The sequence below is a fragment of the Hypomesus transpacificus genome, chromosome 6 (genome assembly GCF_021917145.1).
Source record: "Hypomesus transpacificus isolate Combined female chromosome 6, fHypTra1, whole genome shotgun sequence".
NCBI classification, from domain to species: domain Eukaryota; kingdom Metazoa; phylum Chordata; class Actinopteri; order Osmeriformes; family Osmeridae; genus Hypomesus; species Hypomesus transpacificus.
In genome coordinates, this window is record NC_061065.1 from 2,881,084 (window position 1) to 2,953,172 (window position 72,089).

At 42.8% G+C, this 72,089-nt stretch overlaps 2 protein-coding genes across 3 annotated transcripts; both read left to right on the forward strand.

The window, feature by feature from the left end:
- The first annotated feature begins 7,158 nt into the window (after positions 1 to 7,158).
- slc35f6 (solute carrier family 35 member F6) lies at positions 7,159 to 30,058 on the forward strand. Its single transcript, XM_047021922.1, has 6 exons — positions 7,159 to 7,352; positions 9,003 to 9,075; positions 9,185 to 9,356; positions 18,984 to 19,199; positions 19,576 to 19,686; positions 28,915 to 30,058. The coding sequence occupies exons 1-6, from the start codon at positions 7,276 to 7,278 to the stop codon at positions 29,400 to 29,402; spliced, it is 1,137 nt and encodes a 378-aa protein (XP_046877878.1). The 5' UTR covers positions 7,159 to 7,275; the 3' UTR covers positions 29,403 to 30,058.
- A 23,088-nt stretch (positions 30,059 to 53,146) lies between these two features.
- hlx1 (H2.0-like homeo box 1 (Drosophila)) lies at positions 53,147 to 55,763 on the forward strand. Of its 2 annotated transcripts, XM_047021650.1 has the most exons (4): positions 53,149 to 53,747; positions 54,133 to 54,309; positions 54,567 to 54,751; positions 55,112 to 55,763. In XM_047021650.1, exons 1-4 carry the CDS (start codon positions 53,312 to 53,314, stop codon positions 55,424 to 55,426), a joined length of 1,113 nt encoding a protein of 370 aa, XP_046877606.1. In that variant the 5' UTR covers positions 53,149 to 53,311; the 3' UTR covers positions 55,427 to 55,763. The 2 variants fall into 2 exon arrangements, with proteins under 2 accessions (XP_046877607.1, XP_046877606.1); XM_047021651.1 differs by lacking the exon at positions 54,133 to 54,309 and having other exon boundaries at positions 53,147 to 53,747.
- Positions 55,764 to 72,089: the final 16,326 nt, after the last annotated feature.

A 72,089-nucleotide genomic window follows, 5' to 3' on the forward strand; every position in this document is an offset into this window, starting at 1 on the left:
CACAGTTCACAACCGGATGCTGGGGGAAGGGGTCTTCCCAGCATTTCTCTTTATAACGTAAAACTGTTATTTCAAGTTACGGTATTTTGTTATAACATGAAAAGTTTGTATCACATTATAATGTTAATAGTTTCACGTTATAACAAGATAAATAGGTTTATTGTTATAACATGATACGTTTGTATATCCTAATAACGTGAAAATAACTTGAAAGTTGAAAAACATCTTGTTGTAACAAAAAACATATCACATTATAATGTGATACTGATCCATTCATCTTTTTCTGGTGTGGCAGCAATACGCTGCCATAGAAAAGAGATGGGGGATGGAAATGAAAAGACAGTGTTATGACCCTGGCCTGATCCGGGCCAGGGTTTCTGTTTTTTCACATGTGCCGGCTCCAGGTTTCCTGCCATACTCCATCCCTCATGTGTAATTGACACACCTCCAACTCATCCCCTCATCAGCACCACAGTATTTCAACACCGGTTTTCCAGTCACTCATCGCCAGTTCAATGCTTCATCTAGACGTTAGTATCGGCTCCTATTCTACAGTAAAATATCTAGTGCACTCCTTATATCCTGTTTTTCTCTCTGCCTGCTACAGGCCACATCTTCCGGTTCATCCCTTTATATACTCAGTTTCATATATCAACGGCCACCTGAGTATTGGGAATGGCAGAGTCCCCAATACTGTAGATGTTCAGTTCAGTCTGAATGCCTCTTCAATTTGTATGTCTTGATCTCCAATGAAAGGCCATCCAGGAATACGTCGGCCTGCCTCTGAGTTGGAAATAACAGTTATTACGTTATAACGATGCAGACTGATTGTTGACATATTCTCTGAGGGATGTGGAGGGCTGCCAATGCCATTACATCCTCCACATTTACAGCCAAAGGCAAAGAACTGGGCCCCGAATTGTGTGTGTGTGTTTTTGTTTTGTGTGTGTGTCTGTGAGTGAGTATGCATGCGTGTGTCTCTCTCCAAACTACCAAAAAAACGAGATCCCTCAAATGTAGATACAGTACAGTACCATGATTGAAGTATCGTAATCCTTAAGGGATTACTTTGTGATCGTTTTGAAGGAACATTTTCCCATCAATATCAGAAACGAGCAATGCCTACTTCTAACTGACCTCAGCAGCAAGCTGAAGAAAACATAAATAAATGAATATGACTAGGAAGGCATCTAATGTGTCAGGAAAGTTGTAGCTAAGCAACAATCTTAATTAAGCTAGATTAATCATTTCAAAGTTTTTCGGCAACTTTTTAAGGGCTTTTGGTTGTTTCAACAACTAAAACAGTTCATAACAGAAAAAAGCTCTGGGATACTCTCCTGGCAACAAGTTTAAAAGGAAATATAAAAATGTTAAGAGCATTTGTACATAGTACTTGTACACTGGGTTACCCACGCGTGGCACTACAAACAGTCTTCATCAGGGTGTGAAGACCTTTGCAGTGCTATGCATTCTATAAGTTCAAAGCATCCTTGGAAAATACAGTTGTTGGTCTTATATTTACTACGGTCTCAGCCAGTTTATTTTTAGTGGTGCATAGCAAATACATGTGCAGTGTACAGTACAAAGAGTGAACAGCAAACTCAGCTGCATGTCTTTTGGACTGTATAGCTTGTTAAAATTAAATTGTTTAGATTAGATTGTTAGCTAATAATTGTTAGCTAATAATTGTTTTATTACTGACTGAAATAAAAGTCTGTACTTCTGTACATCTACTACTCGGACTACACTTAACCTTGCCCTGACCTTGACAACAGAAGAGTAACACTAAACACTAACCCTCAAGCTCAGTTGAAACCAAAGTGATAATTGGACATGTGTTCACGGTATTTAATAATGTTGTATGTTAATTAGTAGTTTTGTGGGCGTGTAGGTATTATAAACACCTGACTACAACGAGCTGCCTTTGTGAAAGTCCTACAAAAAAGGCATATGCCCGGTAATGTTTAATTTTAAAGTAATCAAATCAAGTAGCCTCCCTCTTATCCTTTGAGCTAGCTTTCCATTTTAATGTATATTATTCAACTCAACAGAATGTAATTGTCAAAGGGTCTGGCTACAGCTTCTTAAATGTTACATGGATGTGCGTTATCAGACCTTGAACTGTGAAGTGTGCGGGCAAGACGGCTTCATTTTAAAGTAGCAAACTGTGGTCCAAAGACTTGGATTTATACTAAATGGTCTGAACATGTCCATGCCCCAATAACTTTTGTAAGCCGTACTGTAGCTGAAACTCAATACAACACAGACAAATACCTAAACCCAGTAGTCTTAACCACAGCAACAGGAATGGCTGCAGTCAACATTAGGCTAAACCATATGACCACAGAGTTTAACATGACAAAGTATAGAAACATAGCTGATTCCAAGCATTGCTGAGTCGTGAGTCATTTCCCAAGACTTCTGTTTGGATTAGTCTGCGGGGTCAAATGTCCTGACCTCAGCTTGTTTCTATAGATCTCCCCTCTCTCTGTCCTGTGACATGGAACGTGCTGTACAGTTTCTCCCGCCATGGCAACAGCAACCAACCCCCACCCCTAAACACAAGTGAAGGATCTATCAATCAAATGTTTCCAGGCCATTCAATGTGAAATCAACATGCTCCTGGCCACTCATATTCTTTTCATGGCTCTGTCATGCAGATGTTGCATGAGTCTCGAGGACTTGTTTATTCTTGACGTCTATGTTTTTTTGTCTTCAACCGGGTATATGTATGCAGGCCTTCTGTCTGTGAGAATCACGTAAACATTTTGATGCCAGGGATTGTTGAACACTGAAAATGAATAAAATGCAGTTCACTCTGCTGCGTTTTGTTGCCCTAATGGTGTCCTGGTGTCCTCAAAACATCCTTGTCCGTCCTCTGTATTGTCTGTCAAAATCAGCTGCCTTTACAAATGTAAAGTCCTAAAACAATGCATGTAAGGATCAGTAATGTAAATATTTTTAAGTAATCAATAAAACAGCCTCCCTATGAAATCCTTTGAGCTATCTTTCAATAAAAAATTACAAATTCAACAGTCAACTTCATTCTACAAACATGCTCACTATATAATAAACAACCTGGGCCAAAGAGAACTGCTTAGCCAGATCAAAAAAAGGGAAATGTGTAGTTGTAACTATTTGAAAATACAACGGAATGCCATTCTCAAAGGGTAGGGCTACAGCTTGTTAAGTATCACGTTGAAGTGTGCTTGACCAGACCTTGCAGTGAAGTGTGGGAGTGAGAGTGCTCCAGTCAGCAATGAGGGGAGATAAGTGGCGTCAGAGATTCAGGAGAGGACAGCACAGAAGGTCCCTAAAGGCCGTTATATGGTACTCCGTACTTCACGATTACGGACACATGGGAAGGGCCTACGCATAGATGGAATGCCCTGAAACGCCCTCTCCGTCGTCTACGGGGCCGTCGGAGAGCTCTCCCGTGCACCGTTGAAATTCCTGTCGATCCGTCATGCCGTGCTGTACAGCGATAGATACCCCTTGGCCGTGATTGGTCCGCTACGACATCATTTCCAAACAACATCATTTCCGACTTTGACAGAAAGGCATTTTCTCTAAGGTCGTCTTTTTGAAAGACATCTGTGATAAGAACTTCTTGGAGAGAAAGTTTATTGTGAGCTAGTTTATGCTCTACTCTAGCGAATTCAGAAACGTGAGTTTGTTGTCTGTGCACTGACTGCCACAGTTTAGTGACCTAGAGTAGTACATTGTAGTTTTGACTGTACATACAGTTTGTATGAATCTTTTTGTTTCCAATTATATCAGTCTTTTTGTTTATCATTTTTCACATTGGATTATGCACTTGGTGGTGGAGAAATGAATTCACAAAACCAGAGCCTTGTCTATATCGTATCGTCTCGTCACATGATCAAATAGAGACTTGCCATTGCACAACATACATATTACCCAGCAATCATCATTGCTAATAACAAAAATACCAAAGAAAATAAGAACGTATTCATTTCATGGAATCGTTTTTTAATAGTTTCTATAGTGTATATAAGATAAGCATATTATTTTGTTATAGAGTGCTACTATTTTCCCCACAAATAATACCTACCATGATAGAGATAAGTTTGCTCTTTCATCTGGTTATATTGCATTAAACACAGTCTCTACTGTAATATTATGGTCTGACTAGTGACAGCAGGGGCCTAATCCATAAAGGCCGCTCAAAAAAGCAAGACTTAAAGTCCTAAACCAGACTTGAATAAGTTTAATTAGTCAAGCGGGGCTTAAGCGGTTCCATTAAGGCCAATTTCAGCTCACGCAGTCCTTCTTATTCAAGTCAGATTTACGTAGTCAAGCTAATTGCGCGTGCACCCTATTTTTTAACAGCCCGAGAGGTAAAACATGGATCATACAATCCACCACGGCGAAAGCAATGCACACGGCCACATGACTTCTATGGAGGATTATAGGGGCTAAAACTAAATAAATAAATACTTGGATAAATAAATAATTATATAACACAAAGCTTAAATAAATGACACAAAATATATAAATGTTACATGTATTTGTGTGTATATATATATATATGTTTACGTTTTCATGTGTTTACATTTATTCATTTATACTTACATTTATTCATTTATACTTACATTTATTTATTTATACTTACATTTATTTATTTATACTTACATTTATGTATTTATACTTACATTTATCCACGGTGAAACTTCCTGCAGCAAAATAAATCTGTCGTCCCCCCGTCACAAAGTCAGGGGGCGGGTCAAAGCCTCTGATTGGTGGTTCAACTTGAATTAACTGCTTTTGACTATTCCAAGGTGGCAGCACCTTGTGCTGATTCAATGAATGAAATATTGAATGCTACAGTGGTCGAAATGTTGGCGGAAGCTGAAGAGATGGAGGCACCTGCCAGTTCACTTTTTTTTTACATCATATTGAGAGCTTCGCTGAAATTATAGGAATGATATTGGCCCTAACTGACACAGACATCAATGAAAATGTGTTCACGATCCTCAGCGAGATGATACAGCATAGGGGTGGGCATATCGATCTTAAGACCGACAGTGGCAGGCTTGGGAAACCCGGCAACTATCGATACCAACGTTGGTATCAATAGCCTGATTGATAGCGTGATAAGATCGATACTTAAGTTTCATTCCACACTGAGTACACAACTCCCTTTACATCATAGTGGTTGTGCAAACACCGTCTAACTTCGCTCAAACTCACTTTGCCCTCCACTGCTTTTCTAAGCCCAAAGTATCGGCAATACTGGCCCTGTATTTACTCCTTGGTATCGGATCTATACCACATCGTGCAGTGTCGCACACCCCTAGCAGCTGTAGAGTGAGGCGATAGAGGATCCCTCCAGCTTGAAGAGAGCTTGATCGACTGGTTGAGCCTGCCTGGTGTGTAGTACTGTTCATTCACCAATCAGAGGCTTTGACCTGCCCCCTGACTTGGTGACGGGGGGACGACAGATTTATTTTGCTGCAGGAAGTTTCACCGTGGATAAATGTAAGTATAAATACATAAATGTAAGTATAAATAAATAAATGTAAGTATAAATAAATAAATAAATGTAAGTATAAATGTAAGTATAAATTAATAAATGTAAACACATGAAAACGTAAACATATATATATATACACACAAATACATGTAACATTTATATATTTTGTGTCATTTTATTTAAGCTTTGTGTTATATAATTATTTATTTATCCAAGTATTTATTTATTTAGTTTTGGCCCCTATAATCCTCCATAGACTTCTTCCAGAAAGAACGTCCCCTTTAAATCGTGTACAACGACAGCTCCCTCATCCACCGCTTCAATCAAAGTAAAATGACACGCCATGATTGACGTCGTGAACGATAGGCTAGGTTGAGGACCTTTTTAGACATTCGTTGATAAAAAAAATACCCTCTAAACTAATCTAAATTGACTTTTTTGACATTGTTTAAAATAAATAACCTACTATTAATTAAAACATTATCCAGTGGCCTAACTTTTTAACATGGGTTTTGTGTCGGGGAAATGGAGGGCGGATTTAGGTTTGTTTTGCAATTGTAGGCTACTGTTAACAATTATATTGCTATGATAATTGTACTCGGATAATTTAAATTGAGATATAGGCCTATGCCTGATGCCTAAACATTTGAAATCACAAACTAACATCCATACATTTAACGGCTATGGTGCGTAGCCTATCAAAGCATTGTTCATCATTGTTTAATGCATTAGGCTAAATGTTGTAGCCTATGTAGGCAATTTACGTTGATTTTCTATCAATGTTGAACATATTGAACTGATGAGACTAAAAATGAGAATATACGTGGTAAATCATCATCTTCCCTGTTGGGTCAGTGTTACAGGAACGTCTGGTTAAGCACCAAGTCACGCTAAGCCTGACAGTTAAGTCTGACCCTGACCAGACTAGTTTCGCAGCCTAAGTTGCCATAGCAACCGAGTTCGAACTACGTTGAGCTAGCTTTATGGAACCGAATGAACAAGAAATGAGTCCGACTAACTGACATAAGTCTGGCTTATTCGGTAAACTCGCTTTATGGAACAGGCCTCTGTTAGGAGGGTCACACGTGTGATGAGAGGTGGGAGATAAACAAAGACGATTTCTAATTTACAACAACGCAACAAAGTAACTGTTTTCGACAAAAAAACGCTTCTCCACCTACTGTTCTGGCGGTGAATTGTTTTCAGCACTCCCAGCCTTCGGAGAACCATAAAGGCATCAGAAATGCTAATTAATCCGTCCTATCCGGCGGCCTGCCCATCCGTAACGGAGTCTGAGTACCATACTGGCACCTTAACTTTCATTAGCTGTCCTTGGCATTTGCCTGAAACTGTCCTCCATTGCAAAGGGCTGGCTGGCTCTGACAGATGAGAATTAAATGCACCATCAGACAGTCGCAAAAGGTTATACCACTTGAAAGGAAATTGTAGAGAGTTTATGGCCCACTGTCCCAGCACAAATGTAGAACATTGTCAATCGGGTATCGAAACTAGTGACTGACCTTGACACAAACTACTAAATATCAGCCTGGTGGCGTTCTGGCGTCTTTGGAAACGATCGAATTGAGTTGTTTACGCCATCTGCTGCTCACGGAGGTTATATGTTCATTTGGAAAACGCTCTGAAGAGTCAGCTGACAAAGAAGGTCATGTGATTCAAATTATTTAGGAACACTCCTGAATGAAGAAACAAAACAGCCTGTACCGCTCTCTATCAAGCTTGTCCAACAGCCCACACTGTCAACTTTACCAACTATCAGCATGGCCTGGTCCAAATATCAGCTTTTTCTGGCTGGTTTGATGCTCACGACTGGCTCTATAAACACGCTGTCGGCAAAGTAAGTTACCATTTTTGCGATATTTCTATTCCATGTTTTGTGAAAGTATTTGTAATATAGGGTAATGCCATATAATTTGATCATCAGATCTGGTTCATGTAGGCCCAATGACAACTGTAAAACCATTTAGGCTATGTAAAGACACTGACGCATTACTAAATAGATCGCTGTACTGCTGAATAATTTGTATCGGACTAGTATGGGAATTGAACGAGTGTCAGAATTTTTAAGACTGGGAAAAGGTCAGCAGTTAGCCTGTCTGCTGTAGACTGACCACAAGTAAAGAGGGGATATAGTGGGCAAAAGGTTAGGAAGGAAACTTTCACGTGCAAATGGGTCTTGACATGTAAGAACCACAAGAACATTGTCAGTATGCTTCATCAGCAAATACTTTGTGCACTACAGACAGACTTCTCCTTCTCCAACCTCCCTCCGTTTGGCCTCCCTTTTGCCCTGTCAAGTGAAATGGGCAGTTGTACTTCTGCTACTTTTAATGTTAGGCTACACCGTTTTGACCCGTTGAAGCATATGAAATGAAACATTGTTGAAACTGGCCCTGTACTGTTGCTTAGTTGAATGAGGAAATGTGTTAAACAAAGGTTAGGTTTCACTCAGTCTGCCTCTCCCAAAGTTAGCTACCTGAAGCCAAACTACTTTACTACGCTCTACTGAGGGTAACTGATATTTAGCTTGGAATTTCCATACAGATGGCTTCCAGTCCCTCTTATCTTTGCCTCCTTAATTACAACCTACAGCTTCATCAGCAAGGTTCATCAAGACTAATTACTCACCCAAGCCTGTTCTGGGGTTCAAACTAGTCAAATTAGCTGCAATATTGCTTTGTAAGCACATCACATGCTAGTCATGCTTGTGTTGATTTGTCCATAGAACAAGGGCACTCAGGTTGAGCAGATAAGCTACTCATTTACTTTTAGTCATTTAACAGATGCTCTTATCCAGAGCAACTTACAGTAAGTACATTACATTTATGCATTTAGCAGACGCTTTTATCCAAAGCGACTTCCAAGAGAGAGTTTTACAAAAGTACATTGGTCACTGATCATAGGGGGTCAGGTGGCTGAGCGGTTAGGGAATCGGGCTAGTAATCTGAAGGTCGCCAGTTCGATTCCCGGCCTTGCCAAATGACGTTGTGTCCTTGGGCAAGGCACTTCACCCTACTTGCCTCGGGGGAATGTCCCTGTACTTACTGTAAACTTACTGTACTTCTGCTAAATAACTAAATGTAAATGTAAATGTGATCATAACAACGAGATGGCCCCAAACATTGCGAGTAGCCAAACATGAAGCATACATTGTGAAACCAAATAAGTCCCAAAGGGAAGAGCATGTAGTTAGACAAATTACAATTAAACAGCAAGAACCTCAAAAGTGCAAGAGTGTACCTGTGGAAAAAGCAAGCAACAATAATGTATTTCACAGCGAGTACAATCATTTTAAGACAGTTACAACAAACCAACAAGTCATTGTGATCCTGGGGGAAACTAACATCCGGTCAGCCAATCATTTCTTTGTTACGGCTTTGAATTCTACTTTCAGTTTTTTATTGAATGTATTTCTTAACTTCTAGGAAATGTGGTATGTAGTGAGATTTTTCTCATAGCTTGCTAACTTCAAATGTGTCTTTTACAGATGGGCAGACATGTTTTCAGCAAAGGGCTGCAAAGACTCTGATGAGCACACCTTCTCCCACCCCTTTGTCCAGGTGTGGTTCTTTTCAGACTAGAGGAAACTTGAGAGAGAAATTTGACATTGAGAATTTGTCTTGACGGTCTTTTTCTTGTGTGTCTCTTATCCATTTGTCTGCCGTCCAGGCAGTAGGCATGTTCTTGGGAGAGCTCAGCTGTTTGGTGGTCTTCCACATTCTGCTGTGTCATGACCGCAGGGCTCCCGTTCCGAGGATGAACGCACGCCAGAGCTTTAACGCCCTCCTCTTCCTCCCTCCGGCCCTGTGCGACATGACTGCGACTTCCATCATGTATGTTGGTACGTAACACGTGTTAAATGTTTGTCTTCTCTTTGTCAGTAATGACAGTGGTGTAGTCTGGGATGTCTTAGTGGGCATAGGTCAATTTTCTAAGCTTTCTTCCCCCTTTCAGCACCCACCCATGTATCAATTCAAATTTTACATCGAGCATACAGGAACTCCTTGTGAAATCTGTGGCCGCATGCCAGTGTTGCCTATGTAGACTACCACTCGGTGAACCACATGTGATCCTATTAACTAAAGTGGAGAAAAAAATCTCAGCTCTTGCTGTCTGGCGTTTCCCTTTGGAATTATTTGACTGTGTAGGTTAAGCCATGGTATAGTTGCAACATCAAAGTCAAAATGAGGTGATGGAAGGTGTCTTTGGTACGGGGACAGTAGTTGTCAGTTTGAAGCAGGAGGGGATACAGTTCAGGGAGAGGTTAACTGTTCTCCTAGCGTCAGCCATGGATGGGGACAGAATGGTGTTGTTCTTGTCCCAGACCCCCACCCCTCGGCTTGAGGCAACGGCCCAGGTGGATGTAGGTGGTATTGCATTTCCATTAGGTACCTGGCTTGTCCGGTCGTTTTTATTCTATCAACTCCAGTCAACATTTCCAAAACTATTTCCCCCAATAATTTTAGTTTGATTCTTGAACCTGGCTCATACTACTAGCTTTTTCATAGAACCATTTTTTTAACCCAATCCGAAATGGGGAAACTAGCATTCCATGTATTTGCTTACGTTAAGAAAAGTTGCCTGGAAATGTGGTTTACCTGAACTGAATTAGCACAGGGAGAAAGGGCTTGAAAATCTACAGTTGCCTGCCTTTGTTTTACAAATGGTTGCATACAAACATGACGGTTGTTTGTACAGTTTATTTCCGTTATTTTAAAGCAGATTTAACCATTTTGTATTATTATGTTCATGGAATGACAAACTTAATTATAGCCTAATATAATAAGTGAAATCGTTGCATGTTAAGGCGTCCATAATAGTTTGTTGACGTCTTTTGGAGACAAAGACAAAGATGAATAAATCATGTCTGATAACCACAATGTTGCTAGGTTATGTAACGTTATGCCAGTTAAACCCAAAATGATGGCATTAACAATAACTGTAAGCTTCTAACAGTAAAGCAACATTCATCATCATTATAATAGTAACATATTTATAGGTCTATTTAATAAGCTTGCATTGCAGAGCTAGAACAACAGCGGAGCCAGATATTCAAGTTTACAGTTTCTTTAATCCAACTCAATAGGCTACTTAAGCAGTCATACTAAAAACACGAAGCAAAAAGAACAGCGGTGAGTCTGAGTCGTATGTGAAATGTATGTTCCAGCTAGAATAGGCCTATATTTAGAAGAAAAAAACTAGTGAAAGGATTACTATACACAGTGGCAGTTCTAGCACATTTGGCACCCCGGGCGAGTTCTTCACTTACACCCCCTTCCCCCCCTCGGGACGAAGATTTCTTGTGCCGCCACCTACCCCGCCGGCCGTCCCATCACAGTAAACTGAACAAGTCGGACGAACACAATCGCAATACCTTTTTACGCCAGACACAAAATGCGGAAAAATCCGCCCCTCTCGGCGAAAAATGCCGCCCCTAACTTTGTGGCGCCCCGGGCGGCTGCCCGGTCAGCCTGTGCCTAAAACCGCCCCTGACTATACAGTACTAATAAAATTGATTTTCGTAAAGTTCATGATATAGCCTATCTGCTTCTTGATCGGACTTGTGCCCCATTCTGCAAATGCCTTAGCTCACACACTTGCAACTGTTGCAAAGTATGACGTGTACAGCTAGTTGCAAGCGTGCACGAGTCTCGGAGCCTAGGAAATAGGTGAGCCACTGTTCTGCGCAAGACCGGACGAGCCGGAACTGAAAAGATGGCACGGTCCATTTTGTGCTCACGCTTGCCTCACTGTGAGCAATTTTCATAGAAATAAATGGGGACGCCATCTTGGAAGACAAAAGTAGCTGTGTCTACTAATATACAATTTAAGTACCTGTTTGAGGTCTTGTCTGTAGGTTAGTAGAGGAATAGAGGTGTGATCTTCCTTCCTAAAGACAGGACGGGGGAGTGATTTGTTGCTGTCCTGTAGTTAAAGGGGTGATTGACTGGGTTTTTGGGGTATTTCACACTGTTCCTTACGGTGCGTTCACACTGCAGACTTTTTTACCGCTCAGCACCACCGGCCTTCCCACAGTGCACCACGCTCGGGGGCGTGTCAGACAGATTCATTCAGAGCTGTAGTTTTCTTAAATCACTGTTGTAGTTCGTATAATGTCATGGCAAATGTGTAGACCAATTACAACTTTTACACACATTAAGCAAAAATCCGACACGCATTCTAGATCTGACATGATCTTATCTACAGCACACAATAGGTTATCTTTTTCCACACTTTTTTTAGGCCGAGTGAAAGATTAAATGCCACCCGCACTCTATGGAACGGGTCTTGTTCCGGCTTGAAAAGAAGATGCATCAGACATAAACGTTGACATGTGTAACCTTTTATTAAATTACTCAATCTCTGCAAATCAATCGCTAGATTATGACTTGCCACGACACATTCTGCCAGCCAGCATATCAGCGTTGAATGTCAATCGTGTGCCGGGTGAGCTAGCTACAGTAGACTATGCAGCTAGCACAGAAGAAAGTTACGTAATGTGAAAAAACTGAATTAAAGTACAAAATACAACACACCAGGGACGCCGACAACCTCAGCAACCCTGCGCCAGGCATCCTTTTTTTTGTTTATGTCTCTGTAATCGAACATAGACATATCATACAATACTGGGTATGAAGACACATACGATGAGTTGCTCTTCCATCTTGAAATTGTCAAACCTAGAAATGTTTCCAATGCCCTACAGTTGCCCGATTGCCCGATTGGCCATCGCTGGCGTTTTCACGCTCCTCATTTACATAAAGTTGCGAAAAATTCAACTTTCGCCGCCCCGCTCGCCTTCCCACAATACCCTACGCGGGCGTCGACGCCCCGCTCGCCTTCCCACAATGCCCTACGCTGGCGTCAACGCCTGGTTTAATTGAAAATGAATTGGAAGCCGACGCCCCGCTCTGCCCGCCCCGCTGCAGTGTGAACGCACCGTTAAGGTCTCCAAAATAGGGAATGTAACATTGGTTGGTCTGAAAATGGCCTGGGTGCTGTTCTATAACCCCTGATAAAACGCTAGGTTTTCTCCTTTTATGGTATGCTCATGAATATATAGATGAGCTGCGCGCTGATTGGTTGGTTTACAACGAGTGAAGCTGCGGAGCAAAGAATTGGTGTTTATTCGGCATGAAAGTTGCACAGACAAGGAATTTACCATGGCAGGAGAGCCTACCGATGCAGCCATTTTCAGCGCCAACTAGAAAAGTTACAGCATAACATGAGGAGAGGGGAGATAAAAAGGCAACCCCCCGGGCCACTGCGTTCTGAATCCTCTGAAGAGGGCGGGTTGCACATGCTGGGAGACCAGCGAACAGCGAGTTGCAGTAGTCCAACTTGGAGAGGACCAGTGCTTGGACTAGCAGCTGGGTGGAGTGCTCAGACGGGTATCTCCTGATCTTACGGATGTTGTAGAGGGTGAATCTTCACGACCGGGAGACTGCAGCAATGTGGGCCGTGAGGGAGAACTCGTAATCCATGGTAACCCCAAGGTTCCTGGCAGCGGATGAAGGGGTCACCGTCGCAGATCCCAGGGTGGTTGACAGATCGTGGGAGATGGAGGGTTTAGCCGGGATGATGAGAAGTTCTGTTTTGGCGAGGTTCAGCTGGAGGTGGTGCTCGGTCATCCAAGCGGAGATGTCTGTGAGGCAGGCCTCAATCTTAGCTGAGATCCCCAGATCAGTCGGGGGGAACGACGGGTACAGCTGCGTGTCGTCAGCGTAGCAGTGGTAGGAGAAGCAATGGGAGGTGATGATTGGTCCAAGTGAGGAGGTGTACAGAGAGAAGAGGAAGGGTCAAAGGACGGAGCCCTGGGGGACACCAGTGGAGAGCTGGCGAGGGCCTGACAGGTTGCCTCCCCAGGAGACCTGGTAGGATCTTCCCGACAGGTAGGATGAGATCCACTGGAGTGCAGTGCCAGTGATGCCCATCTCAGAAAGTCTGGAGAGCAGGATCTGGTGGTTAACCGTATCAAACGTTGCAGAAAGGTCCAGCAGAATGATGATGGATGACCTGGAAGCCGCTCTGGCAGACTGGAGGGCAGTGGTGACTGAAATGAGGGAAGTCTCTGTGGAGTGGCCAGTCTTGAAGCCCGATTGGTTGGGGTCAAACAGATTGTTCTGAGAGAGAAAGTTTGACATTTGGTTAGATACAGCACGTTCAATTGTTTTTGAAAAGAAGGGTAACAATGATACCGGTCTGTAGTTCTGGAGGACGGCAGGGTTAAGGGGGAGTTTTGAGTAGAGGGGTAACTCTGGCCTGTTTGAAGGCAGAGGGAAAGGTGCCTGAGGTAAGAGAGGAGTTTAGGACATGGAGAAGAAAAGTTATGATGGAGGGGGAGATGGTTTGAAAGAGAGGGGAGGAGATAGGATCAAGGAGAGGTGGGGCGATGAGAGAGAATGAGGTCAGAGATCTCTGCCTCGAACAGGGGAGAGAAAGAGTTTAGACATTTAGTTGGGTCGGTCATGGAGGGTGAGAGGGTAGGAAAGGGGGTCTTAGAGAACCGACTGCCAATGTCGGCGACAAGTTTTTGCTCAAAGAAGAAAGATTAAGTCGTCTGCTGTCAGGGTGGAGGGAGGGGGTGGGGGAGGTGGGTTAAGAATGGTGGAGAAGGTAGAGAAAAGTTTGCGGGGGTTTGAAGCAGAGTTAATTTTGTTCAGAAAGTAGAGGGTTTTAGCAACAGTTATGTGAGAAGAGAAGGATTTAAGGAGGGAGTGATACTTATCAAGGTCCAGACCGTCTTTGGACTTGCGCCATCTCCTCTCGGCTGCCCGAAGGGTGGACCGTTCTTCAAGAATAACATCCGTAAGCCACGGGCAGGAGGGAGAAGATCGTGCAGGCCTGGTTGACAGGGGACAGAGAGAGTCAAGTGATGGAGTTAAAATTGTCAACAAAAAGTCGGTGGCAGTGTTAGTGGGGTGGGACGAGAACTCGTCAATGGGAGGGAGGATGTTACAATAGAGGAGAAATGGGAGGGAGATAGGGAGCGGAGGTTGCGCCAGAAAGTTACAAGGGGAAGGGAGGTAAGAGGGTTTGGAGGGAGAGAGTCAGAGAATTGGATAAAGTACTGATCAGAAATGTGCAGTGGGACATTTCTGAGTACAGTGTGGGAACAGGCAAAAACCTCAGCACATAAGCCCAACAACATTTACAAAAGCACGTGACTTGCAACGGGGAGTGGGGGGGGTAGACGAGCAGCATTTGGACTTGCAGCCATGGTAGGCGTTGGACACAGACCCGCCAGCCACCCTGGGGAAACAAGCAGGCGAAGGCGTTGGATGGGGGCGGGGGGGTGGTGATATCTCTAGTAGGTGAAAGTTAATGTGTGAGTAGGTCTGGGTTGGCGCTCTCGACCTAGGCCACAATCAGTCCGATTCTCCCTATGCAGATTGTGTAGGCAAGGAGACATCCTTGGTCATGACCCGGGCAGAGACCAAACCACAGATGTCGGTGGGGGGGGGAAGGGAAGAGCAAGATAGTCTCGCTTCAGCGCTCTCCAGGGGAGTTGTTTCCCAGCAACGGCCTTGGGCAAGGCCTGTGCTGGTTACGGGGGCGAGAGTAGATAAGATTGGGGTAGTTGTATTGACGAGTAGCCGCGACTCAATTTTCACGTCCACCCTTCAGGAAGGTCTCCATCTCCGCCATCTTCCTTTGCAGAGCCGCAAACTTACCCCTGTTGTAATCCATACTGCGTTGTAAGTTCACAGTCTGAGGCCACGTTTACACATAGCCGGGTATTTACAAAAACGAATATTTCTGCCCCTCCGTTTTCTAAAATAACGTTGTACACACACGTACGTTTTCAAAAATGTTTCTGTTTACATGAACCCGTATATACGCCCCGGAGCGCCATCATAACTATGCCAAACCTGTAGGCGGCAGTGTAATGTGAAGGATAAATCCATGCAAACCAATCACAATTTTCAAAATCAACAACTACGAATAACACGACCGACTTCCTTTACCTTTCAGGCACGAGGTTCATTTGTTTGAATGATCCACAAATGCGATGCACAAATGTATTTTGTGATTCAGAAATGTAACGCAATTCACAAATAAATGACCCCATTATGCTAGTTGTGTTCGACTTCATGAACCACCGGCGGTGCCGACAGCCGGCTGCGTTGAAGCTGAGAAAGCCATTGGCCGCTTCAAGTCAGCCGGGCTGCAGGCGACGCCGGCGCTGCATGAAGTCAAACGCACGTGTTACTATAAACAGGACGCTCTCATGACGTGATGCTTTTTTAGTCCCATACTGTGAGGTTTGAGAACCTAAAACTCTGTTTAACCTAGTGCACACGCAAACACAAAAACAGAGTTTTCAGAAATCTCCACTTTGGCCGGAGTTTTTAGAAATGATCGTTTTCCGTGATAAAACCTCCGTTTTCGTGTAAATGAAAGGCCAAACCGCATGAAAATATATGCGTTTTTCTTCCGTGTAAACGGGGCCTGAGCTCCAACAGCTATGCCCACCGCATCAATCAGGTCGGGCAGCCTAACGGGGCGTCTGATGGCCGCAGCCGTTTCCTTGATTTTCCGATATACAAAGCCAGCGCCTATTCCAATCAGCAGAAAGCCTACAATCATGGTTCCGAATATGAATATGTCTACAACGTCCTCCACGGAAAGTGCCGCTAGACACACGACACGCCAATTCGCCCACGCATCCATCGTGTAGCCATCTGCAAACGTCCCGTCAGGATAGTTGGGTTCCCCCGAACCCGAGCTTCTCTTTAAGAAGATGGTGTCAATTGCATTGAGAGACCAGCTAATTAATTCCATGCTTCCAGTTTTGGAGAGTGATGATGAGAGAGTATCTTGAGACGGACAAGACAAGACAGAGCCAAGCAGGGAAGGTCAGGGAGGGGAGGAGAGAAAAATGCGACCGCCTTTGTCGAGAGCTAAAGAAGAAGTTATTCCTGCCAGTCAGTCTATGTCTTGATTGCGGTTGTTTTCTGGTGTAAATAGTCTGTGTCTTGCTTTGTGTTCTTGTGCTTTTACATTTTTATCCTCTCTGATTCCCTATGTACAAATTCCCTGCTTGTTTTTCTTCTGTGTGTTGTACTGCTGTAGTTGTGTGCCGTAATGCTTTTAACCAGATTTGTATTCCATAGCCCCCTTCCCCTTAGCCTGGTCCTAACCAGACATTTGTACAGAGGGTCTGGCATCACTCCATTGACAAGCGTTAACTTCCTTGAAGGCGGGTACTCTGTTGAAGTTTAAAACTATTGGATCTGCCCAGAGCCTGCCCAGGGCCTGATCTGCCTTAACCAATCGCTAGCAGGATAGTTGGGTTCCCCCGAACCCGAGCTTCTCTTTAAGAAGATGGTGTCAATTGCATTGAGAGACCAGCTAATTAATTCCATGCTTCTAGTTTTGGAGAGTGATGATGAGAGAGTATCTTGAGACGGACAAGACAAGACAGAGCCAAGCAGGGAAGGTCAGGGAGGGGAGGAGAGAAAAATGCGACCGCCTTTGTCGAGAGCTAAAGAAGAAGCCATTCCTGCCAGTCAGTCTATGTCTTGATTGCGGTTGTTTTCTGGTGTAAATAGTCTGTGTCTTGCTTTGTGTTCTTGTGCTTTTACATTTTTATCCTCTCTGATTCCCTATGTAGAAATTCCCTGCTTGTTTTTCTTCTGTGTGTTGTACTGCTGTAGTTGTGTGCCGTAATGCTTTTAACCAGATTTGTATTCCATAGCCCCCTTCCCCTTAGCCTGGTCCTAACCAGACATTTGTACAGAGGGTCTGGCATCACTCCATTGACAAGCGTTAACTTCCTTGAAGGCGGGTACGCTGTTGAAGTTTAAAACTATTGGATCTGCCCAGAGCCTGCCCAGGGCCTGATCTGCCTTAACCAATCGCTAGCATTCGCCTTAGCCAACTCCTTCACCACTACTGTAACAGAGCTAGCTGCCGTAGCTGGAAAATCAAACTTTTCCCGAACCCCGTGGGGAGGAGGGCCACAACATCATGGCCACCAACAAAACTCAGTAAGGAATGTTCTTGCACAGGCTTTAACTTGTGGATATTCGGCAGCGTTGCCACTAGGGGTGTCACGATACCAAAAATTCAGTAGTCGGTGCCAATACCATTAAAATAACACGATTCTCGATGCCAATTTCGATACCATGTTAAAAAAAAAGAGGATTGTCTAAGATTCCATGTAGGCTACTTGAACCATGAACTTCTTTAAAATATTTGAAAAATAGCAAAATGTCCTACAAAGACATACAAAACATGTGCAATATAGCATAGCACAACATAATAAAGTGCAATTAAGCCATTCAGCTAACAAGATGAACATGACATGAGTTTACCTTCTAAGCTATGGGCTAACGTTAAAACTACAGCTAACCTAAACTATGTACATAAGCCATTGTAACACACGTGCCCACCATCTCAAACATCATGTAACGTGTATTTTAGTATGACAGATTAAACAAACAGAAAAAGAGCATTCTTTGGATGTATTCAGAATTTTGCCGCGACTTCAACGAACATTGATTTATTTTGTATGATGCCAGATGTTGGCATCGGTGCTGCGCCTCTTCTGGAACAGAATCAGAACTTGCCTTGAATTCTTTAAACAAATCCAGATGACGATCTTTCAGGTGCTTTGCTAAATTGGAAGTATTCCCCCTTGGTCTGAAGACTGCGGTAGCATTTTTTGCATAATGGCTTCTGCGGATTAATTATAACGCCACGGTCATCTGCCTCAAACGCAAACTACTTTTTTTGCTTTCTTGTCAACAAGTCGAAGCGGGGCGATCGCTAAAGCAGCAGTTGTTATCTTGTTTTTCTTAATGTAAACGTCGACTGGAACACTCCTGAAGGCGCAGCACCGATGCTAACATCTGGCATCGGCGCTCACGGTACTTACGGTGCTTCAAAAAAATGGGCATCGTCAGTGTTTTGTTATTTTAGCATCGGAAGGTACCGTAAGTATCGGTTCTCGTGACATCCCTAGTTGCCACAACCGCAGAATAGCTTCAGTCGCATCTTTCTCCGCCGCCATTAATGAACTACAACTCAAACTAGTGCACGACTTTAGCGTCATCGTTCTCAGCCATTCCCTCTGTTCGCTGATTGGACCTACAAAAAATGTGTTTCTGAAAATCAAACTCCCAGACCTAGTATAGAAGCAAAATCCAAATTGAGCGGAAGTACGTAGGAGGGCAGAGCAAGGCTACCTTCCCCTCTCCCTCAAAAAGCTTTAGCTTTTTGCCAGGCCATCTTTGGAAATAAGAATTATTTTTCTTAAATGATTCTGCCTGGTTAAATAAAGGTTAAATAAAAAAAATTAAAAAGAGTATAATGTTGAAGATAATCAGATTTTTCCCAACTATGCCACAGATTGTGACACGGTAGTATAGAAATGTCTAGATTTGTGATCATTGGAAATAGTATGTTAGTTGCTATTACACTCTCTGTCCTAAACCTGCCTGTGACCCCCTTGTATCCCCAGCCCTCAACATGACGAGCGCCTCCAGCTTCCAGATGCTGCGTGGGGCCGTGATCATCTTCACAGGCCTGCTGTCCGTGGCTTTCCTGGGGCGTCGCTTAGTGGTCAGCCAGTGGTTGGGCATCCTGATCACCATCCTGGGACTCGTGGTGGTGGGCCTGGCCGACTTCTTCAGCGGCCACAGGGACGAAACCCACAAACTCAGCGACATCCTCACAGGTACACTTTGAGGAGAAGGGGTGGTATTGGTTTGATCAGATGGGAGCTGAAAAACCAGCATTAAAATTCATGGAAATGTGTGAGGAAATATCTATATTTTGTAGTAGGATCGTGTTGAATAAAGTCTATTTTAAAGGTAGTGAACACCATATATGAAATCATCTGTTTTTAGTCATGTTGTTTGGCGTCGTCATTTTGGTTTTGCGTCCAACTTCTCTGAAACATGCCTTATTTGCCCCATCCTTATTGTTTACCATCAGAGTTTTCTGTAGCAAAGATTTACAGCTAAGAACCATGCCCAACGTGTCTGACTTTTCTGCAATCTCAAAGTGAGCAAAAAATATGCTTTATCTTTGCTTAACCTTCTGACTTCCAGGTGACCTTCTGATTATCATGGCTCAGGTCATTGCCGCAGTGCAAATGGTCCTGGAGGAGAAGTTTGTCTACAAGCACGACGTTCACCCTCTGCGGGCAGTGGGAACTGAAGGTACTACAAAACACTCCTTATACACAATGAAACAACAGATATCTGCTTAGAGTTGGTCAGGAGGGGCAAATTAGTCACAATAAATTATAAACGGTCAATACTGTAGGTCTACTTCAAAAGACATACGCTGCCAAGACCACTGGAAAACATAAGGCTCACCAAGTGGCAATCAGTCAACTTTAGTGTTTTGCCATTGAGGACTTTCAAGTGCAGTAAACTGAATTGTATTACTACCACGACTACATTGACTAAACAACTAAACAAACAACACAAAACTGAACAATTGTGCCTTAACTGAGCTTTTATTAAAATGTATTGCAGAGTGAAAAATACACTTTTAAAGCCAAATGGCTAGTGAATGTTCAAACTTTATCAGCCACTGAGTGACACAAATCTAACAGCTACTTGCTATAGAGCTTCTAATCGCAGTTAGTAACTAAAAAGCAACCAATGTCATAATGCATATTGCTTTTTTCAGAGCTACTGTGAAGTCTATTAAAACTTGAACCAGCTTGTTGTTGTTGGCACATGTTTTGTTTTGGCATGTTGGCAAGATAGATGGGAGTCGTTAGATGGGAGAAATCATTTCTGGTATTTGGTGTCCAAGCCGCGAAGCGGCGAAGCCACCTTAAGGGTTTCTACGTATTCTTCTTCTTATTATTAATCATCTTCCTCTCCCATTGGAGTCTATGGCAGAATCAGAATGGGATTTATTCGCCATGAAAGTTTGCACAGACAAGGGATTTACTTTGGCAGGAAGGTGCATACAATAAACATATATGAACCTAAAATTTTAATATGTGTACTATCTATACTAAGGGTACATAAACTAACAGTACTAAATGGAATTAGAATTAAATAAAATGTACATTAAAATAAAATATAAGTTACCACTTAAAATATAAAAATACAAATGTGCAAGATACAATTGTGTTATGTGTTTTAAGTAGTCATTAGAGTCAGTGTGGACCCTTGGCCTTGTTGAAGAGGCCAACAGCGGAAGGGGAAAAAATAGTTTTTGTGGCGTGAGGTATTAGTCCTGATGGACCGCAGCCTTCTGCTGGAGGGGGTTGACTGAAACAGGGAGTGTCCAGGGTGGGAGGAGTTGGCCAAAATCTTCCTCGCTCGCCTCAGGGTCCTCGAGGTGTGCAGGTCCTCGAGGGAAGGCAGATTGCAGCCAATCACCTTCTCAGCAGTGCGGATGATACGCAGCAGCCTGCTCTTGTCCTTGGCAGTGGCAGCAGCGTACCAGACGGTGATAGAGGAGGTGAGGATGGACTCAATGATGGCTGAGTAGAAGTGCACCATCATCGTCTTTGGCAGGTTGAATTTCTTCAGCTGCCGAAGGAAGTACATCCTCTGTTGTGCTTTCTTGATGAGGGAGCCGATGTTCAGTTCCCACTTAAGGTCCTAGGAGAGGATAGTGCCCAGGAAGCGGAAGGACTCCACAGTGTTGACTGGAGAGTCACTCAGGGTGATGGGGGTGAGTGGGGCTGTGTTCTTCCTGAAGTCCACAACCATCTTCACTGTCTTAAGAGCATTGAGCTCTAGGTTGTTCTGGCTGCACCAGGTCATCAGGTTGGCCGCTTCCCACCTATAATCAGACTCGTCTCCACCAGAGATGAGCCCAATAAGGGTGGTGTTGTCCGCAAACTTCAGCAGTTTGACGACGGATGACTGGAGGTGCAGCTGTTGGTGTACAGGGAGAAGAGCAGAGGAGAAAGAACGCAGCCCTGAGGTGATCCGGTCCTGATGGACCGGGAGTCAGAGACTTGTATTCCCAGCTTAACGCACTGCTTCCTGTCAGACAGAAAGTCTGTGATCCACCTGCAGGTGGAGTCAGGCACGTACAGCCGTGAGAGCATGTCCTGAAGCAGGGCTGGGATGATGGTATTGAAGGCAGAGCTGAAGTCCACAAACAGGATCCTGGCATAGGATGCTGGGGAGTCCAGGTGCTATAGAGTGAAGTGGAGGGCCATGTTAACTGCATCGTCCACAGACCTGTTGGCTCTGTAGGCAAACTGCAGGGGGTCCAGTAGAGGGTCTGTGATGGATTTAAGGTGTGCCAGCACCAGGCGCTCGAAAGACTTCAGTACCACAGAGGTCAGGGCGACGGGTCGGTAGTCATTATGTCCAGTTGGCCTGGGCTTTTTGGGCACAGGGATGATGGTGGAGGACTTGAGACAGGCTGGCACATGGCATGTCTCCAGGGAGGTGTTAAAGATGTAAGTGAACACCGGAGACAGCTGGTCAGCACAGTTCTTGAGGGTGGCAGGGGAGACAGCGTCTGGCCCAGCTGCTTTGCGTGGGTTCTGCCTCTTGAAAAGTCTGTTAACTTCACTCTCCTGAATGAAGAGTGTCGTCAATGAGTTGGTGAGGAGCGGGGGGGAGGGAAGGGATAGTTCAGGGCAGTCCAATTGTCTTTCAAAACAACAGTAGAACTCGTTCAGATCGTTGGCCAGACGAGAGTCGTTAGTGGAGTGGGGGGCTCTGGGCTTGTAGTTGGTGATCTGCCTGAGCCCTCTCCAGACAGAAACATTAGCAGAGAACTGGCGCTTCAGCCTCTCTGAGTACAGTCGTTTAGCCTCTCTCACTGCCTTGCTAAACCTGTTCTTCGACTCCTTGAATCTGTCCTTGTCCCCACTCCTAAACGCTGCCTCTTTGTCCTGCCTCAGCCTTCTGAGTTTAGCTGTAAACCAGGGTTTGTCGTTGTTGTAGCTCACCCTAGTGCGTGTTAGTATACAGCCATCCTCACAGAAGCTGATGTATGGTGTCACAGCCTCCGTGAGCTCATCCAGACTATTGGAGGCAGTCATGAACATATCCCAGTCAGTAGAGTCCAAGCACGCCTGCAGATCCCCCATAGCCTCACTGTCCACTGTTTCGATGTCCTCACTGCAGGCTTACAGCGCTTTAGCTTCTGCCTGTATGCAGGAATCAGGTGGACCATGGCGTGGTCTGAGTGACCCAGTGCTGCTCGGGGAACCCCATGGTATGCTTTACTGATAGTAGAGAAGCAGTGATCCAAAGTGTTCCCTTCTCTGGTGGGGCATTTGATGAGTTGTCTGTATTTGGGGAGTTCTTGAGTTAGATTGCCTTTGTTAAAGTCGCCTAGCACAATATAATTCAATTTATAATTGATTTTCAAAACCGTTTGTCCGGTACAGCCAATCAAAATTGGCAACAAAGCAACCAAACAGGAAGTATGGTCATATCTCAGCAACTCCTTGAAAAATCACACCAAACTTGGTAGGTTGACTCTGAACCCTCTTCTGAGGATGTCCAATCAATTTGTTGTCATGTAATCACTGGGCGTGGCCGCAGGAAGCAAAAATGTGCTTTGGCCAATAACTGTTGATTTGTTTGCCTTTATTAAGTGATTCCTTTGTCTTATGATATCTTGGTACATCCCGTGTGTGACTCATAATTTGTAATAATAGCCGAATTGATGCGGCCGCCATTTTGAACTAATTGAAAAACTTTTTTCCTCCCCTCCTACACATGTTGTCCAATCTTCACCAAATTTGGCAGAGATTATCTTAAGAACAAGCCTCACAAAACCTATCAATTATTGGGGTGTTCTTGCCTTCGGCGAGCACAAACCATTGTTATCTCACATATTTATTAATATTATTATTACTATTCTTTTTGCCCCCCTAAAACTTTGTCAATATTTGGACTATATAGACAACCTAAGTGTCAAACGTTTCGTCTTGGTAGCGATTGAGTTGCTTGTATTTGGATTTACGTTCCGTTGCACAGTTTAGGAGGTTACAACGTTTTTGTGCGGACAAAGTGCCTTTTGTCGACGAAGGGTAATCTGTGCTAGCTACGTCACTACGTCAACACACGTTAGCAACGACTCATGGATACAACGTGATAGACATTTTAGCTCGCAAATTGGAGCTTGGATTACGAGTGAAAAATACCACCCCCAAAAAATCACTACCATTTGGCTTTGTAGAGAAAGCGATTTCGAGTGGAACTGCAATCTCGCATTTTTTATTTAGGTCGTGACAGTCTTTCAAATTTGAGCAAGTGCAGGTCGCCCGTGAGACCGCCTATAGCAACGATGCATGGATACAACGTGATAGACTTTCTAGCTCGCAAATTGGAGCTTGGATTACGAGTGAAAAATACCACTCCCAAAAAATCACAACAATTTGGCTTTATAGAGAAAGCGATTTCGAGTGGAACTGCAATCTCGTACACTTGCACTTAGAGATTCATGTTGTGTAATTGTACTTGCTTAACTACATGCTCTTATGGTTTCTTCCCTTTAGCACTTATTTTTGGGTTGTTCGCCATGTGTACTTCTTGTTTTTGGCTTCCTGCAATGCTTTGGGGCTATCTTGTTGTTATTATCAGTGACCTATGCACTTTGTAAAGCTCTCTCTTGGAAGTCGCTTTGGATAACATTTACATTACATGTAAATGTAAATGTTATCCCCTACAAAAGAAACATTCTAATTTTCTGCGCTTTCAAACAATCAGGGGAGTGTGGATAGCAACGGCAGCTAGCTTGCCTCTAGCAAACTGCTTTTGAATTAGCCATGTCATTGCTTGCTTTAAAATAACATTATTATATTTACGTTGATACATTAAGATGCTTTTATGAATCAATATGTCCTACCACTTGAGAAACACTGTCCTACACATAATTAGACAAATGCAATATTAGACGTCCCATAGCCTACAACCTCATAACCAGGTGCAACAGGTGTCTCAAGAGGATTAAGGAGTTGAAGAAGCAGATGCTGTGTCTTCCTCTTGTTGGACAACCAACAAGTTGTTTATATCTGAATACAATTTACTGTTACCTACTGAGCGATACCATCTGAGTGATACATGTAATTTTTACAAAATTAATATCAAGGGAACACAATGGTCAGAACTGCAGTCATACACTTAAATGCTTTTTAAAATATTTAAACACCAGGAGACTATGGGTAGCTGGGGCAGCCGCAAGCACACCCTCACAATTTCCCCAGAAATTGTACCCTCTCTAGTTGTTTTTGATTTTCCAAACCTTTTGCCCGCTACAGGCATTCAAAATGTGCCGTTAAGCCAGCAAACAGGAAGTTGGGTCGTATCTCAGCAAATCTTTGATGTATTCACACCAAACTTGCTGTGTGTACTCGTTACCCTCTTCTGAGGATGTCTAAAATGTTTTCTGGGTCATTTGACTGCTTGGGCACCTCATTGCTGCTTGCAGCCATAGTTGGATTTGGTCAGATTTGGTATCCCATTGTTAAGTCTGCAGCATGGATTTTTCTATACAGTGTGACAATTTGTGAAAAAAATGTAATAAAATCAATGGTTTAATTGAAAAAATGCCCATGTTTATTTTACATAAAGCTCAAAAAACTATATTGCGCTAATATAATGGCCAAAAAAAGTATATCTTGCATCATATCAGAATCAGAAGGGATTTTTATTTGCCATGAATGTTTGCACAAACAAGGAATTTACTTTGGCAGGGAGGTGCATACATTAAACATATAGGAATTCATAAGTCTAACTAATACTAAGGGGGGTCTAGCTAATACTAAGGGGAATAAAAAATTAAATATAAAATATAAACCCCATAAGTCCTAGGGCTAAGCCCTGAATGGGCTAAGCCCCGAATCTTTACAACGTCTGGCCTGATTGACACTCGGATCGTTAAGCAGTCTCAAAAAAAAATTAAATGTAAAAAATACGATCCCTTTCTGTAATCATGATACCCCCCAGAAAGGTTCACTGCACCCCCACAGTCAAAGCAAGCTGCAGCCGGCCCTGTTTAGTATACTAAAAAAGTGGGCCAGTCTTGGGCCTGAAACTTCCGGGCTGAAAAGTGGCCCCACCCCGGTCTATATCAATCTGGCAAGGATTCATCCTGATCGAATAAAAGGTTTTTCTTTACTTACTCCCGGGTGGTGCTACTGCCATCTAATCAAGATAAACCGTTCAAGTCTTTGTATAGTACGGTGCTGGGTTAGACTGGTATGTGAACATCTATGTGAATTATTGGCCCTTAATTTCGAAATAATTTATCTTTTGAAAAGTGCTTGAAATGTATCTTTACAAAAGAGTGGCAACCCTGGATAAAGTTTGCACACATCGTTGGTCATGTAGGTAGCATATAGCTCTGTTTTCCCTTTCAGACTATGAAATAGTACCATAGCAATTTCTCCTGATATGTCAAAAGATCACTGAATTACAGCTGTTTAAACTTTGGCCGAATGTAACAATGCATGCCACGGGAGAAACGGCTTCTTTTTTTTTATACAGTAACTGACCACACCAATTCTCAGCACTGAGAATAGCTCAATGGGCTGAGATGGTGTTATCCAAAGTGCAAGGTCTCAGGTTTGAATACAGCCACAGCCTTTGGACTTGTCATGATATTGATTATTTGTTTAGTTAAACAGGATGACATCATTCTGAAATACCATGTGCAATTTCATCAGAAATCGGAAAGGGTTTTAATCGCCATGAAAGTTTGCACAGGGGAATGTCCCTGTACTTAATGTAAGTCACTCTGGATAAGAGCGTCTGCTAAATGACTAAATGTAACGTATATACCGAACTAGCTATTTGGACTAGTAACAAGAGTCTAACAACTTAGCACATCCAAAGCCGACATAATTGTTGAAAGCGTGCTGTCTCTCAAATCGAAAACTAGGCTGCTGTTCAAAATAAAATGCAGATGGTTAGACCTACAGTAGCACGGCATGCGCAGACATAGCCTAAAACTTTATTCCCGAAACATAAAAATCCTATGCCTAGCCTATAGGGTGGTGAAAACTGCCCAGCGCATCACTGCTTCCTCACTCCCCACTATTGAGGCTGTCCAGCACAAAAGATGTCGGCGGCGGGCACGCAGCATTGTCAAGGACAACTCTCACCCCAGCCACAGACTGTTTGCCCTCCTCCCCCCTGGGAGGCGCTACAGGGCCCTCAGTTCCCGGACCAGCAGGTTCAGGAAAAGATTCTTCCCTGCGGCTGTCACCCTGATGAACTCTGCACCACGGTGATGGCCCCTCTTGTTACCCCTTCACACACCCTCCTCCAGTGACTGTACTTAACCCCTACACCCTGGCCTGGACGGCCATGCACCTTCTTCCAGCCACTGAACATTTGCACTCAGCCCCTGAACATTTGCACTCAGACACTGAAAATGTGCACTACTTTTAACTAACTGTACATCCACTTTTATATATTTAGTCCCTAGTATTCACGGTACCTATCTCTTCATTTGCACTCAGGCTTATATTGCTTTCTTTGCACTTCTGGTTGATGCTAAACTGCCCTTTGTTGTCGTACTTGTACTGGCAAATAAATCTGTGGTATGGAAGCATTTTCCAAAGTATCCATTCATTCATTCAAGTACCGGGTGACTCAAAACATGTTGAATGCACTCTCTGCCAACAACGGTTTATATTCCATAGTTCGACGTCAAATATGATGTAGCCTACCTTTTGAAAACCGTAAATTGGCCATTGGATCATTATTTTATGTACCAAGACAATAAAGTTGAATCTTAATATGCTACACACTGTAAAACAATGAGTGTGCATTCAACAGGTTTTGAGTCACCCGGTACTTTGATAAAATGCTTCCATACCACAGATTGATTTGCCATTTTGTCGAAAGGATTAATAACACCAATTATAGACAAAGTATGGTAGAGTTTAGGCTAACAGCTACAATTATGCTCATGTGCCATGTGCAAAAAAACAAAACGCAGATTAGAGAAAGGGAAAATAGTAACACCTGCAGTTCGACTTAAAAAAATCTTAGTCAACCAAGAGCATATTGACCAAACACTCGAGTAGTTGATTGAGTGGGGACAGCCCTACACCTCACATTTGTGGCATATCAAGATGCTGATTAGACAGCATGATTATTGCACATGTTTGCCTTAGGCAGGCCACAATAAAAGGCCACTCTAAAATGTGCAGTTTTACTGATTGGGGGGGTCCAGGGGGAGTCCAAAAACCAGTGCAATAATCATGCTGCCTAATCTGCATCTTGATATGCCACAACTGTGAGGTGGATGGATTTTCTTGCAAAGGAGAAGTGCTCACTAACACAGATTTAAACAGATTTGTGAACAATATTTCAGAGAAATAGGCCTTTTGTGTACATAGAAAAACCATTTTGCCCTCAGAATTGCCTTAATTCTTCATGGCATACTTTCAACAAGGTCTTGGAAACATTCCTCAGAGATTTTGGTAGGAGATGATAGCATCATGTCAATATGCTATCAGTTGCTGCAGATTTGTCGGCTGCACATCCATTATGCGTATCTCCTGTTCCACCACATCCCAAAGGTGCTCTATTGGTTTGAGATCTGGTGAGAGTACAGTGAACTCTGTCATGTTCAACAAACAAGTTTGAGATATTTTGAGCTTTGTGACATGGTGCATTATCCTCCTGGAAGTAGCCATCAGAATATGGGTACACTGTGGTCATAAAGGGGTGGAGATGGTCAGCAACAATACTCAGGTAGGCTGTTGCGTTTAAACAATGCTCAATTGGTACTAAGGGGCCCAAAATGTGCCAAGTAAATATCCCTCACACCATAACACCACCACCCTGAACCGTTTATACAAGGCAGGATGTATCCATGCTTTCATGTTGTTTATGACAAATTCTTACCCTACCATCTGAATGTCGTAGGTGAAATCGATGTGGTCTTCTGCTGCTGTAGCCCATCTGCTTCAAGGTTCGACATGTTGTGCGTTCAGAGATGGTATTCTGCATACATTGGATGTAACAAGTGGTTATTTGAGTTACTGTTGCCTTTCTATAATCTTAAACCAGTCTGCCCATTCTCCTCTGATCTGACATCAACAAGGCATTTTTGTCCACACCAACTGCCGCTCACTGGATATTTTCTCTTTTTCGGACCTTTCTCTGTAAACCTTAGAGATGGTTGTGTGTGAAAATCCCAGTAGATCAGCAGTTTCTGAAATACTCAACCAACAACCATGCCACGTTCAAAGTCACTTAAATCCGCATTCTGATGCTTGGTTTGAACTTCAGCAAGATGTCTTGACCACGTCTACATGCCTAAATGCATTGAGTTGCTGCCATGTGATTGGCTGATCAGCTATTTGTGTTAAGCAATTGAAGAGGCGTACCTAATAAAGTGGCCGGTGAGTGTATATATATATCCCAGTGTAATAAAAAAAAAATTGCAATCTGTGACTGCACCTTAATTATTTTCTTTCTCTGCAGGCTTCTTTGGGTTCATCATCCTCTCGCTGCTTCTCATCCCTATGTTTTTCATCCCCGTGGGCGGCTTCAGCAACAACCCTCGTCACGTTCTGGAGGACGCTCTGGACGCGTTCTGTCAGATCGGCCACCAGCCCCTCATCATCCTGGCGTTGCTGGGCAACACCATCAGCATCGCCTTTTTCAACTTTGCAGGCATCAGTGTCACCAAGGAGATAAGCGCCACCACCCGGATGGTGCTGGACAGCCTGCGCACCGTGGTGATCTGGGCGGCCAGCCTGATGCTGGGCTGGGAGAGCTTCCATGGCCTGCAGGTGCTGGGCTTTATCATCCTGCTAGTGGGAGCAGCGCTGTACAATGGCCTCCATCGCCCCCTGGTGGCCAGGATCCCATGCTGTGCTGGGATGATGCTGGAGGAGGAGGGGGGGAACCCGGCAGAGAGGGAGAGGCTGCTGGCTGATGGGAGGGTGCAGGCTGATGAGCAGAGCTAACAGTGGAATGGCTGACCAAATCACTAGCCTTGGCCATGCCTGTCACTACACCAATCCTGAGTAGATTGACTGTATGCATTTGTGGTAAATCTCTGTAGGCCTGAGGTCACCTTGTTGGTGAATGCAATGTTATTGTATGGTCAGTAGGACCATTTTATCTATACAGACATTATGAATTCAGCCAAACATTGATTACTACACAATTGTACATTTTATTGGTTTAAGGCATTTTAATTAGATTTTAAAACTGAGAATAGCCTAGAAGAAGAAAGGAAAAAATTATTTGTTTAAGTTACAGGTTTTTCAATGTTGTCTTCTTTCAGGGGGCAAATTCATATTCATATAAATTGAGTTTATGGGCAGTTAAATTGTGTGAACCTGACCTCTGACCTTCCTTATCAAATTACTGAAATGTGTACTGTAGTATATGGCTAGGTCACTACTGTCAACTGCCACAACTGACCGTTTTTGACATTTAGTAATGTTTTAGATATATTTGTTCTTTTTGGACTAACCCTAACCCACAATAATGACAATTATGTTTGTTGAACATATGTTTCTTGACATTATTTGGTTTTAACTGACTGTGCAACTCTTAAATCATTGATGAAACAGGTTTGCTGAATAGCTAACCAATTAAAAGGGAGTTATTTTAATTAATATGACTGGATGGAATGAACTAGTCAAAAATGCAGATGGTGAGGGTTTTCAAATAAATGAATTATTATTGCCTTTTTTGTTATGACTTGAGTGCTATGTAGTGCTTATCCCATTTTGAACTAGCTCATCTGAAAATGGCCATCATTATATTGTTTTTAGCAACAACTGACTAATTCACTAATGTAGACATCTTCCATGTGTGATCATAGCCGCGGGAACATATTTTATCAGTGTGGTGCTGGCGGGGGCTTAATGTTGCGGGGCGGCAGGGAGGAACTGGGAGTAAAAATTGGCAGACAGGCCCACAAGAACTGGCCCCCATATATGCCACCACAGCTGCCCTGCTAATGCAAGCATATTCTGTGTTCAATGTGATGCGAGTCTGGGAGTTCTATCCTTAATGCGAGCGCGAGCCGAAACAATTTTGGCCTTTATTTGAGCGCAAAATAGTTCAGCTTCATGTAAAATAAACATAGACATTTTTCAATTGCTAAAACCTTGTCTAGTGAAGGTGATTTCTTTGTCTCTTAATTTTTCAGCCCCACCCTGTTTCTTAGCCTGGTTTTCCATCGTTATTCTTCTCCCGGTGCTGTGCCACAGTGGTGGATTTTTAAGTCATATCATTTTAAATTCTCGTGCTGTCAGGTTGTGCTGCAGCACCCCTAGTTCCCGCGGCCATGTGTGTGATGAACAGGCAGGGCAGGTGTCCATCATCAACTGTTAGCCAATCGAATAGTAGCTGGGGGTTCATGCCTTCCTCCAGGGGAATTTCCCCCCTGGTGGCCATGTTAAGGTTCTAACAGAGGTCAAAGTCTAAAACCAAAAACCATTAACACTTGTTTAAAACATCTCAGAAAGGCTACTTTGTGCAGTTGCATTTTGGATCAGGAGTGGACCTTTTGTTTGAAAAAATCTTGTGCTGCCCCCTACCCGCCTGCCGCCCCCCGAGGAACGAGGACCGCTACTACCTGGGGGCTAGCCTGGCTGCCAGCCCAACTTCTCCCCGGCCACAAAAGAATTTGGTCGGGAAGTTGGGTCTGGAGGGTCTCGTATTGGGGACAACTACAGAAAACCAGAATCGGGACGGACCAATGAAATTGCCAGGGCGGGTTTTATACGATGATGGACAGATGATCAACAGTAACGTAATCAACAACGTCACGAAAGAGCGCTTGGGTTGAATTCGTTTTCAACAAACAACATATTACGTTGCTCTGATTGGTTGTAGGTCTATCCAATTGAGCGAAGAGGTATTTGTTTTACGAGGTCGGTTGAAACACGCCCCCTATCACAGCCCAACGGAGAGTTTTCAGACTCATATTCTGACTAGAATTATGAGTATGACAACGTCAGGCTAACCTGGGGCCACAAATGACGTAAATTGCTGCACGGCACCGTCTCAGCAAGCAGGGGTGCCTGCAGCTACCTGAAGGGGGTGCCAATATGCCAATTCTCCACAAAGTAAAATGATAGATAAGAGAAATCTGCGCAGAGATTTTTTAAAATTAAATGCTTGTGCGCCCTCCACGTGACATGAAAAAATGCCGCCCGGCCGGCTGCCCGGTCCACCTGTGCCTAAAACCGCCCCTGGATCAACAGTATGGTATGCAATTGAGTTGTTCATTCATCTTGATTGGGTATTACTGTAGGTCTACTTTGCATCATGGTCTAGGGTTCCATTCTTGTAATACTATGGCACTCCATGAAAAAACTAATAAATCCCTCCTAGATTTAACTTCTCTCATTAGGCAGGCCAGATGTTTCAGTAGGTCTGTTCTTGGTTATGATACACTTGCCATGTTTCTGTGTGTGCCTCCTATAGCGCTTTTGGAGTGGTGCTCTGGGAGGTGGTCTCCCAGAAGCTAGCTCATGTTCATGTACAACTCCACTTGTGGATCACTAAGCCCCTGCTGAGCTGTTCATGAGAAAAGTGCATGACTGTCATGTGGAAAGATCTTGCCTTAGCACTCATGGAGAATACCAGGGTTCAGTTGATTTCAACTGCTTCTCTCTATGCACTTTTCTCTGACTGTTAAAGGGGCAATTGACTGGGTTTTTTGGGTATTTCACACTGTTCCTTAAAGTCTCCGAATAGGGTATGTAACATTGGTTGGGTTGAAAATGGCCTGGGTGCTGTTCTATGCCCTCTGACAGATCCTCTGAAATGTTCCCGGGAAAAAACACTAGCTTTTCTCCTTTTATGGTATGCTCATTAATATTTAGATAAGCTGCGTGCTGATTGGTTGGTTATCAACGAGTGAAGCTGGGAGCAAAAACGCAACACGGCCAACAGCAGCACTCGCTGAAACACCGAAGTTGGAGACTTGAAATAAAAACGCGCAAATAAATCTATTGTGTCTACACAACACTGTTTTCAACAGATTGACTATATATCATTTGAAATTATAACATTACTTGTTTCCACTTCTATTGTTGAAGCAAACTGAATTGACTTAGGTGGGTAGAACGTTAGGCTACAGCTTAGCAACCAAACCATATCGTGATTCTACTCGGCTTCAGTTAGCTAGCTAGGCTAGCTCTAGATATCTTGCTGTAAAATAACATGACAAAGATCTGGACAAACATGCATCGTGAATTGTAGATTTTCATTACACAGGTTATTTATTTGAATGAAACACAGTCTAGAATCAACGTTAGCCCCATTGCCAATAAACTAGGCTAAATTATCACACATTCTATGCTCTTGCGTTAACTAGCAAGCTAAACTTGTTTACATGCCTACAGTCTAGGTGTTACTAGTAACAGTTACTAGCAATGCTAACGTATCCTGTATCTAAAACCTGCCTTTCTCCAGTTCTTTCAAATAGATTATCTAGACAGGCGTTAGCAATAAGCCAGACTGCAGTTCGTTTTCTGGCTATTTTTCGGAAGCTTCCCTTCTAATGCCGACTACAGCTAGTCTAGCTAGAGTCATTTGATGTGTGTAGAAACGTATTTAGCATTCTACCTGGTATGCTATATACAGGAAACGTTAGCATTGCTAATAACTGTTAGCACAACATCATACTGTCCTTATACTAGCTTGCGGTTGCAATGAGCATACGGTTGGAACAGCACCTCTTTCCAGGTTCAGCTTCCTAGCATATCCTGCTTGAAATTGTCCAAGGTTGTCAAAACTGTCTTGGGTGAAATGTTCAGAGCAAATGAATGATTGAGTGTCAAACTTCGCCGGGATATTCTCATAGACAACAGCAGCCATGCCTGTTGAATGTTTGGCTCCTTGGGAAGACTGTGAGTGTTAGCCTTCCCTGTACAGCCTGGAACACGGCATTTACGACCGTGGTCCATAATCAATATCCTTGTTATAATTCAAAACGTTCTTCTTTGTAATTCCTTATAAGTAGCCTACACAGAGCAGCGCGCAGCTAAACTAGTATCGGAGATAGACGCTACCTCTGGCTGGTCTGGATGTAAATTCTGGGGCGTGACAAAGATACAGACCAGAGCCAATAAGAGGGCGATCACCGGTCCTACTTAGGACCGGTGGCTTTGTTGAAAAGCTAGCGTTTTACAGCCAAATTTTTTCTTTTTGAGATTTGAATAGGAAAGAGGTGTCAATGGACTTTGATATTCACGGTATGTTCAGTTTACCCTCCGAACTGTCGTTTTTCAACAATGACAAGGTAAAATCGGTTTTGCAGTCAATTGCCCCTTTAAAAGCAATTTATGATATCTGTAGTATGTCCCGCTTGCTATTTTCAGAAATTACCACTAGATGTCAGAATTGGGTTGTCGTTGAAAGGTGGACCCTTCCTGAAGACAAGGAAGAACATTGAGATCCTCTGGCATTTTGCTAATCCTACCCCTCGTGTTACAGAACACAATTATAGAATATATGTAACTAAGGGATAATGCCCTTGGACACCTCGTCGGGCATTATCCCGCTTATACCATGGTCACTTTGCCAACAATTTTTTTTACAAACATTAATTTATGTTTCCATGCGTTTTGCAAAATAAATTAACGTTTTTTTACGTTAGCCTCTGATATTTTATAGTCCGCTGAGCTCATTGAACCGACACCGGCTTTCCCTTGTCTGAGGTATAAGCTAACGTCATGCTAGCAAGATTCAGAGGCAATAACATTATGTACTGTTGACAAACAGTAAATACAATTTTACAGTTTGTTTGACAATAAGATTTGCTAGCTAACCAGGCATGGCACTGTCCCCAAATCAATATCAAGATTTTCACGAACAATATCGGCCATATAGCCCACTAGCAGGCTTCACTCAGTACGGCCGCAGCCTGTGGAGCGAGTTAAATAGCAAATGGACGTGAGATGACCGTATCAAAGTTGACATTTTCTCCAAACAGTGATTATAATTTGACAGTATGTTCAACAACAAACCTCGCCAGCTATCGAGCCATGTCATTGTCCCCAAATAAAATCGAGATTTTAAAGAAGAAAATAATTGGCCGTGTGTAGAGTTTCTGCTACTGTTGTGTTGGCCGCAGCCTAGTCTGCAGTAAATTGACTAGCGAGGTGAATCGCGAATGCGATGTGAGATGAGCGGCTACCTGACACACTACATTGCGAAAAGTAAAATGTTTCAAATAGGTTAAAATAAATATTGAAGTCACTCATTGTTGTAAATACAAGTTAGCTTGTTAAAGTATTTCAAAATTGTAAATGGAGGCTTTGACTCCATCCCTGTTGCTATGGTTACTTATTTCAGATACTTTGTACAGGCTCCTGTGTAGCCAGGAATAATTTAGAACGGTGAAAAGACAGTTTTGCTGCAATTACGTAGAAGGTGTCCGTTATCACCCGATATTGGACACCCCACAACCAGTTAGAAAGACTAGACAACAGGGTGCGCATGCGCAGAGAGAGTGAGTAGAAGTTGGCGGCAAAAACACCAGAAGAGTCTGCACAGTGCTAGTTCGGTTGTTCCTAATACGGTAGTTTAATTAGTACAATTAGTCGTATTACCTGTTCTCAGACATGATTGTGCGTCACTGACGAAACGTAAGTCGTTTTTTTATTGTTGTGTCAATGTACGCGAGAATTCAGGACTGTGATGACGTTGGTATGGTTAGCAGCTAGCATGTTAGAGTTCGTTAGTATGTGAAGACGTTAGCTGTATGTCTGTCTACTCTAAACGCAGTTTAGGTTAACTGTTATTGATGTTTGTGAGTATGTTAGACTTGTGTAATATGTGTAAGCTTTCAGTTATTATTATTTGTAATGTGAATGAGTATTCTATGTCACCCGCAAAGATGCACGTTACTGACATAGTTATAATTATAGGTTACTGAAACGGACGTAAATGTGATGGTAGATGGCAGCAAATTCACATAATAATCACCATTATTATGCTGTCATTAGCAAATGGTTGTGTCTGAGATATGTTTGTAGTAAGTCTGTATGTGAATGTTATGTATGCATACAGATGTATAATCAGCAATTGATTCTCTTTTGATAGACCACGAACAAGAAGATAAAAGAGTTAAACTAAATATGCCTGAATCCTGTGTATTGCTGTGCTGCCTACAATAGCCACATAACCTCAGAGGAACGCATTCTGACTCCAGAGGTGTTCTTTTAGACACACCAGGGCGACACCACCATAGCTGAACCTGAACCTATACAGCAGGGGCGTAGGCAGAAATTGTAATTTGGGCGGGCCAGTGCAAAAGTGAGTGGGCCTATAATTATTCCTAGAAAAAAAAGACTTAAATAATAATTAGCGCCACGTTTTGGCTAACATTTGGACAACCTGTTTCAGTTTATTTTTTGTCGCTCGCGTTGAAAGCTTTGTAGTCTAGCACATGTGGTTAGTTTACGTAACAGAAGTGAATTTGACGGATACAGTGTGGACAGAGAGCGTCCGATGCTACACGACAGTCGTACGCTCGCATCCAGTTACGACACGGAGAGTAGAAAAAATAATAGAACAACTGCAAAAACAGTGACACCTTTACTTTACAATATTCAGCCAAGGCAACAACAAAACACTATTTAAACATCATGTTCAACCAACAGAGCTCAATAAAGGCTGGACAAACCAGATAGGTGAACGAATACTCAGTGGAGACTGGGGTAGAGGATACAAGCGCAGAGCGCACACTTATTACAAGCACAAAACGAAGCAGGCAGAAGGCAAAAAATATATTTAAGCAGAGTTTGGTACACATTGAGGCAGGATGACAGGCAGTGACGGACTGGGAGTAAAAATAGGCCCTTGACTTTGATCCAGACCGGCCCACAAGAACCCGTCCCGTATACCCCACCACAGCGAACGCCCTGCTAATGCATGCAAATTCTATGCTTGATGTGATGCTAGTTAGGGACTTCCACGGTTAATGCGAGCGTGCATTGGCTGATTTGAGCGAAAAATAGTTTTTGGAGCTTTATGTAGCTAAAACAAACGAACATAGCCGTTTTTTCAATTTATAAAACATTCTCTCGTGAAGGTAATTACGTTTACGTTTCTTAGCCTGGTTTTCCATCTTTATGTTGTCTCTATTAGCTAGCTTTCGATCTGTCAGTGTCACTGTTGTGTACAAGCGGCACTAATGGCTGCATAGATGCCCAGATAATCCTGGGGGAAAGGGGGGCCGGCCAACGGTGTTGCTGGCCAACTGTGTCGCTAGTAGAGGAATCCAGGAAAACGGTCCGGGGCAGGTCACTTGTTTAGCCATTATTGTGGCGATGTTAGTACATTGGCTAAAAAGCAAATAATAAATAAATAAAACTATAATCTAGCAAAGTTAGCTGGCTAAAGGCCGCCCAGGGTCTTCGGAACCCCTAGCCACCATAGCTATCGTTCTACAACTTGCTTTAACAGTTCCATTTTACTTCAGAAAAACAAATTAAACACACACCAGTCAACTATAAATCAGTTTTATAATAATAAATACATTTGAATAATACAAATAAACTAAAAATGCATTTTGATTAAACTTTGCCTGGGCGGGCCAGTGAGTAATGTGGGCGGGCCAGTGCCGCCCTGGCCCAATACTGGCTACGCCCCTGCTATACAGTCCTTTAACCCGAACCGTTTATCACTTTTACATTGGTCCTTCGAGTCGGATTGAGTGGTGCTTCTCTGGATTCCTAAGCCTTCGGAATGCAGTATCCTTTACCTCCTGGGGAATCTCCAGTGGCTCCTACACGCCCTAAGCAATGGTATCATCTGCCTGCTTACATCAGAGAAGACAATGTTGAATGCATGGGCCGACGGCAGACAATGCAGTACCAGGAACCCAATGCAGCACAGTATGCACAGGGCCTAGAAGACAGGCATTAGAGCATGACTCTGGAAGGAGCAACAAGGATGACACCGCGTTCATCTCGCTCCGCCAGCCTTCTTAGCAAGCATTCAGAGTACATAACACAGGATGAGTGGAATATCCATGAAGCACCTGCAGATCACAGTCATCAGCAGCGCCTGGTCCGTGCTGAGTCAAAGATGACAGCGCCACCAGGGATGGTACAACAGTTTCCTTCATCCTTACATAGGCCTTGGGAGGGCCCTGAACCTCCAAGGGCACAATCAGTGCATCACAGCAGACCTACAGGGTTTTCGCTTTATGATCAGTCTGTGCACAGGCCTTACTCTGCACCTCAGCCCTACATTCCACATGTGTATGATCATCGCAGAGATGTGATTCCAGGGAGCACACAGAGCCTACGATCATCCTGCTGCTGCACAGCCCGCAGACATGAGAGAGCAGTTCCTGATGGACTCCCTGAACAGGATGATGAGTGAGCTACAAGGCATTAAAGACCAAGCAAGATCAGCTATGCCTCGGAACCCCTACTCGCCTAATCCACATCCAGGTGAGCAGCTTTACTACAGTCAGCCGCCTACACACCAGTCTCATGGAAGAGACTATCACAATGCACCTGCCTCTGACAGTCAGCCTTACAGCAGTGTGTACTCTCAGCATACTGGTTTCAGCCGGAACCCACAAGCCACCACTTCAGTGCCTCTGCGGTCAGCCAATCACACACAGGCATATATGCCATTACATCCTCATCTTCAGTATGATACCCGTACACCTGCATATGGTGCACCTGCACAGCAGGCACCAGTCCTTCTCAGAGAGGTTTAGGTTGGTTGAGGGGCAGTTCTATGGGCGCATGTGAAGCCCTCTGTGACATGCTTGCGTGTAAAAAGGGCTATACAAATAAATTTGATTTGATTTGATTTGAGAGAGAACCTATCGAGGTCCAATTCCAACCATACAAAACTTCTCTAACAGAGATCCGAGTGAGTTCACCCGTCTCAAGATGGCACTAGAAAACCTCCTACCTCCTGATGCTACAGAACTGTTCCGCTACCAGGTTCTTCTGGACCATCTTAAGCTGGACGAGGCTCGTCTTGTGGCTGATGCCTATTTGAATTCACCTACACCCTATTCAGATACCATGGCTGCCTTGACAGATACGTTTGGTCAACCTCAGAAGCTAGCCATGAAGAAAATAGCCACTGTCATGAATGCTCCAGACATACGGCACGGAGACTCACAAGCCTTCCAGAGTTTTGCCCTACAAGTGTGTGCCGTACAGGGGATGCTGCAGACCCTTGGGAATGAAGGTCAAGTGGAGCTCCAGTGTGGGTCGCACGTGGAACGGCTCTTAAGCAAACTCCCCTCGGACCTGCGATCAGAATTCCGTAGATGCATGATTCGGCAACGTGGAACAGGGTACAACCTGGTAGATTTCTCAGAATGGCTGCAATACGAAGCACGGTGCCAGGACAGTGAAGGCCAAACTCATATTAAAGATTCCAAGCCAGACAGTAAGTGGAAGAAAGAGCAGAAGCATGATTCAAGATCTTCTCGTCCAGCTACGGTGCTTCACGGTGCTGACGGCACCTCGGCCAAGCATTCAGAGGAGCCAGCAGCAAAGAAGCCAGCTAGCACAGGCAAGAAGAAAACATGGCAAGCTCACTGCCCATACTGTGAGAGTTAGGAGCACTTCTTGAGCCAGTGTGATCGCCTTAAGCCCTTCGATAAAGACCTGACCATACAGTGGATAAAGACCAATCGACACTGCTGGCGCTGTGGGAGATCACATAAGGCAGCTGAGTGTAATCTGAAGAAGCCCTGCAGTAAGTGTCAAGGTAGACATATCCTGATCTTGCATGAAGTCAATGTCAAGCCTACCAGGGAAAGGTCCTGCCTAGTAAGCTCTGCTACAGAGACTCTGTACTTAGACAGACCATCGGAGTGTGGTCGAGTCCTCCTGAAAGTCGTTAGATTACAAAGGCCTTAGCCTAAATGATTATCTCCTGCCTGGTCCTACGTTGAGCCCCTCCCTACTGGGAGTCCTTTGCGGTTCAGAGAGCACAGTGTCGGCATTAGCGGTGACATCAAAGGCATGTTTCACCAGGTGCTGTTACTGCCTGGAGACAAGCCACTTCTTCGCTTCTTTTGGCGCAGCATGCGGAGGGAAGTAACTCTGCAGGTCTACGAATGGCAGACGCTACCGTTTGGGACCACATGCAGCCCATGTTGTGCTACCTACGCACTGCAGCAACATGTGTTCAGCCACAGCGGGCCCAAGAGTGAAGAGTGGCTTTCCATAGAGAAATGCTTCTATGTAGACAACTGTTTACAGAGTTTGCCGTCTACCAGGGAAGCAAGGCAGTTGATCGACAGTCTAAGAGGCCTCTTGTCCTCCGGAGGCTTTGAAATCCGCCAGTGGGCCAGTAACTGGCCTGAAGTCATCAGTCACTTGCCAGTAGATGCCAGATCAGATAAAGTGGAGCTGTGGCTGGCCCATGACAAGACAGAAGCACACGAGTCAACGCTAGGGCTTAGCTGGCAATGTGATGCTGACACCTTCAGTTACAAGCACAGACCAGTCATTTATCAAGATATAATTATGCGCAACATCTACCGTGTGTGTTAGCTAGTCAGTGCGACCCTCTGGGGTTTATCTTTCCTTACACCACACGGGCAAAGGTACTGGTCCAGCGGCTGTGGGAGAAGCAGAGGGACTGGGATGACCCTAATCTCCCTGAAGAGCTTCTGACAGCTTGGCATAACTGGGAAACTGAGCTTGCATACCTGCCTCAGATACAGTTGCCTAGATGTTACACCCCAGCTGACATGGATCATCCAGACACCAAGAGAGACATACACATCTTTTGTGATGCTTCTGAAAGGGCTTACGGATCAGTCGCCTACTTGCGGTCCGAAAATGCCAACAGAACGATTCATGTGGCCTTCCTCCTTGCACGCTCCAAGGTTGCACCTCGGAAACCACTTTCCATACCCCGGCTGGAGCTCTGTGCAGCAGTAACTGGAGCTCTGTTAACAAAGCTGCTGAAGAATGAGCTCACCTTTGAGATCCACCACCTGATGCTTTGGAGTGACTCAACCACAGTTCTTACCTGGCTACATTCTGAGTCATGTCACTTAAAAGTATTCGTAGGCACCAGGGTGGCGGAAATACAAGAGCTCACTGACCTCCAGGCCTGGAGATATGTCAAGTCTTCTAGGAATCCGGCAGATGACCTCACAAGAGGTAAAACCCTACAAGACCTTGTGAAGCCTAACAGATGGTGTCAAGGACCTGAATTCTTAAAGTCATCTCCTGAAGAGTGGCCAGTCCTTCATCCACCGAACCACTCTGTGTCAGAGGACACCACTGAACTCAAGCGTTCCGCCTTCTGTGGGCTAAGTACGACCTCCAATCTACAGGGAAAAGACAGGACTAGCTTTCAGACCTGGAAGGAGCTGGTGGATTCCCTTGCTCAGGAGCTTCATGGGGCGGCTGGCCTGCCTGGACAACCGCCAGCTAGTACGTATCAGGCTGCAGATATGCTGGCATTCAGGAATGTTCAGCAAGAGAGCTTCGCAGAGGATTACGAACACATCAAGGTAGGTAAACCTGTGGCATCCAGTAGCCATCTCCTTTGCCTTGAGTTTGACACAACACATCAAGTCATCAGAGTGGGAGGACGGCTTCGGAGAGTGGAGGGACTTGATCCAGCAGCTGTCCACCCTATCGTACTTGACCCTAGTCACCCTTCCACAAGGTTGCTCATCCAGGAGTACGATGCCAAGTTGTGCCACCCTGGACCTGAACGAGTATTTGCAGAATTGAGACGTCTGGTGTGGATCCTAAGAGGCCGCGAGGCAGTAAAGCGTCACCAGCGCGGATGCGTTGAGTGTTACCGATGGAGATCCAAACCAGCAGGCCAGAAGATGGCTGACCTGCCAACACCCCGGCTCAGGTTGTTTAAACCAGCGTTCCATTCCTGTGGCATTGACTGCTTTGGCCCCCTCCTGGTCAAGGTGGGCCGAAGGACCGAGTAGAGGTGGGGTATAATCTTCAAGTGTCTCACCACAACAGCTTTACACTTTGAAGTGCTGTCGTCCATTGACCTTGATTCCTTCTTGATGGCCCTTCAAAGGTTTATAGCTCGTCGAGGCAAACCAGCAGAGTTATATTCAGATCAGGGAACCAATTCCCGTGGGGGTGAGAAGGAGTTGAAGGAGGCCTTTACCAACTTAAGACCTGACCTCCAGCGGCAGCTGGCTCCTCAACAGATATCATTCCACTTCAATCCTCCTGCTGCTCCCCACTTTGGTGGTGCATGGGAGCGAGAAATCCGCTCAGTTATGGCTGCCTTACACCCCACCATTTGCTCCCAGACTGTGAGTGAAGAGGTCCTCAGGACTGTCCTCATTGAAATCGAGTTCATACTCAATTCGAAACCTCTCGGCTACGTTTCAGCCAATGTTGATGATTTAGATCCAGTTACACCTAATTACTTGTTGATGGGGCGGCCTGACAGCTCCCTGCGTCAAGTGGTTTACCCACTTGTCCAAAGAAAAAAGCCATGCCGTAAACCTATAAATGAGACAGTAGATGTATAGATTAAATCGGTAACGACAGAATAAATGAAGTAATATATAATATATAGCGATTAACAAGAAAAATCTATAAAAAAGTTTGGGAAAGTTTGGAGCAGCTCAGATGCAGCGCGGTATGTCGTCAGACAGGAAACGGAATCAATCAGTCACGTCTCTCCTGAGGCTCAGTCACGTCTCCGTTCACGCTTCAACATCCTGTGAAGGTTCCAACAGTGTTTGACAGTAATTGGGGGCGTCGTATCTGTGCATTAGTATATTTAAGGCGGTTAGCACTGCAGAGGCAGCCTCATCTGGCAGCATCGGCGCACAAAGACTCAGTCGAACAAAGACAGGGAGTCTACTTGCGGGAGTCCACTGAGGAAGGCCGACGGGGTTGGATCACCTCTTCTGATAAGCATCAACCTATTCATATTTAGATTTTATTCTACCTAGAACTTATCCATAGCTAGCATGTGTTTCCTTAGCATTCCTGTTCATTACACTACCCGTAGACGTAGATATGTCACAAAATATATACGGTCAACTTTCAAACCTTCACTACCTATCCAGATCTTCTCCACCTGCCCTCTGTCTTTATTTAGGCTTCTGGAACTGCCAGTCTGCTGTGAACAAGGCAGACTTCATCCCGGCGTTTGCATCCCATGCTTCTCTTCATGCCCTTGCACTGACAGAGACGTGGATCCGCCCAGAGAATACTGCAACTCCAGCTGCTCTCTCCGTCAACCACTCCTTCACTCACTCACCCCACTCAACCGGGCGGGGTGGTGGGACAGGTTTGCTTCTTTCCCCACATATTATATACACATCCACACCACTTTCTTTTACTGCCAAATCATTTGAACACCATTATGTGATGCTAACTGACCCTATCAAAGAACGCTTAATTGTTCTTTATCGCCCACCAGGACCACTAGCTGACTTTGTGGAGGAGCTGGACATGCTCCTCAGTGTCCTCCCAAATGATGGAACCCCCCTGATAGTCCTTGGGGACTTCAACATCCACCTAAAAGGAATGCAGGCTGTCGAATTCTTGTCTCTCCTGAACTCCTTTGACCTGACGCTGCTGAGCACACCGGCAACCCACAAGGCAGGCAAACAGCTAGACCTCATCCTGACACGTAACTGTATCACTGACTTAACCTCTGTAACCCCACTGCACATTTCTGATCAATACTTTATCCAATTCTCTGTCTCTCTCCCTCCAACTCCTCCCACCTCCCCTTCCCTCGTAACTTTCCGGCGCAACCTCCGCTCCCTATCCCCCTCCCATTTCTCCTCTGTTGTAACATCCTCCCTCCCATTGACGAGTTCTTGTCCCACCCCACTGACACTGCCACCGACACCCTGTTAACCACTTTAACTGCATCACTTGACTCTCTCTGTCCCCTGTCAACCAGGCCTGCACGTTCTTCTCCCTCCTGCCCGTGGCTTACGGATGTTATTCGTGAAGAGCGGTCCACCCTTCGAGCAGCTGAGAGGAGATGGCGCAAGTCCAAAGACAGTCTGGACCTTGATAAGTATCACACCCTCCTGAAATCCTTCTCTTATCACATAACTGGTGCTAAAACCCTCTACTTTCTGAACAAAATTAACTCTGCTTCAAACCCCCCACAAACCTTTCTCTAGCTGCTCCACCCTTCTTAACCCACGTCTCCCACCCCCACCCCCCCTCCACCCTGACAGTAGACGACTTCTCCTTCTTTGAGGAAAAAGTCTCAGACATTAGCAGTCGGTTCCCTAAACCCACCTTTCCTACCCCCTCACCCTCCATGACTGACCCAACTAAATGTCTAAACTCTTTCTCTCCCCTGTCCGAGTCAGAGCTCCCTGACCTCATTCTCTCTCATCGCCCCACCTCATGCCCCCTTGATCCTGTCCCCTCCCCTCTCTTTCAAACCATCTCCCCTGGCATCATAACTTTTCTGCTCCATGTCCTAAACTCCTCTCTTACCTCTGGCACTTTCCCTTCTGCCTTCAAACAGGCCAGAGTTACCCCTCTACTCAAAAAACCCTCCCTTAACCCCGCCGTCCTCCAGAACTACAGACTGGTATCACTGTTACCCTTCTTTTCTAAAACAATTGAACGTGCTGTATCTAACCAACTGTCTAACTTTCTCTCTCAGAACAACCTGCTTGACCCCAACCAATCGGGCTTCAAGACCGGCCACTCCACAGAGACTGCCCTCCTTTCAGTCACCACTGCCCTCCAGTCTGCCAGACCAGCTTCGAGGTCATCCGTGATCATTCTGCTGGACCTTTCTGCAGCGTTTGATACGGTTAACCACCAGATCCTGCTCTACAGACTTTCTGAGATGGGCATCACTGGCACTGCACTCCAGTGGATCTCATCCTACCTATCGTGAAGATCCTACTACGTCTCCTGGGGAGGCAAACTGTCAGACCCTCGCCAGCTCTCCACCGGTGTCCAACAGGGCTCCGTCCTTGGACCCCTCCTCTTCTCTCTGTACACCACCTCACTTGGACCAATTTTCACCTCCCATGGCTTCTCCTACCACTGCTACGCTGACGACACGCAGCTGTACCTGTCATTCCCCCCGACCGATCCGGGGATCTCAGCTAGGATTGAGGCCTGCCTCGCAGATATCTCCGCCTGGATGACTGAGCACCACCTCCAGCTGAACCTCGCCAAAACAGAACTTCTCATCATCCCGGCCAAACCCTCCATCTCCCACGACCTCTCAATCACCCTGGGATCTGCGACGGTGACCCCTTCATCCTCTGCCAGGAACCTTGGGGTTACCATGGATGATGAGCTATGATGAACACAGACTGTCTCTCCACCTTCAAGAGAAGACTCAAGACGCACTTGTTCCGGGAGGACAACGGTACTTAGGAATGGTTTGCCGAATCCAATGCTAGTTTCATCAAGGATCACAATGACTCTTGCTTAGAGACTTGTTGCTCCTGTTGGTTAGTGGTAACTGATTTAAACTGTTGTATTCGCCGTGAAATATTCTATTTTAGTTAATCTTATTTTTATTTTTACTGTTGCTTGCTTTTTCTACAGGTACACTTGCACTTAGAGATTCATGTTCTTTAATTGTAACGTGCTTAACTACATGCTCTTATGGTTCTTCCCTTTGGCACTTATTTTTTGTTTGTTCACAATGTGTGCTTCTTGTTTTTGGCTACCCGCGATGCTTTGGGGCTATCTTGCTGTTATTATCAGTGACCTATGCACTTTGTAAAGCTCTCTCTTGGAAGTCGCTTTGGATAAAAGCGTCTGCTAAATGAATAAATGTAAATGTAAATGTACCTGTTCTCAGACATGTTTGTGCGTCACTGACGAAACGTAAGTCGTTTTTTTATTGTTATGTCAATGTACGCGAGAATTCAGGACTGTGATGACGTTAGTTTGGTTAGCAGCTAGCATGTTAGAGTTCGTATGTGAAGACGTTAGCTGTATGTCTGGCTACTCTAAATGCAGTTTAGGTTAACTGTGATTGATGTTTGTGAGTATGTTAGACTTGTGTAATATGTGTAAGCTCTCAGTTATTATTATTTGTAATATGAATGAGAATTCTATTTCACCCGCAAAGATGCATGTGACTGACATAGTTATAATTATAGGTTACTGAAACGGACGTAAATGACCACTAGATGGCAGCAAATTCACATAGTATTATGCTGTCATTAGCAATTGGTTGTGTCTGAGATATGTTTTTAGTAAGTCTGTATGTGAATGTTATGTATGCATACATATGTATAATCAGTAATTGATTCTCTTTTGATAGACCACGAACAAGAAGATAAAAGAGTTAAACTAAATATGCCTGAATCCTGTGTATTGCTGTGCTGCCTACAATAGCCACGTAATCTCAGAGAAACGCATTCCGACTCCAGAGGGGTTCTTATAGACACACCAGGGCGACACCACCAAATCTGAACCTGAACCTATACAGTCGTTTAACCCGAACCGTTTATCACTTTTACACAATCAGAATCCAGTATTCACCCAGACCATGGTATAAGTAAGGGATAATGTATAGAATGCCGGTCATTATCAGGAAAATAAGTCCTGACAGGGCGAAACAAAACCCCTCAGCGTCGGCGTGCTGTTCGCCCTGTCAGGGCTTATTTTCCCGATAGTGATCGGCGTTTCATACATTATCCCGCTTATTACACGGCTACTTGCCAACAAAAAAAACTTAACACGGTGTGTCTTTTTACAGTTTATTTGTTACCATTCGTGGTGTTGATCAGCAGAGAAATAGTTCGCCAAAGACGTTGAACTTCATAGACGTTGAACATTCTTTACAGTGCGTGTCCACTGCAGCGACGCGAATCGCTTGCCATCGCTCGCCTTCCCACAGTTCACCACGCTCGGGGGCGTTTCAAACGGATGAATGTAGAATGTAGTTCTCTAAAGTCACTGTTGTAGTTGTCATGACCAAGGGTGCAGACTTGGGTTTACGTAGTCGCAACATCGATCAAAATACAACTATACAAAATACTAAACTGTTTCATAGACATACACGTTAACATGTGTAAAAAACGTTTTATTATATTAACCAGTCTCTGCTAATCTGTCGATACAATAGGGAGTTCCAGCCGGGCTAGCTAGCTAGTTACCACAGAACGAAGTTACGTAATGTGACTAAACTGAATTTGAAAGTACAAGCACCAACAACTTCGGCAACCTTGCGCCATGCATCGTTTTTTGTATTAACATCTCTGTACGAATACAGCTGTGTATCGTACAGGACTGGGTAAGCAGCCACAAAAACGGTTTGCCACCTTGAAACCTAGAGAGCTAGAAATATTTAACATGGTTGCTACGTTACGAGAAACAAGAAAACACTCCGATTGGCCATCGCTAGCAAAAATCGCTCCTAATTTGCATAAAGTTGACAAAATCTCAACTCGGTCGCGTCGCTACCCACAATGCACCACGCAAGCGCTTCGCCTGGCTCCATAGAAAATGAATGGAAAACACATCGCTTGCATCGCTGCAGTGGCCACGCAAGGTAAGGCTTCAAATCAGCTGACGTCAGTGGCGGTTCTGGCACATTGTGCGCCCAGAGCGAGTTTAACACTTGCCCCCCCCCCCCCCCGCAGTACCACTAACTAGCACCGCTACTACCTGGCTGCGACAGACGAAAACGAAACTGCTGCACGGCAAGCAGGGGTGCCTGCAGCTGCCTGAAGGGGGCGCCAATATGCCAATTCCCCACAAACTGAAATGATCGATAAGAGAAAACCACGCAGAGATTTCTTTTTTTAAATGTTTGTGCGCCTCACGTGACATGAAAAAATGCCGCCCCGGGCGGCTGCCCGGTCTGCCCGTGCCTAAAATTGCCCCTGGCTGACGTAGCTAAGCAACGGAGTACGCTGGGGTTGAAAAGTTACCGGACTACTTGCGGAGTGCTACGAAAGACGTGAATCCGAGGCAAAAAGGCCACTTCCCTTGACAGCGGTCAAATATACATAGCAACGGTCAAATATGAAAAAATTGTTCACCGTAGAACGTTGGGAAGCCCCATCCAAGTTAATGGAACATTCTACAGTGTTAAGAACAGCCGTGTAATAAATAGAATTACAGAAGTTATGTGGTTTACATTTTAATTGTGCTTTAGGATTAACGTACATTTTTTATTTAAAAACACAATACTATTTAAAACTGAATGTTTATAGCTTTTAATGTACACAAGTAGTCCCACTGACTGGAAATAAATGCAGTTTATACATACCATATATATTTAGATAATAAAACATGAAATTTGAGGTGCACTTAGGACAGAAAAGGAAAAGTAATGGACAAGTGAATTGGCTTTTTAAACAGAATTTCACATAAGCTTTTGCCCTTGTGTGCAGGGGCGAATCTACCGGGGTGGCATGGGGTGGCAACTCCCCTAAAAATAGCCTTGCCACCCCAGTTGGCAGCTTTGAAAACAAAGAAAAGTTTTGGCTCATGGACATTTGCAAGAGCTAATTTCTAATATCCGAATGCAAGTAAATGCAGCACTAGACGACGCCATCCACATTTCTTACACCGCCACCAAAGTTGCTTTCATTTGAACACAAGGAAGGAACTGACCATAGAAGGCTCCAACTCAAGGAAGCAATCATCGGCTCTGACAGCAGACCACACCGGAGGAATTAGGTGTTAAGCAATTATCTATTAATGACTAAGAATAATTAGAAAAGTGCATGGCTAACATAGTTGCAATTACTTTTCCTGTTGAATTGAGGTTAATAACGTATATTTACAGACCGTCAACAAATCACACATTTCAAAAGTCAATAGCTTTTCAACAACATGAACTAGGAGCGTCAAAATAATGTTAAGCTGTTGAAGATGTATGTATTCATGCTGCACAGCCTTTATTTTGTTTGTTTTCATCTCAGGTTATTACAAAATAATTTTGTATTCAAAATAAATCTTCAAACTTCAATAGCTTTTTGGTCATGTGACCTATAATCCTCAAACTCCTTTTAGTGTTCACTGACTATGCATACATGTTGCACAGCCTTTAGTTTTTCCATTTTTATCTCACACACTTTTACCACGGGGTGCCAGCCTACTTTTGAGTCTTTTTTCAAATAACACGTGATAATTAATTTTATGTGACAATAAATTGATAAATGCCTTCTATCGGTGGTTAAACACAAATCAGCAGCACTAAGAAATCCCAATTGAATTGATTATCACGTACTTAGAACCAAAGCTGTCAGTCCAGGCTGACATCTAAGCGCATACAATGGTTATCAACCTAAAACTGCAATGTCTCTCTCACTCGCCCATTTTCTCGCCCTCTCATTCTCTCTCTTTGCCTCTATCCCTTTCTCGCTAAACGATGCTTGTTCGCCGCGCTTATACTTTAGCCTTTATACCTTAGGGTTGATTAATGAACTATTGTACATGACATTCAACAGACAAATTGAGTAGCCTATTTAGACACCAGCTACTTTACCGTGTCTGGTTCCATTGTCATTTGGTCACCTGATAGTGTGTGCATTTATTTCCACAGTGGCGTGTTACTACAACGATTAACCAACTGTAGGCCCTACAGTCCCTTGGCACTATGTGACAACTATATAGATCTCTTCTGCTGTAAGAGGATCTGTCCAACCTCAACGCTGAAGGCTTGCTGTAAACATGTGAAATTGATCACCTCTAAACTCATAAGTCACAGACAGTGCTCGGGGTGCACGGTGGACCTGGCCAGGGCTTTTTGCACGGGGTTTCAGAGTGCGACCCAGGCCATTGGTCACATGGGTATCATTATGCACTGTGCACTCTGCTGCGCGGCGTTCAGTGGGATGCATGCCAGGACACCAAGAGAAAAATGTAATGGTTTGTTATGATGACCTTTTGCGTTTCCATTAGTTCATTCTTCTATTTAGCACGACGACCCTGCAGTGCTCAGTGAATGTGATTTACCCCTGTGTATATTGAACCATGGAGTAATTAGGGCCTTAAGCCATACTCGCAAGAGGCGCGGAAGAGCGACTTTAATCTGCGATGAGGTTATTTTAATGTAAACAAAGAGGCTGTTAATAGACAGACAGTGGGACTGGGACTCCACCCCATTTAAAAGCTTCCATTAAAGAAGCCCTTTAGATTGTTTAAACGAAGAGACAGCCTAAGGCGAGCGAGGTTAGTCTACCACTCTAATGTCCATCTAACGACCAGTACTGCCATTATCTACATCCTCTTTTGTGGGGAAAGCGAAAATCCGTAAAATGTTATGACCACACAAGGGACAAAGACAACATTGTCCACTCTAAATTTTATATACTATCTTTTTTCAGTGAAGTGAAGAAATATTATTCTTTTGAGAAATTACATGGGAAAAATCTAAATGTTAAATCTGGCTGTAAAGGCCTACTAGGCAGCCTAAATGTAGAGAAACTTTCGTTTTCGTAATACAAATAGAATTACCAAATGTATAATTATGTTTAAATGGGAAATAAGCTTTAGGGTTGTTCTGATTTTATTGTTTTAATTGTGAGAGTCATTGAGAACATTGACAACCATGAGTCATTTAATTTACAACAATTTACAACAATTCTAGTCCTATAGGCCAATGCATGATAGCTTCAAAGTTTAAACGCAGGGAGTTGAATTCTCAACTATGGCGTTGAGAGTAAGCCTAAAAATTCGATAAATAATTTTTCCATCGTTTCCCATGGTGGAAGATAGTGATATTCCATTTTAAATGTTTCCTGCGTGATGAGTCCTGTCTCCGCTGACGTAAGCCTTTCAGGCCACATCATCCAAGCAGGGTTCATCTTGGCCCGGCCTTAGAAACAGATCAAAATGATGGGATCCAAAACCCCAGAAACCAAAACAAACATTTAGAGACTCAAATGGTCCTGATGCCGTAGATGATTTTACCATATATTAAAAAAATATATAATAAAAACACTTTTTTAATTCGCATACTGACGATCTGTCCAGAGCACATAGCCTACACTCCACCTCAGAGTCATAGGCTATTCATGCCAGGTTGATCTTTAAGACTGAAAAGTTAAAAATGGCACGGTTATAAACATGATTGGACGCATGTATTACTTTTAATAAGACAGACATTGTCATAACATAGCCAAAAGTAAAATGTCATACAGCATTAATATAACCAGATGAATGTAAAAAAAACACACATTTGGGCTCACATTAACTGCACAATCTTGTTTTGAATTGACTTGGAATGGACAACTCCCTCAGATCTTTTTTTTTTTTTTTTTGCAATGGAAATAGTGGCTCATTGCCATACAGAAGGCCGTGTACAATGGCCCAGGTCCCATTAAATCTGCGAAAGTTCCTTCCTGAGACAAACATTGCCAGAAATAGTCATCTTGGCCTGGTTTTATGTTTCGAAGAGGACAGCAATAATTCTCTGTTATAATAAAATGATATAATGATAAAAATGATTTAATTGAACTGATCCCAGAGCATCTCCTCTGGATAAAAGCGTCTGCTAAATTAATGTTATTGGCCAAACTATTTTTTCCTTAACATAATAAGGCTTCCTGAAAATAAGATACCAAGCAGTCAAGCACAAAATGTGTGGGTCTCAAAGGGTAGCAAAGAGTCAAACTTTGTTTTCAACCCACTGAGTAGCCTATTGTATGACCCATGGTTTCACAAAATCAGATTAACACAATAGTTTCAAAGGTAGGGTTAATTAAAACGGTGTTTTCTTTTACTGGAGATGGGCAATTCTTGTTACATCCTGTTTTGCATAAACGATGGGAAATCAAGTATGGTCAGGCTCACAAGAGATGTTAAATGAGAATTACATATTGCATGCGTAAATTCAAAGTAGGCAAACACATGTCTCAAGTGAACGCTGGGTGTACTTTACCACCTTGACAGGTTTTAATGCTACTCTCAAACGACTCGTAGGCACCTTAAATAGCTGAGGCGTGCTAACCCGCAATGCTTCTCCTACATCCTCTTCCCTGGATTGTTTTGACTGCATGATCGAGGGCAAAACGTTATATTTCATTTTCTAATTTTAACCCGGAAAGGTGTCACTCGAAAACTACGTGATAGGAGGCAGTCAGGGTCAGAGACACGTCCGTATTATGAAGCAAGCCTTAAGAATGCAGTAGAACGATGCGTTCTGTAGTAGGCTACTGGTTACAGAACGCCATTTGAGAGAGAGAGAGAGAGATAAAAAAATGTGTGTGATAAAGAAGTGTGTGTGTATACGCGCGCGTCTAAAAGCGCATTTGACATATTTGATTGGTAATGGAGATGACACTCTCACATGCATAAACATACACTTATAGCCTACACACATACACACGCTTATTTTCAGTAAGGTTCAGGGTGCAACTATATTTAGTGCTGGGAATTGGTTTGCGTGACCTAATTGCTGAAAATTAAATGATTAATTAATAGCCTACACCCCTTATATTATACTAATAATAGTTTAAACGTAATAGTAAGACGTTTTGACATTAATAATAAAACATTATGATTCTTGCATTCACTTATAATAATTACAATATTAGTAGGCCACAAAAAAACGACCATGCTATGGTATTTTTTGTTGTTTATAATTAAAAGATATCGAGATTCTTAGTATCATCATTTAAGTAACCGATAATAGTTTTAGACTAATGGTATAAACATTTCCCCCCCAAATTTGTAATTGTTAAACTCCTCACACTGTGGAACTTGTGACTTTGTCTATACGGTAAGTCTCAAAGCATCTCCTCAGAAGTTAATTATGTTTTCGTTTTAGTGGGGAATAGATTTCCTTTGTTTATTATGAGCATAGGGACGGATTTGCGTCACCGTGCAACTTGCAGGTCGAGATAAAGTTGCACAAATATTGAAAAAAGGAAGTTCTAACAGTCATTATAAAGTTTCCCCCTTTTGCGCCGGAAGAAATAAGGATTTCTGCTGTATCCTAAAATACTAAAACAGGTTCTATTTTTGAACAAATCTAGCAGACATATCCGCTCATTTAACACGAATCATAGCCCATCAAAAACAGGATGAGCTGAATCTAATAAAAACTCTTTTGAGAAACTCCTAGGCTACCCTGTAGACTTTACGCACATATAGGCCTGCCTGCAGACGCTTGCAATGAATTTACTGGGAAGGGGTTTATTTTTATGTACAATTTAAATGTAGGCCTAATACAAATGCCATCAGAATACAAATGCAAAAACAATACATCATACATTAGATAATATAGGCTACAACTTGAGTATGTTATTAAAAGTAGCTATATCAGAAATGTTATGAATAAAACATTATTTTACACATTGTGTAGGCTTTGTTAAGAAATATATGACCCATTGATACATTTCATAATATATTCCTACGGATCCTACATTTAAGTGAAGTCAGCCATCTAAGTGGACCGTTTGGCAGTGTTTAAAGGAGCCTGCGTGGTAAACAGCAGTAATGCGATTGGAAAGAAACTTGCATTGCAGTTATTTAGAATTATTAACTATGGGGAGAACATTTAGGTCTGGAGTTTAAGCAACCAAATATATGTACTTTGTAGTACTGTATAATTATAAATCACACACTAGAATTTTCATAAACATGTTACACTATCTCGATAACACATAAGCCTGCAATTACACATATTCATTTACATAAAACATAGCCCACAATGTTTGAGTCAACCAAGACAACCAGACAAGTCAATGTCAATATCAGACGCCGAATCTCCATCGCAAGGGCGTATTAAACGTGAGGACAGGACCTCCATTGGCTAGAAAGTAACCAATCGCTATCAGAGTTGAAACTTCATTTTGGAACCAACAGGCTACAGTTTCAGAGTTGTGAGAACTATTGCTGGCACCTACTATAAGGACACAACTATCTCTGACTCCTCACCAACGTACATGCCTATTACATTATCTTGACGACTTTGATAAACTATAGAGTCCAGGATGTATACAGCCGGACTAAACCCGTTTTACGCATCAAACTTTAGTCTTTGGTCCGCTTACTGCACAGGGGGTTTTGCAGTGGATACAATGAAGAAACCCTCATTTTGCATTGCAGACATACTGCAGGTTGGGGATACCGAAAACATCCCGGGGTCGTCGGCCCTCATGGCTCATATTGGACACCGTGCTCAGGTTCAGTCCTCCGGGTCTCCTTTGCGTCCTTCTCCGGTTGCTCCAGAGCCCTCACTTTACGGTGCGAGAGTGAACCCGGCGTCTCCGTATCACAGACATGGAATACACTTAACTTCTCTCTCAAGAACAGCGCTCAGCTCCCAACAAGCTCCCCCACCTTCAAGTAAAGACCTGAAATTCGGAATCGATAGGATATTGTCAACAGATTTCGACATTAAAATGAAAGAAACGACATCATTAAGAGGTATGTTTTAATTTGCACTTCAAAATGCAGTCTCTAAAATGAACGAGTCAACCACTTTCCGTTATCTAAAAACAGCTAAGATGAACTATTTTCCTTTCTGTCAGTAAAAGAAAGCATTCCAGAAATCTATCATGCCATGAAGTCACATTCAGGGCCTCTCATGTATTAATTAACTAATGACAAAAGCAAGCACTGGAAATATGCGTAGGCCTTATAGCCTACTTTATTTTTTTTACTCTCTAAACCCTCTAATGCAAACACCTACTTTTCCACCATAAAATTGATCATTCAAGCCTCGGTTCATGTGCCTTTAGATTTTGTCAGACATGAATGATAAACAGACATAGTGGTAATATTTATTGGTTTATCTCTCGCCCTGTAACAGATCTTACATCCATTGTTAGCTCGAACCGTCAGTCAGGGATTCACATCCCAGTGCAGCCCTCGGCGAACCACTACTTCGCGTCCATAGACCCTGGGATGAGCGACGCATCCTCCATGATGAGCTCACTAAACAGCGCCAGGCAATCAGGGCAGCATCAGTTTCAGGACACCTTCCCAGGTAGACGTCCTTACGTACAGGGCCTTTTAGACACATAGGGTATAATGGCGTCCAATCAGACAATTTGATTCAATCTTATCTTAATTCACTAAATTAAGATAAGATTTATTAGTGCCCATATTCGTAAATATTTGGTGCATGGTAGCCTGTCCCCTGTCTAAATTTATCTAATTTGGTGTGTGCTGAGTAAGTGACCTTTTTCTTCATACTTTATGAAATATAATTCCCTTATCCTCTGTGTCTTTCTATTTGTGCAGGGCCGTATGCTGTCCTTACGAAAGACACAATGCCACAAACATACAAAAGGAAAAGGTCTTGGTCCAGGGCAGTCTTCTCTAACCTGCAGAGAAAGGGACTTGAGAAACGCTTTGAAATACAAAAATATGTGACCAAACCTGACAGAAAACAACTAGCTGCAATGCTTGGACTTACAGACGCACAGGTACGTTTTATTGATTTATAATAACCAAGCCGAGTTATACAACTTCATTTCAGAACACCACAATTGCGCATGGCTTTGTAGTCAGAGACGGGAAGTTTCCACTCAAGGATACACCCCACAATTTAGCCTGTAAGCAGTAGCCTACCTTACGCAATGGATACTTCTGAGGAAATAAAAGTCAATTACAACAAATTATTGCAAATAGAGAGGTCACGGAGGTTACACTTTATGCTAAAATAATTCATCAAACACACACAAGCACAAGTTTGATTTGCGGAGTAGGCTATGGAAACGTCGATTTATCTGAGATAATTTCACTCTGTACATGTTTAGTGTTTAACTCTTGTCATTACTTTGCAGGTCAAAGTGTGGTTCCAGAACAGGCGTATGAAGTGGAGACATTCTAAAGAAGCACAAGCACAGAAAGACAAGGAGAAGGAGCAGCCAGACAAAACATTAGTAGAGGCCGAGCCCAAAGAACCGGAGGAGTCCGAGTGTGAGAGTGAGGCGAGCGAATCTGAATTCGATGAGGGACAAGAAGACAAGAGTGATGTTGACATCACTGAACATATTAAGACTAGTGTCATCATGACAGGGGCTACCCCAGTGAATACAGCGGAGACAACAATCGATCCTCTCACAGATGCTGTGGCATCATCGCAAATGGTGATGTGAATGGACTTGGTCAATTTTCGTCATTTGCTAACGGTAATTTAAGTATTTTTATAATTGAGGCAGATATTATTGAAATGCATAGATAGGTTTATGCTGTGCAAAGCATCAGCAATGGCTATTTTTTTAAGTTCCATAAGAATAACACCTTTAGGAGCACCATGTGCATGACCCTTTCCTTAAATGAAGGAAATATTCAGTTGTGAATTTTAACCACTTTTTCAACATTATGAAAATCTCTGAATATTAAACAATGATTTAATTTTCCCTCAAAGTATCGATGCATATTGTTGTATAATTTGCACTGAAAATATTGTAAATAAAAGGTTTCTTACATTTGAGCCTATGCACAGAGCAAACATGTATTTATTTATGTAAATGAAGAATAATATATATTTGTTGTTGTTGATATAGTCATAATGTTATTTTGATATTATATAGACATAATATAATTTTTTAAAGTTATGTTCTTACTATTATTCAAGCTATGTTTAATAGGCTACTGTAATTGACTTCTCTCCTCTTTCCCCATTTCCTGTCAGATGGTCTTTGTAGTCTAAATGCATCATTTATGTCTCTAATATTCAGCTTCGAAGCTGATTTTGAACAAAACTACGTGATAGTGATTGACCTCCCTGGTTACAAGTGTTCATATTAAGAGTTGTATTTCTAGTCTATAGGCCAAAAACCAAATCACACCATTTATTTCTCATTTTGCTCCTTTCAAAACATTCAGAGACGAGTCACAGTACAGTATCATCACCGGCTTTTTACTGTGGCACACATGGTGATTGCATATAAGCTATTCTAATGAACATGCTGCCTTGGCAAAAAATAACAAGCACACCAGAGTGGGGTTAGCAATCCTTTGCTGCTTTTAGTTAGATTACTTTACAAGGTAGAAAAGTTTTCCTGAATCCTCAAAAGAAGGCTTTAACACTTGTAAGGCAATGCATATTCTGAGATATTTCTGACTTTATTCAGTGCAGAATTATACATAAATTGATTCACCTGTTGGTCAGTTTGTCCAACAGGTGTTGTCGATATTTTTGGCCTCTTCTTTGTCTCTGTGTGGGACCAGCACTGATGAATGACAGTGAGTCCAAGCCTTAGAGCTAGGACTAGGCTATTAGACCTCAGCATCACAGTCTTTATTTCTCCATTGAAGGTAATTTAACAGGATCATGATGTTAATTCAAGCTCTGGAGGGCTGAAATCATTAATTTAATCATTTAATATAAAATATGTAATTTTTATTGTTAAATATTAGTCATAAACTTTTGACAAATTATCATTTGACATCACTTGGCTCTTCCCTTACCATATTACAGTAATATAAGTCAGATAAGTTATTTTCTACAAAAAATGCTAGAAGAAATCTGGGGCGCTTCAGAAAGCGGCAGGAGCAGAGGGAAATTTATAGTTTGTATACATTTGCTGGCTCCAGAAATCAGCAAAGAAATGGACAAGTATATTTTATATATCCAGGCGCTGATCTAATAATCAAAACGATCTCCATTTATGGACATCTATACTTCTCAAGTAATCCAACAGACAGGCAATAAAGTTGGTTGCTAAATGCCATGTTTTGATAACAGATATAATTCATTGATACAGAAATAATGCAACAAACTTCACACTGGCTAAACCTCCTAAGCCTATAATGTCAGCCTCTCACAACATTCCACGTGACAGAGGCAGGCTTGTGTTCTTCTGGACATCATCCTAGTCCTATTATTTTCCCTCTGGAACCCTCACATGTAGCTATATGTTCTGGATGTTTTGCTGTTAAATAAATAATGGCAGTAGCTCAATTTAGTTACATGAAATACTAGTACTAGCACTACTATACTTTGTTATGATGTGGTGTTTCGATTAATTATTGACACAGGACACAGTTTTGGCCAACAGCAAAAAACTGCATGCAGATATGCAAGATTAAATAACCTAAATAATTTACAACATGCCTTGTGTTTAGGAATTATATTGGTTTGTGATTGTCTGTATTCACTTCTATGGCCTCAGGATGACACAAAGTCAGCTAGAAGTATTGTGCATGGGCCTACAGGACGCAGCACATTCCAGCCTGATGTTATGCCATCACTGAGCCCCACAAGCCCCTCGCCCATGCCTGTTAAGACCATTGGTGTCTGTGAGAATAATTATATTTTAAAAGACACCCATAAATCTGTGACATTCCCTGATGCTCTCTCTTCAATGAAAAATGAAATTGTTTTATTTTCAAAAAATGAAATGATTTTCTTAGCATAGTGCGTAATAGAAGTGACACCGCGTTTTTAGCAATCTCATATCTATGTTTACCTTAAAATTATTCTTGCTAGTCGGGTTACTATTACATTCAATAGACCTTGAGATGGTTACTGACCATGAAAAGGTCTTCCATAATACAGGGTTGTGTGAGAGAAACAACTTAATAGAAAATGACCCAGTCCCAGACCACCACCAGAAGTTCTCCCCACCATGGCGTCCACTTTCCTCTCCTCCGGAAAGAAGGATGACCCCTGGAGATCAACCGTTTTTCCGTTTAAGCCCAGCATCTTGAATTTCATTTCTCCTTCTCGCTCCTCACTACCTGCTGCCTCGTGTTTCTTTTCCATGAGAGACACATTACAGCAACACTTAAATGAACTAATGTGCCCTTGCTCATAAAGCACTCTGACTGTAGTTATGAAGTAGGTAGTGTTCTTCTTTATCCAAGCTCTTAATTCATGCTAGCCCAATGGGATGTTGCTTAAGTATCAGACTGACCTGTTTTCATGGAATAGAGACACGGCTCTGGATAGTTTATCAGTTAAGTATTAAATGTTAAGCACACGTATAAAACGTCTAGGTGGGTTGATTCTGAAATTACCCGTGAAAAGTTGTAAATTACGTAAGTATTTGCAAACATAAAATAACAATAACAAGCCTAACGCTTAACATAATACTGAGAGGCCTTGATTTGTGAACTGCCCTAAGAACATTTATGGCTAGGATAGGAGAAAGTCCATCTGGACCATATTTAATGTCAGCCTTCTCTCTCCAGTTAAACCTGTTGTATACATCCCCTTTGGCAACCCATAACAGGGTAACACATAAAACATATCAACCTCAAAGATTCTCCAGTATTCAGTGTTTGAAAAAGTAACTGTGTAAAACAAATTACTGTTGAAAAATCTTTGGGGGTTTCATTCGCCAAACACAACCAAGTTGAAGGATTAGTATGACTGCCACTGTGACATCTCCAGCACCTTGAAGCATTATCCGTGAAGTTTGTTGATAAGCTGATGGAGATGTCTGCTGTATTGCCACAATGATTCAATGCTGGCAGCCAACGTAACACTGATAGAGGACAAAAGCAACATCAAAATTCCACAAATAACTGCATATTTAGCTGGAAAGAATGGCAAAAGTCACTGACAAAGGGGAGTTCATTTCTTTATATCTGGTGCACAAAGTCCTCAATATAAGTTTGTACAAACATAAAATTCTGATCATAATATGAACACGATAATAATCTGTTCATGCTATATCTGCAGCCACTTGATACCAAAGCCCATGGCCACCATGAAAGATCTAGCCATTAAGTTAGCTAGCCTTTAATTTGATATCATGCCAAAACTGTTTGCAGCCTTCATGTTAATCCAGTTCAGTGGAATAACATGTATTAAATATGTTATTTATGTGCCATTATTGCAGTTTTAATCAGGAGGGTTCCTCATGGTCTTCAGTCTTGAATAGTTTGAATATAATCAAAATGTGATACTCTTTTCCATTTGAAACATACCACCAATACTGGCTTTATGATTTATATTTGCATCAAATGTTGCCAAAATAAGTATGTGAAAAAAATCTTTGATTGAGGCCTTTAAAAATCCTGCAGGTATCAAAATATCGTTTCAGTCTATCCCTTTGCAATCATAAATTTATAAATGATAAAACATGAATTTCTCATTTATGAAGTATATGTAAATATTTGTCTAAACACTTCAAGATTACTATACAACTGCCCAAAATGAATCCTGAACCAAACATGTTCTCCAAAGTTGAAAACTGAACCCTCATACAGAAGCTGTCGCCACATTTCCAAAACCTGCATTATTAAGTGTTTTTTTAACATGGTTGCAGTTTCCAAGCAACTTGGCCTTGCTTTCAAAACCAAACCCTTGCCAACTGTTGGGAGAGGAAGAAAAAAGGCATCCCAAGTTAAATTTAAAGATGTGTTTCTCTTGGAAGGTTTGCTCTGCTGCCATAAACCAAGGGAGACATTTTCATACTCTGCATTTTTCATGGTTTCTCTCAAGTTCCCTCCCTTCCTCTCTCACTCCACCTTGGCTCCAGAGTTACCTACTCCTGCACTGGCTGGGCCACCACAGCCAGCAGGGCACCATGGGGCAGTGAAAACCCTGCTGTGAGTTCCTCCCTCTTAGCCTGAACAGAAGCTCTCCCCTCGGAACAACCAGAGTTTTCCTTGGAAGGCACACAGACAGCAGAGTCCTCAGAGGGAGTGCCACCTGGACACCCCTACTTAAAAACTCCTTCACCGCCCGTCTCAAATAATACCCTGCCTGCACACTCACCACTGATCACCAACAGCCATCAGTCATGATCTAAAAGGCCCTTTGACCTGCCTTAATGTGGACATTAAGGAATTATTTTCTTAAAGGCAGCAGCCATGTCATTCTGGGACAAATACTGGGGTGAACACTGTTAGTTGGGAGGAGTGGTGAGTTTTGGTATTAATTAGTACTCTGGGATGGCCTCTTTCCAGCCCCCTGCCTGTTTCCATAGAAGCTGAATTCAGGGAGTGCTGTACACAGAGACTGGGGTGCTACAGCAGTGCACTTGGCCTTCCTGCTTACACATTAACACAGACAGAGATGATAGAAAAGATCTTCCAATTATACGGTGGTCATGGCCGGGACACAACCAAGACTTGAAATCCTGTTTCTAAAAGTGTGTTGAGCCAACAGTGGCTTCATGATTGTGTTTGAAGTTTGAGTGCAAGCATCAGAGCTGTTAAGCACCAACAAAGAGAGTTCTTTCTAGCTGCCAAGTGTGTCATGATTTCCATGGTTAACTAATGTTCAGGAAGGAACTGTTTAGCGCTAATGTTTCACTTGATGGTCACACTGATAACATAAGGTATTTAAGGTCCTGTTGGACAAAACGATAATTCGCAAAGCTTTCCAAGGCCTTCCCCATCTCATTCTTTATCTCATTGCAGAAACCATAGGCTATACAGCTCATTATATTCCAGTAATGAATGGAATATACATTGCTTATTTAAAATGATTGAATACAGGGTGAACTAATTTGTGTGTTATTGTAATGCAATGCAACAGTATGTGACAGAACACATCTTGCATGAGATAACCTGCTGGTGTGCAAGACGAGAAGAGATGTTAAGCATAGCCTGAGGTTTGCTCAGTTCCCCTTCATCAGCCTTATCGTGGCTCACAGATGCAGTTTAATGTGGAAGAGCATCTAAAATGAAACAGCAACACTGTATATGAATCTATTTACATCAAGATATACATCTTGTACATCTTGTCAAACTGGAGCCCAATGGCAACATGTTTTTGGCTTGTAAAATAATTAGGAGGCCTAAAAGAGTAAATCAGCAAATTTTTAAGTGTGATCTGATTGAAGTTTGGTTAATGTGGTCACATAAAATATGTTACATGCTTTCATGGCTGTCATTTGGAATTCCATTGCAAGAAAATGTATTTTGTAATCACATAATCTTTTATGGAAACAAACATCAAACATTTCTCTCTACATTTGTAAGGGCTGTTCAATGTGTGAAAGGAAAATGACTGACGCAAAACAGAAATAAATGAACTGTATTTGTCTTTTTGTGCTAAATAAACAGTTTGCGACTTGTTTGTTGCTGTTGGGGAAGAGAAACTGGGGTCTGTGTTCAGACCACCTGGGCGAACTATCCCAGCAGCCTAAATGAGCTAATTCTTCATGTCCTTTTATCAGATAATGCCTTGATTATCTGACTTAGACTCCATTGATCATATGTATGTGCTCCTCTAAGCTTTTTTGCACACGCATGTGTTCATGTGCATTTGTTTGTACATGTACGTGGCTGTCCATGCATGCTCATGTACATGTGTGTGCGTGTGCAAATGTGAGCGTGTCGGCGTGTGAAAGTAGGGGAGCCTGCAGTGTCAACACCCTCCTGAGAACACACTCCTCACAAACTGATACTAACGGATTAACAAGGAATTCTTCTTCACACTTTGGCTTGTCCTGGGGAGGGAGGGAGTTATGGTCCCAAAATAAATAAAAAGTCACCTCAGTTTGTCTTTCTCTTGTTCCAAAATAAACAGAGTACACAGAGAGAAAGTGGGTGACAGCACTTCTGACTGGCAGAATGAAGGATGGGAGTTGTGACTTAAACAAAGCGTCCTGGCCAGACCTACAGGGCTGTGTGGGGCCTGCTGTAATACACGCCTAGGGCCATAACAACCAGAGCACAGTCACAACAGAGGGAGCACGCAGGCAATTTATAGAAAGCGATCTTGGTTTCACATCCTTTATTTGTGTTTCCTTCCAACTGACTTGGTTGGGGGGACAGACACAGAGGAGATACCATTATTACACGTCTTGTTTTCATCCATGTGGTTATAGCCACAGTCAGTCACAGTCTCATGCACAGTACTGTTTCGCACAATACTCTTTTACAAAGGGTAAGCTGTTTCAGTACACAATCAGGGTAATTGTGTGTGTGTGTGTATATGTGCATGCACGCGCATGTGTGTGTGTGTGTGTGTATCAATGTGGGGTGTATGAGTGTGAGCCCTGTAACCCATTTGTGTGAGAGGTGAAAGTTCAGTTCCTGCAGGGTCTGTTTGGGAATACATGACACTTCACAGCTGGCCTGATCATCTGTGCATATCTGGCTATAAAACTTTACTGAGCGTCGCCACGGCCAGCTGCTTTTATCAGCTGAGATGGAGATATTCCTACAGACCCCCAGCCTCAGGCCCCAGTCTCAGACCCCCAGCCTCAGGCCCCAGCCTCAGACCCCCAGCCTCAGGCCCCCAGCCTCAAGCCCCCAGCCTCAGGCGTCCGCTGCTGCTTCCTGCTCTCATGCAACAGTCAATTTAACTGAATGGCAGACATGTTCTATTGAACCTTGAATGTGGTCATGAGTATTGTATGAAAAATATGCTCGAGTTCAAATCAGTCAAACATTGCTTCTAAATTGCCCTAGTGAAGTAAAATGAAAGTAGGATGAAGTCTGTTACAAAAGTATGCACTGTGTGCCAGTGAAGATAAAGTGTATTGCCACAACTTGTAAAGTGTATTGCTTTTTACACCAGCTCTCCTTTCCCTTCCTTCCGTACTCTCTGCCTCTTCTTTAGCCCACTCCCTCAACACATGTTTGAACTCAGGCTCACAATATCCATCAGGTGATCATTACAAGCTCCAGGTTGTGACCTCTCTAGGGTCTCGAAGTCTTGAGCTGCTGTGCGCTTCCCTACACCAGGGAAAAAGGTGGCGGCTTAATGTTTCCTAACATGAGGCGGTTGATTGAGAAATGAAGCTATTGGCCGTGACTGCAGGAAACAGTCGCAGGAAATGGAGATGCACTGCATTGCTTCGAGTGCCACTTCAGGTTATGGATCTGGACAGGGAGAAATTATTTTTTTCTGGCATAATTCCCCCATCTCCCGGAATCCTTGCGTTGGCTGGAAGTCCGGAGAACACGCCTGAGGTGTCATGAAGCTTGTTGAGGCTGGAGGAAGAGATCTCTTCCCTGAACCCCCTCCACCAACCCCCCCCCCCCCCCACACACACACACACACACACTGTCACCCCCCACCTTTATCCCCAACCAGCCATGTGGGGAATCCAATTAGTTTATCTCACTCTCAACACACTTCCAATTGTTTGCACTGCTTCTTCACTGATCTTCTCATAACAAGCTGTCAGATCGCAAGCAATGGCCGGGGACAAGCACAGCCTATTGATTATGAGCCTTAAACAGACAGGCAGCCATCTGGCTTCCATTAGGGCTATGACAGGACACAGGGCCGTACAGCGACAGGCAGAAGCAAGGGCCCTGCAGACGGATGTTGCACAGCATGGATACTGCAGGCAGCAGGAAGAATAGCAACCAGATGAGTTTGTTGTCATCAAATTTGATTTTTTATTTTTTTTATCTGGAAAATGCCTGATATCTGATGGCTGTCTGTCTAGGACTTGGTTGGAGCTCCCTGAATATGCAGCGGATGATGTTGAACAGTGGTGAGGAAGGGAAGCCCTTAGTGCTCATTTGTGGCTATATCGTGTACAGATCCAGCTGGACTACACAGACATCTATGATAGATGTGTAGAGGCTCTAAGAGGTAGATGCAGAAATAATATATCTTTCTTTAGTCAATTTACAAGGAGAACAAAAACAGGTAGATAGGTAAACACACACACACACACACACACACACATAGGCAAACACAATGTTCTTATCAACTAAAGCGTTTGCAATTGTTTGTTCTTATAGTTTAAATGTACCGTTCAGTTTCTCTAAGCGGAATCAACAGGCTGTTTAAAATCAGTGGCGGACATTGATTGTTTACAAAAATTCCTCAACGGCACTCCACTGTACAGTCATCAAATCCACCCCATAATAGATAAACAGTTGTGATTGGCCTGACCTGGGCCAGGTTGGCTGGAAATATGTCTGAACAGGAGGGTGACCAGACCCATCTGCCCGAGCAGAGAAAACATGAGCTTGCAGATTGGTCTGGTTTCCAGGCTAAAGCACTCCTGTTCCACTAGAAAAGAAGGTAAAAATATTAGCAAATGTGCAAAACAATTAGTAAATGCGCAACTCTCTTTCTCTTGACCTCCATCCCCAGAAGTCTTTGCGCCGATAGCCAGAAGTCAAGGAAGTCAGTTGGCTTGTTGTGTGGGTGCTGTGACGGAGCATACTCTAATGTTATCTAACACCTTACGTAAATGTGTGCAGTTATTAACCAAGCAGACCTCTTTAGATGGGAAAGCATACAAAGCTAGAAAATATAAAAATATAAAAAGTATAGACAGTCCTACAAGCTAATAGGAAGAGAGTGCTTTTCACTGTTACATTTCGGTTGACAAATTCCATATTTACATACAGATGTATTGATAATATTGTCATACATTTCTATAATTATTATTCAGTTCAAGGAAATTAGTCACCAATATCACTTTTCGTCACAATGCATTCATAACCCCTGTATACATTAGTGTAGGCAAAAGGCCAGTAAATTTCGCACCACCACTGCCACCATTGTTGTGGTGCCAAAAGTGACTTAAAGGATAACATCTTGCAGTCTGAAGTAATAATAATCTATGATGATATTATGTGCTTTATTTTGCTTATGGAAAAAAAAAAATGCTGAGCATCATCCATAGCATTGAATTTTTTATGCAAGAGCATGCTAAACTGCATCCAGTTTGTTTATAACAATCATGAATGTAGCACCGCACCTTGGTGTCTCTACTGTGGCCAAGCAGGATAGCAAATTGGTGAGGTGGCGAGATACTTCCCTTTACAATTCTCAACCACATCATTGAGCAACTGACCTGTGCTTGCTTTCCAACAACATAAGCAGCTTCTTGTAGTTCTTGCGTCTTTGTCATGTCTTGCAGGGAAAATCATACTTGCTGGGCTTCTCATTCCTAAAACCAAATAGTGCAGATAATACTTGCAAATGTTTTGGCCCCCCAAAACAGAGAGGCCTTGAAATGTGGTAGATGGAGCCTGTCGAGGTTAACTTGGCCTTTTGTGTTTTATGAGATAAAAAATTATGGAAGAGTCTTCAAACATACACCAGCGACATAATAAAGCAGTCAATTGTTGTCCTATCCACTACCCCCTCTCTTCTTAAAGCCAAAGGAAATTATATTTTTATTTTCACTTTATCACCTTCAGTGAGACAAAAGACTGCTTTGACCACATTCCCTTGCAATTTGGAGGTGGTGAGGTTGGGGGGCATGTCATTTGCAGTGACTGATTTTGCTTTAACTCAAGCAACAATAAATCACCTTTAAACTTAAAATAATCAAAAGACACATACATAAAGAGTGTGACAGACCAGCACTCAGGAGAAGTTAAGCGTGTCTGTTTGTATGGAAGAAAATGGTGTGTGTTTGTGTAAGTGTGTGTATGTGCTCATGAACATGTTTGTGGGCATGCGTTCATTTGTGCAGATACATTTGAACTGTGGATGGATGGGTGAAATTGTGTGGTAAGTGCATGTGTGCGTGTTTGTGTGTGTGGGCACAGACTAAAGTATGGCTATGTGTGTGTATGAGTGTGTATTAGTGTTTGTGTCTGAGACATGACGGACACAGTGACTAAGACACTAGGTAATAATTTACTAATGCACTTCCCAGCCTTGCTCCCTGGACCTGTCAGTGGGTCCTGATGGATGGTGACGGCTGCAGAGATGGACTGCTGGGTGATAGGGAGTGACCAGTGAGGAGCCTGATTAAAAGTGCTGGAGCACGGCAGTGGGTGATAACCCTGATCTAGCAGTGATTAATCTATTCTGGACAGGTTGCTGTCTCATTAGGTTCATTTTAACCTTAGCCTGTGGGTTTCCAAATAAACTTTGCTTGAAAACACACGTTTTTTTTAATCAGGTTTAAAGCCTCATGCTGGAGCCTGTCTCTGGCTAAATAAACTCCAGGTGTGACTTCACCATCAGATCATAATTTTATTTTGTAGTTTATAGAACTCATGCTGTATTTTTTATCTTTATCTGTATTAATGAAACCAGCAGCAACATTTGACAGCTATTTGTCTTTGCAAAAATGAAAATGAGAAAAACTGGAAATAATCTGCCTTTTTATTTGTTGTTACATAAACAGAGATGTTTTAAAAGAAGATAGCATTAAATATTGGCAAGGGGAGGGGAAAGAGGGAGAGGTAGTTTACATTCTCTCTGGAATAGTCTTGATAACAAGCCAGGAGGAATATGAGCCGCTTTGATTGTGTGCATTAGTGTAATTTATTGGGCTTCCTACTCGGCCCTGCAGTTCCTCCAGCCTCTGTTTTCCCAAACAAAAGACAGAGCCAGGCCCCAAAATGGATGGGGGTGAAAAATCCTTCGCAGTTGATAATCGCATAAAACAACACCATATTTGCAGCCTAATAAGCACAAAATGTTCCACTGGCCGACTCCCCTCGATCAGGATTAGGCGACTCCTCTGAACCGGTCTGGGTGATTTACGTGGGCCGATTTGGAAACTAGCATTCAGAGTAAGGACATTGGAGCGTTGAATAGGAGGGAGTAGGCTTGTGATTTCATAATTCTTTGTGTATGTCTGGAAGTCTTCCACTCGTTCCGATTTTTAACCAATTTATGTCCAAACGGAATGACCCTGGGAATTAATGAGGCTCTTGTCGTAAGTTCCAGCTCTGCGAGGTCAAGTAAATCATGCTTTAGGGCTCCTCTCCTCCCCACTCCGCTCTCTCTCCCTCCTTCTGCCTCCACATCCTACGATAACGCACAGACAGGGGGCCTGAGAAATACCACCTCATCGACACTTTCTGTCTATTCACAAGAACATATTTCATGCCGTGCGCGCCGGACAGCTGTAAGCCTGCTTTTAGTGGAGCCTGTGGAAGCTGATGAATAGTAGACAGGCTGGAGCTGAGGCCAAGGGTCACTTTCTTTATTTTACATTTAAGAGCAGAGTGTTGATGTAATGCACATTGCTCTCACAAGAGGAGCCCTTTTTCTATTCCCAGTCTCAGTTTTATTGGAGTAATTTAAATACTTTTTTTGTGATTTAGCTGCACCATATTCCTTTGAATTAATATGTGGTGGTGTGATTGTTAAATCATTCAGAACACGTTAATAATATGGAAAGTAATTACATCATACACATTAATACTGTGAAACCTAATATAGTAACACTTCAATAACTACCACTGCAAATCAATCAAGACTGTTTTACACTGAAAAATAATTTGTTGTTACATTTCATAGAAGTAAAGATGCTTAATTACAGTCTTGAATATTTCATATTTAAGAGGGGAAAGGAAAAACATTCTCCATTGAAATTAAAATACATCTAATAACTTTGAGAACTTTGAGACAGATTTTGGTCGTTGTTTTGCTCAAGGCCTTGCTTGCCCTGAAGCCAGCTGCAAGAGGTAGTAACCCCAACAAATAGCTGTTGCGGCAAAATGTGAACATATTCAGATCGTTAAGTGTTATCACTGCTTGTTTTATGTGCCAGTTCCTGTACAAACATGTCAACGTTTATCACCCAAATTTATTTTACTCCCTCCGTATCTGTGACTTCATCTCAGATACTGGCAGAGAAGGACACATTTTCTGACCGTTTACAAGTCTGGAACAAGTAAAGCAGACACGCGGTTTTGTATAGGATGTTTCCTCCTCTCTGTAATACTTTATCTTGTTTATAAGATTATTCTCAGAGTAACAGTTAAGTTGATGTATGGATAAGGCTGGGGCGATGGCTCTCTGTATAAATCTGACCTGTCTGCAATTACCGCCATTACATACTTCAGGCCCTTTTAAAATAAACGAGCAGATGATGTCAAGCGTCCATGCTGGGAGCACTGAGGAGAAGCAGCCTCCGTGCTCTTGGCCGATGGCTCCAGCCGAGCACCTTGATGGCTGTAATTACTGTCATGTTACGAGAGCGATGAGAGATACCAGAGGGCCAAATAAAACGTAAAACGGTTTTGATATGATGGATGTCACTTTCTTTGTTTGGACATTCTTTGAACTGTCTGCATGGTGTTTTTAGAAGATGACTTGTGCTTCCCCACCCATTCGCTCTCACCCTGTGACACTATCTAGGTCAGACTAGTGTGCGCCCAAAATTCTAGTTTTAATTATTTGCATGAGACTGCACTTACAGTGTTCTTTAACTTGTTTGATTATCAGCATTGTGTGTCTGGTTTCAGACACAGTAAAAGGCCCGTTCCCTGTGTTTATACTGTGCCTAATGCACTGCGATGACATCAAATCTAAACACATTTACGCAGAGACTCTGGTGAGGTTAATAGCACATTCCAGGTCATCTTTATTGGTTTCATGGTCTACTGTCTGCAATATGTGATATCACTACATAAAAGGTAGATATATATATTTTTTTAATGAATAAAAACATTAAATATAGGAAAGTATTCAGCACCTTTGCCAGTCTTGGTTGATACTTGCAGAAGTGACAAAGTAGACTGTCATTTGCTTGTCTCTCAAATTATATGGACGTAAATGTAAACTAACATATGATTACCAATAGTTCTAACCACCTCTTCAAGGTGCATGCCAGATAAGCAATTACAAATCACTTGATGTTTCACAGGCCGTTTTCTTATACCGAGTTGCAATGTGTGAATCACAGGGGATATCAAAATCTAATTTTTGCAAATAGGATTATGACAGATAGAATAACAAGACCAAAATGAATGGAGTTGAATGGAATCTTGGATCTTTTGAATGGAATTGTATTCAACAAAAGATATACCTGGTAGTCCCTTTAGATTACTGCTCAAAATACTTATATTTCTTATACAATATGTGGAAAATAGATTGGCAAATGAATAGAATAAAAACAAACGTCCATATAAGTCTGGGGTGGGATAAAAGGCCCCAACTGCCACTTTTTGGTGTTGTCTGTATAAAAAATAGCCTATCTACTTGGAGACAGATTTGTCCTCAAGTGAGGGGCAATATGCTGTGGCATGGGTGAAATACATTCTCTCTCCTCAAACGTTGATGACATATTACGTTTCACGACATGCAAAAATTGATGCCCACAGAAAGTAGCCTATGATCCTAGCTACATTAACTAGCAGTTTCTCAAATCCTAAACTTATATGAAAATTACGTCTAAGTTGTTTAACTTTCGGGTGAATTTAATTGTGACAGGTCCTTTGTGTTTAAGGTCCTTAAAACCTTAAAATTAGTAACAACCTAGTATTTTTTATTTCATATTACAGAAGCTGAGAGTTTTGATGGAGTCAATAAAATAATAATGAGTCAGCAAAGTAGGCTTGTTTGAATCTTGTTTTCTAGTTTTAGGGCGTGATGGCTGTCCATTTTGATTAGCATTTTTGGTTTCAATGGCCAAATTCCTTATTGTCGGCCAGCCACAAGGTACCCATAAACAAAGATGCGTGGTGTTTGTTTACTGCAGACCTTGGCATTTTATGACTCGTGATGTAAAAAAAAAAAAAAAAAGGCCTACAGAAATGTGTTGGCGGTAGGGAATCTGTAGTCCTGAAAGACTGCAGTGCAGTCTTTCAGGCGATTTACGTATGTGCTGGCGATGTGCTGTGGTAAAAAGTTGCGAAATTTGGCTCTTTTGTATAAAGCTAATCAAAACTTGAATGGATCACCATTCTTACTAGAAAGTAATGCGCGGCCCACTGATGTGCCTGCGCGCGCGTGCCTACGTGTGTGTGTGTGTGCATGTGGATAGAAGGAAGTTTTAACATTTGGTTTTCCATGTAGCTTTTATTTAAAAACCTCAAACCAATCTAGATATATCTACTTAAAAACCTCAATACCCCCTGCAATGCCGCCGCCGACCACCAGGGGGCCGCGGACCCCGGTTGAAAACCCCTGATCTAACTATATTTAGGCTAGGCCAGCAGGTTCATGTTTTATGTAGCGGTCTATGTGCAAAACATACCTAACAGACCTACAACCAATCAGAGCAACGTAATATGTTGTTTGTTGAAAACGAATTCAACCCAAGCGCTCTTTCGTGACGTTGTTGATTACGTTGTTGATCATCTGTCCATCATCGTATAAAGCTCGCCCTGGCAATTTCATTGGTACGTCCCGATTATGGTTTTCTGTAGTTGTCCCCAATACGAGATCCTACAGACCCAACTTCCCGAACAATTTTTTTTGTGGGCGGGGAGAAGTTGGGCTGGCGGCCAGGCTAATGATACCTAGCATTTGAACACAAATTCTGTATTTTGGAATGAAACATTCAACACATTCAACAAACTGTGATGAGCAATTGAGTCAAACATAATGGCTAAATAAGTAATAAGTAAGTACATGGCTAACCCAAACCAACGTATAGGCCTACTCACTCTATAATGAGTCTAGCATTGGCCACTGCTGCGAATTACAACAGCAATACAATTCCAAAGGGATGAAAATGATGAAGGAAGAAAGAACAAATGGAACAAGAACAAAAGAACAAACTCTAAAATAACTTGCTAGATAACTCAATTCAGAGAACAGGAACGTGGCCCAAAACGCTAGGTACAGTTGCGGCTAGCTTGTAAAAAGTCCCATTCATACAAGATGTATAGTATCGAAATTCGCACTAATTTTACAATTCAAATGAAATTCACCTAGTCGTTATCTAAGGCAGTGCTTCTCAATCTTTTTTCAATAATGTACCCCCTATCAATTTCTCAGCCAAGTACCCCCTGACCGGCCCCCAAACATTTGAGATAGAAATAAAAGCCTATGACTACGATATAGTGATGTGCCATCAGGATTTATTAGGATTCCGCCGTCAGGTAGTATTCTTATTATTATTAATAGGCCGCGTTCACACTTGACTTCTTTTTTCAGAAAAAAGCGCTGAAGAGTCTTTTTACATGCAACCCTACGGGAAAAGGAAAAAAGCGTCCGCCTTTTAAAAACGTCTAAAAAGGCGCTGAGCCCGACGCCTTTTTGAGTTCAGTTTTCTTAACTTTTCAGAAAAGCGCTGGGTGACGTCAAGCGCCTTTTTGACAGCTGACCAATCAGGACGAGGAGAATAGGTACGAGTGTACCTTCCCTAGTAACCTTCTACCTTAGTTACCAGGCTTATGTTATGCCAGGTGCTTGCGTTGTCTTGTCTTAAGAATTTCAGTGCCCAGTCTGACCTTGTGTTGTTCTGTGTACCTGACAAATAAAACACTTGAGACTTGAGGCTATGGCTATGGCTCCTCAAACGCCAAAGATAAAGCAAGTAATTGCAGTTTGTTGGCCATAGTAGCTAGCTGTCGATAAGTAACCAACAGTAAATAACGGATAATAATGTATCGCTGGAATATGTGATTCCCGTTCAGGTTACAAAATTCTCGTCAGAAAGGTGCTTTTCTGAAAAGGCAAAAAAGGCTGAAAAGGCTGAAAAGGCGCTCAAGGCAGCGCTTTTTTCTGAAAAAAGAAGTCAAGTGTGAACACGGCCTTACGGTTCCTCCGTTAAGAGGGATCCTTTTGTTTTTTTTATAATTATTCTTATTAGGGTTCCTCCGGTAGGAGGAAACCTATTGTTTTTGTTAGTTTTATTATTATTATTATTATTATTAGGGTTCCTACGGTAGGAGGGAACCTATTGTTATTGTTGGTATTCTTCTTATTATTTTTCTTCTCCTTGCGCCCCAATATCTCAAAAAGTCCCTGGTAAAAAAAATCTAATTTGGCACATTGATACTACATCCAAGTGGGTACCCCCACACCAAGTATGGGCCACATCGGCGCCACAGGTTACGCCCAAATGTCCAATTTTCAAAGTAATGGCATTTCCACCCCATTGCTCCAATTCTTATGAAACTTGGTGTGCATACCTCATTTTTCATGAGGAACAAAAAAGCCTCAAAGACCCATAAGGTCCGCCATGATGTATTTTCCTGTACGGTGATAATTTTGGAAAACCTTCAAAATTC

Bases quoted from the DNA above. Each gene is read 5' to 3' on its own strand.
- hlx1 (XM_047021650.1), top strand. From the start codon at position 53,312: ATGTATACAGCCGGACTAAACCCGTTTTACGCATCAAACTTTAGTCTT. The intron at 53,748-54,132 runs GTATGTTTTAAT...GCCCTGTAACAG, and splicing joins AGAAACGACATCATTAAGAG to ATCTTACATCCATTGTTAGC. The intron at 54,310-54,566 runs GTAGACGTCCTT...CTATTTGTGCAG, and splicing joins GTTTCAGGACACCTTCCCAG to GGCCGTATGCTGTCCTTACG.
- slc35f6 (XM_047021922.1), top strand. From the start codon at position 7,276: ATGGCCTGGTCCAAATATCAGCTTTTTCTGGCTGGTTTGATGCTCACG. The intron at 7,353-9,002 runs GTAAGTTACCAT...TGTCTTTTACAG, and splicing joins ATAAACACGCTGTCGGCAAA to ATGGGCAGACATGTTTTCAG. The intron at 9,357-18,983 runs GTACGTAACACG...TTGTATCCCCAG, and splicing joins GACTTCCATCATGTATGTTG to CCCTCAACATGACGAGCGCC.